Raw genomic sequence first — 72,089 nt, forward strand, 5'->3', positions numbered from 1 at the left:
AAAGACAAATAAGATTTTATTAAAGTTTGACCTGATTTCACCTCAAAGAAGAGGTCAGAGGTCCAAAGTAAAGTGATATTTAGACTCCCCATGTATCATTCCCTATATGCCTATATGTTTTCAATACAAACAACAGCAGTTAAAATAGAGTTTTGAATTGCTCTTATAATTCAATAGATTAATCTATTGAATTATAAGGCTTTTTGCCCATTTTTGAATAATAAATCATTGAGCTTACCTTGAAGACTTCAATGAATTTAAGCCAAAATTAATGGATTGCTAACATGACCCCAATCTACACCCCTGCAAAGTTTAATCAGATTTCATGCAAAACTTTTTGAGTTTTCATCTTTACAGACAGAAAAAATCTCCAATCTCTGTTGTCTAATAACTTGAGTGAAGCACGTACAATGAATGAACTAATGATCGTTCACTTAAGTCAAATTATTTTCCAGTGATGATAGTGCAGTCCAATTTAAAATCTGTATCTGGATACAATAGGTACTGAGTCTGTTAGTGGAAAACAGTCTATTTCAACTGTCCCTGAACCAGTATTTACTCCACATGCCGACTACGCGCTAATAAATACTTACATAATAATGCACAACAGGGCAAATAAAAATGTATAGGCTAGATAACCCTACATAATAATCCTACATCTGCTAAGCACTCAGCCTTTTACAGTGTGTGTGGGACACTTTGCACCTTTGTATTCAGCACAGGAGCCAATAGGATGTAAATGTCATATCAGTGTATCTGAACAAACATTTTACACCAGAGCTGAATCATGCTCGAGATACCGTCAGCATCATCTGTCTGGATTTCATGCTCCCAGCAGATGTAGACGAAGCTTTTTAGTATCTTTGAATAACAGTTTGTTTGCTTAAAAATGTGTGTCTCAGTGCACATAGAGGGCCAATTCTCTCCCACAGCTATCTGCCTTGACATTGTGAAGTCTGTTGTTGTAAGGAGGTTTATGCAAAGCTGATAAATTTCACGGCACCACCATGTGACAAAAAATGTGACATTCCCGAGTTGTGGATCCACAATGTATCATGTATGTTCAGCTTGCTCACCGGAACTAATTAAAATAATTTCTAACAACCTTATCGGAAAACAAGCTCGCTTCCTGACAATGCCTGCTATTCATTTTCCACAAATGCTCATTGTGCGATTGAATCACAAGAATTGCTCTGCTGCAGGCACAATATGTGCCTAAAATAATCAAATTAATTCTTTCCCTCGGAAAGCTGCTTATTGACTCGTTTGTGTAACCATAACAAAATGTTGTTTTTCTCCAAAGGTCACAGAGCACACAATTGTCTAAGCATCTTAAACAAGGATCAATTGATGCTGTTAATGTTGAACAGCAAAGAAGATCCAGGGGGAGAAAATCAAATAGTGAAGTACATAGTATGGGCATGACCTTGGGAATCAAACAGCCTTGTGACTATGTTTGCTTTCCTTATCATTGCAAAGTCAACCAAACAATTGGAGCAAAAATGTTTTCTTTGAGTCATTTAAAGACCAAAAGATACAATCAAAACAATCTGAATGGAGTCATTTGGCCAAAGCGGTCACTAGAAAATATAACAGTAAAGTACTTCAGTTATAATTTGATCAGTTGTTCTGACAAAGTATGTAACCTGCACAGAGCTTTTTGGGTCAGGAAGAACCAAGAAAGTAATAAATATACAAGTTGTCAAACAGTTCAAACTAAATGTTGCCTTTAAGAAAATAAGTGTTGCTTTCTATATTTATCTTTGAACATGTGACAGATTTAATCTCCAGTAAATCTTGTGATATTATTTAACCTTTGGCCTTGATTACCACGTGGCCATAAAGCCTTTTTTGATAATTAGCGTTACAAAACTCCAGTGATATACAGTAATTGATGGCTTAAAAGCCTAATTGCACACGAATGCTAAGCAGTAAAAAGCTTTTTGATCTAATACAGAGTGTTCCATTTAATTATTGTTGCACTACGTAAATGGGAATAAAATGTCATGAGTATGACTTCAAACACGGGACGTAAAATCTTTACTCTTATTTTATGCAGCTTCTGGCTCAAATATATTATAGATATAAACCAAGTATTTCAAGCTATTTCACATTAAGTTGGGTCAGTGACTTTCTGAAAACAAAACTCTTTGTGTCCTTACTCGACTTTCTATATTTCTCTTGAGTAAAGCCTTCAAATGAGCATTGTTCATTGCTGCCCTCTGCTGACTAATTAAAACACAGAAAACAAACAAACAACACAAACACAGATAGCAGATAAAGGAGGAAAAGCCCCCACTGGAAGTGAATGAGCAAAGAAATACCGCGCGGCCCACGCAAGCGGCGATTCTGAAAGGAAAAGCTATGTCAGGAGTGAAATTCAGTATGTAATAAAAAGCATCATCTCTCAATCTGAAGATATGATGGAAGCTGAGCCATTTCCGCCTGTTCTAAAGATTTAGGACCAAAGAAAAAGTCTCTCTCTCACGAATATTTCCTCCAGCTCTTTGCTGCTTCTGATGAATGCGTCCACTGATTTTTCTGGTTTAGACTGCATGGAGTGCTGCAAAAGAGAGAGAGACAACAAAGTCTTTATATCAATCCTCCTACTGTGTATACATCTATCATACAGTATACTGACTAGGCTAGGATTATTCAGCACTATGGTACACTGCAACAGAACAATAGATAGCACTTATAGAAAACTTGCGAAAATTATATTTTTTTCAATTTGTTGATTGTCTGTGAGCTAAAAAATTGTCTGTAACTGTAAACAGTTGATCATCTTAAAATCCTGCTGTAAATCAGCCGTTGATTTAATCTTTATTTGGCTATTTAAATTCACTTTATTGTGATTTACTGTACTGTTTTATTGGCTTAGAAGTGTAACTGGCTTTATCTGGCAATGTGGGTTTGATTTCCCCAAATGATATTACATTTGCTTGGAAATTTATAATAAGTTAAGTAACCGGTGAACCCCCCCAACCCCATGTGACATAATCAAGTGAGTGTTATGAATGTACTGTAAACTGAGCTCGTGTAACACATTAGTGACAGCAATATAAAATTAAAAACTAATGCTTGTCTTGATGGATGGGCCCAATACCAAATGTCTGCCTTGGCAAAGGAAATGGCCCTTGTGTTAAGTGACTCTTATACAACTATTTTTAGTGCTATGTAAATCACCGATAATTTGGCCAGTGATGGATCTCCGTCATTCTGTGCCTCCTGTCATTAAATTCTGATATGTCATTATGACCATCAGGCAACTGTGACAACTGAAATATAGCAACTCATAAAACCAAGTTCTCTGTAGCTTTGTACAGACTTTAGTACTTAATGTGAAAGCAGTGAAAAAAAATCATAATTTGCAGCCTACAATTTTTATTGACTGATTAATAAAAAAAAATCTTAAAAAATATGGCAAAAGCTGTGAATTAGGTAGTCACTTTTCCAACTTTTTCAAACATAAACGAACTCTACGCTTGCTGTACAAGTAACCCCCCACATACTTAATAACACAATCTCGATTGCACTGACATGCGCAATATAGTCCAGTAAATGCTGCCCACATAGAGATTACTAAATGATTGTTTATGCAGAACAAAGTCACAAATATACAGATACAGTGGGGCAAAAAAGTATTTAGTCAGCCACCGATTGTGCAAGTTCCCCCACTTAAAATGATGACAGAGGTCAGTAATTTGCACCAGAGGTACACTTCAACTGTGAGAGACAGAATGTGAAAAAAAAATATCCATGAATCCACATGGTAGGATTTGTAAAGAATTTATTCGTAAATCAGGGTGGAAAATAAGTATTTGGTCAATAACAAAAATACAACTCAATACTTTGTAACATAACCTTTGTTGGCAATAACAGAGGTCAAACGTTTACTATAGGTCTTTACCAGGTTTGCACACACAGTAGCTGGTATTTTGGCCCATTCCTCCATGCAGATCTTCTCGAGAGCAGTGATGTTTTGGGGCTGTCGCCGAGCAACACGGACTTTCAACTCCCGCCACAGATTTTCTATGGGGTTGAGGTCTGGAGACTGGCTAGGCCACTCCAGGACTTTCAAATGCTTCTTACGGAGCCACTCCTTTGTTGCCCGGGCGGTGTGTTTTGGATCATTGTCATGTTGGAAGACCCAGCCTCGTTTCATCTTCAAAGTTCTCACTGATGGAAGGAGGTTTTGGCTCAAAATCTCACGATACATGGCCCCATTCATTCTGTCCTTAACACGGATCAGTCGTCCTGTCCCCTTGGCAGAAAAACAGCCCCATAGCATGATGTTTCCACCCCCATGCTTCACAGTAGGTATGGTGTTCTTGGGATGCAACTCAGTATTCTTCTTCCGCCAAACACGACGAGTTGAGTTTATACCAAAAAGTTCTACTTTGGTTTCATCTGACCACATGACATTCTCCCAATCCTCTGCTGTATCATCCATGTGCTCTCTGGCAAACTTCAGACGGGCCTGGACATGCACTGGCTTCAGCAGCGGAACACGTCTGGCACTGCGGGATTTGATTCCCTGCCGTTGTAGTGTGTTACTGATGGTGACCTTTGTTACTTTGGTCCCAGCTCTCTGCAGGTCATTCACCAGGTCCCCCCGTGTGGTTCTGGGATCTTTGCTCACCGTTCTCATGATCATTTTGACCCCACGGGATGAGATCTTGCGTGGAGCCCCAGATCGAGGGAGATTATCAGTGGTCTTGTATGTCTTCCATTTTCTGATGATTGCTCCCACAGTTGATTTTTTCACACCAAGCTGCTTGCCTATTGTAGATTCACTCTTCCCAGTCTGGTGCAGGTCTACAATACTTTTCCTGGTGCCCTTCGAAAGCTCTTTGGTCTTGGCCATGGCGGAGTTTGGAGTCTGACTGTTTGAGGCTGTGGACAGGTGTCTTTTATACAGATGATGAGTTCAAACAGGTGCCATTCATACAGGTAACGAGTGGGGGACAGAAAAGCTTCTTACAGAAGACGTTACAGGTCTGTGAGAGCCAGAGACTTTCCTTGTTTGAGGTGACCAAATACTTATTTTCCACCCTGATTTACGAATAAATTCTTTACAAATCCTACCATGTGGATTCATGGATTTTTTTTCACATTCTGTCTCTCACAGTTGAAGTGTAGCTCTGGTGCAAATTACTGACCTCTGTCATCATTTTAAGTGGGGGAACTTGCACAATCGGTGGCTGACTAAATACCTTTTTGCCCCACTGTATATCTTGTACGTGCAGGCAGTGATTCCAATCATTCTACACCCAGATTATACACTCCTCAGTCCAAAACAGACCTTCTAAGATGGCTCTGTCTATGTGTTAAAAAAGGAGACCTATATTGGTGCTATCTTTGATACAATCGGAGGAACCCCTACATTTGTCTGGACAGAATTAACAAAATGTGGGCTAATGGGCTGATGAGAATTTTGCGCGCATACTTCATGCTTAAAGTGTCTCTGCAGAGACACCTGTGAGTATTGTTGGTGTCTCTGCAGAGCAATGCGTGGACCATTGTCAACACATCGGCTTAAGAACTTGCAGTCCCAGTCAAGGATGGCAGGTTTTGTACAATGAAAGAAGCTGAAATCTATTTCTCTCTTTCTCAGGAAAGAATTGTTCATTATAATTTGGTCCATAAGTTTAAAAAAAAAACTGTATTAATCAATATGTGATTGAAGTGTAGACTTTCAGCTTTAATTTAGGGGGTTTAACAAAACTTTTGCAGAAACTGTTTACAGACATTTTTATACATAGTTCACAATTGTTAGAAGCTCAATCATGACTGGACAAAGTAACATAATTTAAAAAATAAAGATTGTTTTGACTGCCTGACATCTGGAACCCATGAACTTCACCAAATGCTGTTTCCTGCTTTGATATTCTCTCCTTGCCTTTACTGGAGCAAACGTCAGTTACTTCTTGTTTGTGGGTCTCTCTGAATTCAGTCTTGTATTTAATAACTGAAAAGCACACTCTGTTGGGTTGAGATCAGGTGACAGTCTTGGCCGCTTTTGGAATAACCCATTTCTTTGCCTTGAGAGCTCTTGTGTTGCTCATGCTTTGGGTCATTATCCATTTTCACTGTGACGCACTGTCTGATCAGTTTCGCAGCATTTAGCAGAATCTGAACAGAGCGTACCGTCCTGTATACTTCATCCTGTTATCAGCAGTCACACCAGAGGTAAACATACTGATGATGTTCTGTCATTCAATGATGTGGTATGCATCAGATCATGAACTCTCTTTTCTACTCTTTGTATCTCCATTCACAAAGGTGTCTTTTGCCTCCTTGATAGTATTTATGAGTTGGTTAAATGTTGTGAAGTTGATTTTCTTAACCATGGAAATAATTCTGTCATCATCCACTTAAGTTGTCTACTGTGCTCTTTCAGGCTTTATGGTGTTGTGTCATAGTTTGTCATAACATTCATTCCTTTCAAGAATGCAGCAGATTGTGGATTTGGCCACTCCTGAAGTTTTTCCTTTTTCTCTAATAGGTTTATTTTGTTTTTGCAGTTTAATGATGGGCTTCCTCGTTGGCATCTCTTTGAGCATCATATTTAAATTGAATGTGAAAAGCTATCTGTATTTGAAATCAGCTTGATTATAGCGTTCCATGTTTCCCCTGCCTCCTAGCATCTTGCACCCTGGTGTTATGTGCTGGATTGTCTCAGGGGCATCTTTACACAGTCTGCACCTGGGGTCTTTCCTGGAGTGGTAGACCCCTGTCTCTATGGATCTTGCATTTAAAGCTTGTTTCTATCCTGTCTTTCAGTCCAGCCACTAGTAGGATGGCAGGATTTGTGCATGTCAACAACCTCCTCTATCTGCCAGAGGTACATACCGTGCAGGGGCCTGTCCTTCCATTTTGGCTCCTCTTTCTTGGGTTTTTGCTGCCTGAAGTATTCACCCAGCCAATAGAGCAACTTTTCAATTGTACATTCTAAATTGTCAGGTTATGAAAATGAATGCAGAGACACCCACTGAAAAGCAGCAAATGAAGAACCCTCTCTGGTAATGTCTAAACTTCAGGCACTCACTGAGAGGAAAGGATTTTCATTTAAGTATTGAAAGAATACTTATATTTAAAATTATGATTGTTTGTCAACTTATTTGACCTCTGAGAATGGGGGACTGTAGCTGTGAATACATTATCAGCAGACCTTTAAGAACTTCTATATATGTGAAAAGGTCTTGTGAAAAATGTGAATGTAAATTACAAGTATATTTAAAACCTCTAAACTATCTTTGTTTTTGTTTTTTAAACTTGTTGCAACTTAAGTTAACTATAATGCAGCAAAAAACTATTGGTGTAGTTCATGTAGGGCTGCATTGCCCACACTTACTTAAACAGGTGATATTACTTTAATGAGTGTTCACAGCCTGAATTGTTGTTATGTACATATTCTTTGATGTTAACATAGATGATATGGAAAAAATCATAAATGAACGACCTAAAGTAATAAAGAGCTACCAAATTTTCACGGAAGAATACTTTATCCTTTTTTTTTTTTTGTCTTTTTAAGTTTAAAGCCTTCAGGAACAGCTTACTATGCGATCGCATTTGTAGTTTTTATGTTTTGCTATATACGAACTTCCTAAAATACATTTTCCTAAAAACAAAGACTCAAACAACGTTTTAAATGCGATGTTTTTTTTATCATACATATTGTTTTTAATCACCTCGGCAGGGCAAGCACCGCTTCACGTCCGTTTTAAAAGCAACCGGAACGTTTAACTTGTGTTTCTTCCGTGTCCGTTTTCATGCGTACCGTTGGATTTTTTTTGTTTACATAGCAACAGCCTAGATGTACCAGTATGATGTGTGACGATAAGTGTCATTGTTTCATTCTAATCTTATTCAATACACTGCATTTAGCTGGTTAAACATGACGGTCACAGCTTGATAATGAGGTAAAAGCTGCCATATCCGGCTACCGTTTTTTTCTAAGCTGGCGAGACTTAGCTAAGGGTAAGCAGGTCGATCTGTTCTTCGGAAGATGTCTTTTCAGGAGTCACCCCGTCCTTCTGAAGAGGATGAGGCTTTCTACATGCAGTGCAGAGCCGCGTACCTGGCTGTGTTCAGATCTAGTTTGACAAATATCACTTCGAAACAGCACTTATGCCGTGGTAAGCGAAGACAACTCACTGATTGTTAGCTAGCAACAAATAAACCTTTGTAAGCAGTTCATTGTGATTGTGATGTGTAGTAAGTAACAAGTTTTTATCGCTGAGTTTCACTATAATGGGCCACTTTTCTCTGTGTTCTATACTTATACTATGAAAAGAAATGATTGAAAGTAGAAAATGGGAATTTCCCCCAAACTCTGAGACCAGGGTGACCAGATCCCAACAACCTAAATGTGGGGCAAACATTAACAATGACGGGAGGTTTTTCATCGCTAATTTAAAGATAAAAATCCAGGATTGGTGTTTGCCATGTAAAGGCCAATTGTGTTTGCAGTTCTCTTAAGTAAAAGTTAAAATTTGCTCTTATAGCCTCATTCAACAGTCTTTATACACACTCTAATATTTTATTAGGGAAGCATCTATAAGCCTCCTTAAACTGGCACACTTATTTCTTCTGTCGCGGGGGGTGGGGGGGCTGAAGCCTATCCGAGCTGTCTTAGGGCAAGAGGCAGGGTACTGCATGTCTGTGGACTGTGGGAGGAAGTCTTAGTAACCGGAGAGATCCCATGTAAACAACAGGAGATCATGCAAATGCCACACAGAAAGACTCTGGCCTAATGGTGGAATTGAATTCAGGTGCTATCCACTGTGCCACCGTGCTGCCCAGTTTTTAGCAATAATTACCAATTATGACACACATATTCTCTGTGACTTCACACCATATTTCTCCCTCTGTTCAAACTGAAAATTCAACCAAAGCTGTGATTTTTTTTTTAATGTTTTTATTTTTGGTGAATTGAAACTTGTAACTCTTTGATGAGTATGGCATTATACTGGCTAACCTTCTGACTATAAAAAAAAAACAAAAAACCCTCCATTCATGTGCATTTGGTAAAATCCAGTATGGAGAAAAGTGCATGTCCTGTAGAACCAGTTAAAATATGGGACAGGGGGTCAGGGAACAGAAATGCTGTGGCATTTCCACTTAAATCAAATCAAATCAAATCACTTTTATTGTCACATCACATGTGCAGGCACACTGGCACAGCACATGCGAGTGAAATTCTTGTGTGCGAGCCCCACAAGCAACAGAGATGTGCAAACACAACAACACAAACGAGCAAAATACAAGAATGGCCAACCTGAAACTAATAAATATATGTACAATATATAATAGTGTATGCATTTCTGGATGTGTATACTAAATATTTTCCTACGTGTGTGTGTGTGTGTGTGTGTATACACATTTTTACAAATTAAATAGTAAAAAAATAAAATAAAATAATAATAATAATAATAATAATAAAATATATAAAATATACAGAGTTGAATATGTGCAAAACAAGTGGCATTTATATACAGTGTGGAGTGCATAATGTTGAAGTTCCAGTAGTGAAGCTGAGGTGTCTATGACGTGTTCAGCAGTCTGATGGCCTGATGGAAAAAGCTGTCTCTCAGTCTGCTGGTACGGGACCGGATGCTGCAGAAGGACACTTAAAGAAGGACATCTGCTCATCCTATTTGGAAGGATGGCCAAATTTGAAAATAAACTTCACCTTAAGTGTTGAATTTAATTATAATTTCTATTGAAGTTGAGTCGGCATCAAATTTTTTGAGGGAAAAGGTTGCATATCTCACTGTAAAATACTGTCGGTTCTATTCATCTGAATGATTTCCTTGTCCTGATTACCATCAGGACAATGTGGATACAGGGGGTTTCATTTATTTATTTATTTATTTGTGTAAACATTTGTTTCCTATTCCTCCATTCAGTTCTTCAACAAGCTGGTAGAAATCCATCCAGTGCCACTCTTAATAAATACTGGACTGCTACAACATCTAAGCTGAACTTTGATGACTTTTGTGAGATTCTTAAGCATGAGGAGAAAACTGAGGAGAGTGAGCTGATGAGAGTTTTTAAAAAGATGGATGTGAACGGTGACGGCTACATCACACACAGTGAACTGGAGAAGGCCTTAATCACTGTGAGTAGCCTAACACTTTGGATTAGATTTTCATCAAGTGGTTATACTTTAGTTATAAAGTGAATATGGTATGGTATATGGTTATATAAGTTTGTTATAGATGTCATTTTTGAGTTAACTGGCCACTTCATTAGGTACAACTCCCAAAAGGTTGATTCTGTTCATCTGGAATTAGCGTTTTCAGTGGGAGAAATGTTTCGTCACTCATCCAAGTGACTTCTAGAGACTGAACAGAATCAACCTTTTGGGATTTACTTACCTGGATGGTTGAGGATGCATCAAGACATTAGGTACAACTGTTCAGCTACTCGTTACCTCAAATATCTTACTAGCAAATCACATGGCAAACGAACTGAAGCATATTTTCTTGCTCTTCTAGAGAGGAGAGAAAATGACAAAAGAGGAGGTGAATGCTATCTTCTCACTGGCTGACATCAACAAGGATGGCAAACTGCACTACGCAGAAGTAAGTGTAGACATATGAAATGACTTTTGCTGATTTTTATGTAATTATACTTTATAAACAGCTTATCTTAAAAGCCCTTGTCCCTGTTTCCTGTATCACAGATTGTACACACATACTGTACAGTGCAGTCGTGCAGCCTTAAAGAAACATTGAAGTTATCAGGTTTATACTGAATTTTCAGTCTTCCGTCATTATTCTTATTGCTTGCTTATACTGGACTTTTGTTATGGATACACTATATCTTAATATGCCATTTACTCAGAACATTAATGAGTAACACGAAATTCTAATTCTTCCTCATATTTGTTCCACATTCATGTTTATTTAATACGTCTTCTACTCATTCTTAACATTGCCTAACACCAGACTGTAAACATTCATCCCGCTGCTTGTTGCTTCAAAGTATCGCTCATGCATCATCCTCTTACTCTTGCTTTCCTGCTGCTGTCAGTTCTGCAGATTGTTTGCGTCTACAGTAGAGCAGTGTCAAACAGCTGCTTTGGAGAGACTTGATGCTGATGCCAAGCTGAAGAGACTGAACTTTGGCAGTCAATCATACAGCCCGCCAAAGAGCTCCGTGTCATCAGCATCATCAGCAACTCAGCGGGCGGACTCGGACACGACGCCAAAGAAAGGTGCAGGATTCGACCTTCTAGCGAGAGCTAAAAGAAAAAAGGGATATCAAAATTTTGGTTAAAAAAACAACATCAACTATACAACAGTTTTGTGCAAAATTTTCATATATTTGGATGCACACCCATACACACAGATTTCCCATTTGCTCGGTTACTGATCGATTTTTCACTCACTCCATGACAAATCACCTCATTAAGACAGTCCATACATCATAATAGCCACACAATTAAGGTGGCCTGTTTGGAGGGAGGAGACTGTAAAGTGTTTTGATTTGAGTAATCATTTCTGCCATTAAGAGATTGACATTGGCTCTGTCAACTCTGAGGAAAACTCCAGGCGTTCAATCACTTTTGAAATCCCACGTGATTATTTTTCTTTTCTTTTCTTTTCTTTTTTTCGAAGTTGGTAATTTCCAACTTGCTAAACTACTATTTCTTACAAACATGAGAAATGTGTGCTTCTCCAGCCACTTTTTTTTTTTATTAAGTGGATGTTAAACGCTCACTTTTTCACTTTAGAAGCACTGTGTCGAAAAGAACCGAGGTCCAGGATGAGCGAGCCAAGGACAGGCTCACAGTGGGAAGATAGATGGTGTTGATTTAAGTGGTCAGTCCATGTTCATGTTATTGATTTGGAGGATTCCACCACTTCTCACTGGGGAGATGATGAGGGATTAGAGAGGAGGCCCAGTCCACCACTGCTGCAAAAACAAATGAGCTTCCAGATAGTAGTCGGGATTATCACATTATTGCGCCTCTCCCATGTATTGATTTATACGCGTTACATTTTAACAAGGCTCTGACACAAGATGCTACGTGATCGCACATGTTGAATGGGTTATTCTTCCAGCTCGAAAACAATTTGGACTGCTCATTTGGTCTTAGATTTGTCAGTAGAAACCAGAACTGCCCCAAGATATACATTTTAATCATATCAGACATGGGTAATTTTGACATATTTTTTTTCTCTTTACCAAGAACTGCTGAGAGATGATTATCTGTTCATTCTGCTGAAGAAAAAACTACCCCAACATTCAATGTGCGCTGACATGGAAGCTTTTGTTGGGGGGGTTACGTTTTAATGCATCTGTAGACCGCCTAGAATAGTCCCAGCAAAATAGATCTGTGACAAACACAATGACAGTGGGTCTGTTTATTTCTTTGCTACGGTAATTTGCTCATAAGTCCGTCTCATTCCTTCGCATCTCCATTTCCCAGACTTCGAAACAATCAGACCACTCATTAGCAAATTGACATTTTCGAGCTTCAATTAGTCTTCGAGGAAAAAAAAAAAGTTGCGAGATGTGTGTGTGTGTGTGTGTGTGTGTGTGTGTGTGTGTGTGTCCATGAGAATTTTTACGTGTCTGGCCTGTGTGTGTGTTGCAGACAACCGCTCATCCTCCCGGCCTTCTTCAGCTCGCAGCAGACGTTCGTCTCTGTCAAGCTCAATCACGATGACATCCAGCAGCACTAAAGCCAACAAATTCCCAGAGCCTTCAGGTTTACAGGTAACCCCCTTCAGTCGTTTTGACTTCATAGCTACATCTAATGAATAACTTCATTATTGGTTAACCTGTCAGTTTTTCCCAGAGCCTCTCAGTCTATTACACTGGCTTGTACACTTGGAACCAGAGAAGAGTGTACATTTGTGTTTAATTTAACGAAATGAAATAATTAAGTGATAATGAAAGTCATCATCAATCAGTTTGTGCTTTAAATAAGAGTCCATCCATTGATATCACTGTTTTAAAACCACATTTTACCAGCATTTGATTAGAGAAAACTTAATTTAATGAGAAAATGAACAATATCTGTAGATGATTTGGAGTTTATGCATTGCTGTTAAGTTTGAATCACAGACCAAACTGGAAATATTAAGTACGTGGGGCCCTTGTGCGAGGGACCCCATTATAAGAAGCTCTACAGCGTTGCCTGGTGTCATGCAGTATTTTTGATGGGCAAATTTAGCCCAGGGCAGACAGATATACACTGTATTGATCTCACACTCTTTGTTTTCACTCTTTCTGGCTTAACCTCAGCTGGTTTGCTTTACAGCAAAAGGGGCGGTGGGGGTGGGGAGTAAATATATAAATAAAACTAACAACCCCCTGCTCCATCTCTCAGGTGCGAGCGCAGTGTTGAGATTGGAAAGGGCCAGACAACCTCGAGGTAAAAGAATGGTTGTCCAGAGATTACCTCTGAGGGGAAGTTCTGCTCGCCATATTGGCTTTTATATTGCCACAGGCTGATGACTGGGAGGTGGTGGGTGGAGGGTAGGATGTGTTTTTGTAACTGTGTGAATGTGTGTGTGGATGTGTGTGTGGGATGCAAATATGTCTTCATGAATAGAAACCCAGCCAGTAAGGATTATTCTTACTTATTCTGAGTGTTTGTGTTTATGTACAGGTTACAAGTGTAACAAAATGAGAAGGCTGCGGTTTAAATGCTCGTGTGTGTATGTGTGTGTGGTTGTGTTTGTGGCTGGTTCGGTGTCCTGTGACCCTGTGTGAAACAGTAAATCAGACCTGTGGCCGGAGCAGGTGACAGCGCCTGTATTAGTCTGCAGGCTGACCCTCTCTCTATGGGGGCATTAATTCTGATGTCTTTAAGCAGTGGATGGGAGCCTGTGGCATTTCCCCTCATTTAATATTGTCTGGACAAACCTCTGAAGTGTTATGGTTTGATCTTTTATGCCTCTCAGCCCAAGATAAATACTTTGAGAAAATAGCTTTTCTCTAAAGGAGTGACATGCTCCGTCTTTATGGTACTTTCTTTGTTTAACTTGGTGATTTATTTGTCCACTAAAAGGATATATAGCCTATTCCAGACGCGGTTGGCCCTCAATGCCCTCTTACCGTGTGTCCACACCAACTGTGTTTTCATTTAATGTGTCTCCAATGAGTGGAATGAAAACTTCCTCGCGCTGATGTTCCTGTTCAATTTCAAATTATGACCTCATTTCGGTTGTGCTGCCAGAAATAAGAACAACAGGATTTCAAAAGGAGAGAAATATTAGGATTCATAAATTTTGCCAAAGTAGCCTCTTGATAGTTTTGAATGACCGCTGGCCCAAGATTGAAAAGTCTGTATTTATCAAAGTTAAATGGACTCCAATTTGCCATATCAAGTCCTAGAGGAAGATTTAGTTGAGGCTGCGGCAGAAAGGCAGTGGGACTCTGCTGCCCTCCTCTGGATCAGCGCGTGTATAACGTGTGTTTTCATGCTGCCGAGCTGACATTAGCTGGGTAATAATGGATATGCCCCCATGAAGATTGGAGTGGTAATTATCTCAATGGCACTTTCTGTTAATCAAGCGAGCTGCTTAACTGTTATGACTGACTGCTTTATTCACTTTGTCCCTATCACGAGATCAGTCCTCCTGTTAAACAGGAGCTGCACATTAGTTTTGGTTTCTGCTGAATGAATGTGTTTTGTTGTCAACCAGGAAAACTGTGTCCAGATTGTGTTGAGATCTAAGATGGGGTCACACGTAGTAAAACTTAATAGCATACAAGTAACTAAGGAAAACTGTACACATAGTATTTATGCAACTGTAACAACTGTTATTCCTCACTGTTTCCTCAATATTATATTAATGTCTGAGTCAGAACAGGAATATTTTCCATTTTTCTAGGGTTGGAATCACAGTTTTATGAAAGGCTGCTTCTTTTTGGAAGACGACGGGAGTATCAGCGCTCTGCAGTACCAGCTCCACATCCCCCACACGACAACCGTCTACCTAACCATCCAACCACTCGGCCTCAGCCACAGACCTGGTTGGTACTTAAACTGCAGATACAGAGGAAATGTATCTTTTTAGAGAAAATATTGTCTCATTTTGAATTTGATCTCAAAAAGCTGGAGCAGGCATCTGTTTACCGCTGTGTAGCATCACCTCTTCTTTTAACAACAGTCTGTAAACATGCGGGAACTGAGCAGAGCAGCTGCTGGACTTTTAGGAGAGGATGTCGTTCCATCTTCTCTGATTTAGGATTCTAGCTGTGCAACAGTCCTGAGTCTTTTTGTAGAAATATTTTTTTCTTTCATGATGCCCCAAATGTTTTCACTTGGTGAAAAGTCTGGACTGCAGACAGGCCAGTTCCGCACCCGGGTTCTTCTACTGTGAAGCCGTGCTGTTGTAATAGAAGCAGTTTGTGGATTACCATTTTGTTGCTGGAATATGCGATGCTTTCTCTGAAAAAGATGTCAGGATGGGCGCATGCGTTGCTCTAAAATCTGCTTTTCAGCATCGATGGTGTCAGTTTAGCCTGTGTTTGTAGATGGCATAGTGAACTATGTTCGCAGTGATTTCTGAAAGGGTTCCTGATTTCCACACCAGTGCCACTTGAGGGCCTGAAGTTCACAGACATCGAATGCTGATCTTAATCTCTAATTCTCTTAACCTTTTGATGATATTATGAAAGACAGATTATGAGATATTCAAAACCATTTCAACTTTATGTTGAGGAACATTATCCTGAAATTCATCCACTATTTGTAGACGTGAACTTCTGCCCAGCTTTTCTTCTGAGAAACTCTAAGATGCTCTTTTATACCCAGTCATATTACTGGCCTGTTGTCAGTTAACATAATTAGTTGTTCCTCCAACTTAGGACCAGTTACTTCTCTAGCCTTTTGTTCCTCTGTCACAACGTTTTTGAGACATGCTGCTGCTGTCAAATTCAAAATGAGCTGATATTTTTCTTAAAATGGTCCATTTTGTCACTTTAAACATTTCTACAGTGAATGAAATATAGGTTTATGGGATTTACTAATCATTGAATTCTGTTTTCATTTAGAATTTGCATAGTGTCCCGTCTCTTTTCTTTTGAGTTGGGGTTGTGTATATTACTATAAGAAAGGGACAGGGCCATATTTAATCTCTCACTGGAATACCCCGATGGTACTTTGGAGTAATGCAGGGGATAACGACATAATGTCATGTTTTGTAGTTCATCTGAGGTTGTATTTACCTCATTTTTTAGACCTGCTGGTGAGGTTATTTTTATTATCCCGATATATAAAAACTGAAAGAGGTTGTACTTTATTTTTCAGACGACTTTAACTGGGTGAAGAAACATTTCAAAGGGGGTGTACATTATTGAACAGTGTTTGAGAACCACTGTTTGAGCTGAGTGGTTTTAGATGTTCCCTGTGATGCTGTAACATAAAGTATTGTAGAATAGAAATCACAAAGAAGATTTACTTTCCTTTTGCTGTTTAAAAATCTGTTACATCGTGTAGCATCAGGTCAGACTGAATTTCAGCTCAGTGGAAGATCATTTATTAGGAAGGCGCACATCAGTTTATTTGTTTTGGCTCAATCAGTAGACTGACTGGATTAATGTGGGCTGCAAAAAGTCTTCGAGGAATGTAAAATCTCATCGGTCCATTTCATTTTGTACAATCAGAAAAAAACGTTGAAAATCTTAAGTTGATCTTCTTTGAACCCTCCCTTATTGCTTGTAGGGTAAAAATCTGTGCTGAATTAAATAGTCTGTAGAGCTAAAATGTTAAAGTCCTGTGTAAAATCTTTATGCATTCATGTGGTTTTGCTCTAATTTTCAGACAAGTCCTCAGCATGGATGACAGTGGACACAGCACTTTTTGTCATGTCAGCTGGTGAAACTAAAGAAGACACAAATTTAGTGTGTTTCACTGAGTCAAAAGACAAAGAAGTAAGTTTGGCTGTCTTAACAGGTCCTTATTATTAAATCAGTCCCATTGGGACTTGATTGATATAAAAGCCAGACCCAGATCCACTGATATCATAAAAGCTGGAATCATTTGGGAAGCTGAAATGTGATGATATTGTATGCCAGGATATTTTTGGTGTTGTCTGTTTACTGTGCAACCTCTTTTTTTCTATCTCTGTAGAAGTATATTTGGAAAGGGGAACTGAATGCTGGGACATACCACCTGCTTCCCTTCACCAGTGGCTGCAGGTTAAAGAAAAGGAGCAGAAAGAGCCCTTCTGGTAAACCCGTGGAGTTGTTCTACAGGACTGACACAGAAGAACTAGACCTGACCAGGGAGTTCAGGTGAGGCTGTCTCAGTTTTACAGTGTTTGACTGGTGAGAATTTCAGTGTTTACTAATCTATAAAATGTTTATAAAGCTCAGTGGATCCACACTGGGATAAAAGTGTGCCGTGCTTTGCTACCTCTGTTCTTCTCACAGGACCTGAAGGAGTGAGGACATCTGAAAAAGTTGAAGTTGGCTGCCTGCAGGTCTGCTGATATTTCTGTGTTGCTCTGTTTCTGCCACAGGGAGGTGCTGTCTGACATTTTTGAGATTATAGACCTTGATGGCAATGGTTTGCTCAGCCTGGAGGAGTACAATTTCTTTGAGCTCAGGACCAGCGGAGAGAAGTGTGACAAGGATGCCTGGGCCGTCTGCAAAGGTAAAAATTATGAAATTAATATGAAATTAATTGGAGGAGAAGGCGCTATTACAGTATTATATTGATATTACGGTGATATTAAAGCTGTCTTCTACCTCCTTGTGGTAACAGAAAACTTTGATATGAGAAAGAACCAGCTGACACGACAGGGATTCATGGAGCTGAACCTGATGGAGGCCACTGAGAAAGATGGAGACCCTGCAGACATGTGGGTCACGCTGGAAGCTATGGGTTACAACCGTATGCTGGAGCTGGTAGAGGTAGGTTTGCATATATGGTTTTAGTCAGAATACATAAACATACATCCTTGGCATACATGCAATAGCCTGATATCAGGCACACATCATGACTACTTACTACATAAACCCTCCCTCCCGCTCCACCAGGCCTGTCCATTCCAGATAGACGTATACTGTGAAAGCACTCAGCCATCCATCCAGCCCCTCAGCATGGATTCAGGGCCCAAGCTTCTGAACCAGGCGCTCCAGAAGTCCATCACAGCTAGAACAGGGGCCAAAGCACTGAGGGGACACGACAATGTGTTCATCTACACCTACAAAGGGGAGCACAGGATTTCCTCCCTCATTACCAACAAGGTAGAGTACAAAATTTGTGTAGGAGGAATTATAAGAATGTCACAGATAATCCCTTAAATAAAAATGGTGTTCGTTTAGAGCATCAACGTGATTGATACTTGTATTTGCCAAACATCTGCAGTGGATAGCACTACCCAAACCTTACTGTCTTAATACAGTCAACTGCTATAGAGACGCACTATTCATTTGTAATTGTTATGCAGCAGCAGTGTCCTTTCTCATAGCAACGAGAGCGACTCTAAAAGAATGATCCAGTGAAGCAAAGCAGCTACTTTATAAGAGTGCACCTGATTATCATGAGAATGTTTAGCTTTATTCTGTGTAATAATCAGTTGCACACTGACTGCTTTGATTGCAGACAAACCAGAGCGTGACTGTGCATGTGAACAACGAGCAGAGCAGGAACTGCTGCAGTAGCAGAGGCATGACAGTGTTTGCTGTAGAAGTGCCAGCCAGGACTAAAATGGTAAGTAGGCATGGTAACAATGCTGCTTTGCTAATATTATAATGAATTTATAATCATTATTATTTTATTAGAAGAAAAAAGACACTTTAACATTTAAGTTATTCACTCCATGTAAAAAGCATGATGCAGGATATTGATGATTTCCTGTAGGTGTGCCAACATGTTCTACCCATCAATGAAAAACAGGACTGGATCTACAGCTGTGTGGAGACCATACTACCCGGAATGTAAAGTCCAGCCTGAATGGACAGCTCTTTATATTCTGGCTAAAATGTATTCATCAAGGTTTTAAATGTGGGCACTAAAGAGCGATTTGTTCTATATCTGGCATTATATCATGAATGTGAATTATCATAAGTTGTTCTAGCTCTGCTTTAATGATTATGTGTATTTTTTTACTGTGAGAAATGGCTGAGTGCCTAATCATTTCAGCTGCCTGACTTGTTGCCTGGCCTGTAATATTGAATTTGTAGGTAGTCGATGAGTTTTGTGTAACATCTGGTTATAATGGAGACGGTTAACAATTTTCCTGCTGTTTTAAGTTGTTTTCTTTTTCCTTCTGTTGTTTTATTATTATTGTTATTATCTTTATTATTTCTCTCTGTTGAATTTGTCTTTGTTACTTTGTTACTACTGTGATACATGGAATCAAGGATTGAAGATTAAGGGTTTAATTTCTAACATTTAGAAAATCATGTCATTATTATCATGTCACAATAGAGTGTTATGTCATTATTAGGGACACAACACTTTCTTATGTTCATTTTTTTTTTTATCACTCTTGTCATGTAACGGTGGATTTTACTTATGTTAATATTGCTGAATGTCATTACCATCTTGTTTCGACAGAACAGATAAGAAAATTAAAGGAAAAGAACAAAAGTCCTTCTGTTCACATAAATGTGTTTGAAAATTAGTAATACTAATTATTTGAAAAAAATCTCTTACAGCAATATTGAAAATTCCTGTCAAGGATTCATTAAATTTGACATTAGAGAATTATCAGCAAGTTTTCCATAAACACAGGAATGTCATTCTGGCTCCAACATTGTCTCCTGGAATTAGAGACACTTGTAAGTACATGTTTAGCTGATTGTGGCCATCACTGAAGTCATTAATTTTGTTACATAGTCTTGCAGTTCAAGAATATTTATAAAGAATCAGAATGATTTTAGGCACAGATAACAGTTGTGAAAAGCAGATTTTCAATTCCAATTGTGAAGAAGACAAAAACTGATCCTAGTTCACACTGAACTGCAGCAGTTTAAATGCTGTGGATGTTTGTTGAATGTAACCAAGAATTGTGCCTTAACTTTCATTCAAGCTTTGCAGACTATACAACCGTGCAGCTATTCATCCATACTCTTTACAGGGTATGGAGGGGTTGGGGATTTGGGGGTTGGCAATGAAATGCATTCCTTTGCATTGCACTCGGGTCTAAGCTTTATTTGCCCTTGGCCTTTCTAGTCGAGTACAGTGTTGACCTTCTATTTATATCTCTCAGGCCATTATTTGACCTTTGACTTTCTCTACTGAAACAGTAGAGCCAGCTCACTAAATGTCACATGACATGTGAGATGCATTTAATGTTTCAGGCCCCTGTCTGCTCTTCTTTTCCCAACATAGGGGTTTGGTGTCATTCAGCTGCTTGCAGTTGGACAGTGGCTTTGCCAAACGACTTCTCCGTTATGTGTGTTTTACAAGAGATTTAGTTTCTTTTTTTGCGTGTTGCTAGTTACAATAATGGAAATCCTTCACTTGCATGCAATCTGTGTGATTTGTGGGTTGCAAACTCTTTAGCAATTGTTTTTGTAACAGTCTGATTAACATCATTAATTCTTTTTCCTCACATACTTTTGTTCATCCCTTGATACACTTCTGGAAACATTTCTTATGAAGAACAGATCCCTGTTCTTTAAAACCAGGAACCCACTCACACATTGATATTTACTGCTAATCCCAGAAGTTCATATTTCTTGTAATACTGGTTTGTTTTTCTCAATGAAATTAATTGGGTTCAAATTTGTGTTCTAATGTTATAGTCGGAAACTTTTTTTCCCTGCAACTGTTAATATGCATTTTATAAATGTATATCGTAGTGTACAAAAGTGTTACCGCTCTTTTTTTTATATATAGCATTAGTCAATGCTGTTCATGTCCGTTAACACGGACGTGAACAGTTTACGTATAAGAAGGTACCTAACTCAAGAGATGACCCATTGTTGTGTTTGCACATAACAGACAACACAGCAAAAAACTAGCAGCTTGTTGGAAAAATCCAATTTGTTCCATTTTTGTTTTGTTGAGTCTATGAAAAATCCCAATAATAAAACAGTTTGACAGGCTTTAAATAGTATGTATGCACCAACAATATAATTCTGAAATAGCTAATTGTTGAAAACTTGGAATATCTCAGCATGGTGTGCAATGTCCTTAAAGGAAATTGGGCAAGTGGAGGACAAAAGAAGATATGTCAGTCCTGAAAAAACAGACTACAGCAGATGAACAGTATCTGAAAGTCATATTTTTAAGAAACGGGGGGAAAAAATCCAGACACAGCACCAGAGAAATGATTAACCTTCAGTTGATCCATCTACTGTTCACTGAAGCCTCATCATGGGGCAGGGATAGCTCAGTAGGTAGAGTGGTTGCCCCATGATCGGAAGGTCGGGGGTTCGATTCCCCTTAACAGCTACCCTGAGGTACCCCTGAGCAAGGTACCGTCCCTACACACTGCTCCCCGGGCGCCCAATGGCTGCCCACTGCTTCACTGAGTGAATGGGTTAAATGCAGAGAGCAATTTCCCCACGGGGCTCAATAAAGTACAATAATAATCAGAATTGGTCTCAGTAACCAATGGAAATGGGGAGAAAAGGCTGAGGTATGCCAAATTACACAAGAAAAGGACTGAAAATCAGTGGCAACAGGTATGACTGAGCAATTAATCCAAGTCTGAGATTTGTAGTTCAAATCATCATCAGTATTTACAGAAAAGATCAGGAGAGAGGTGCAACAGTGAGCCCACAGCCATATGCAAAACATATGGAGCCTCTGTTTTTGTAGTCTGATCCCAAACACAATTCAGTGAAAGCATACCTAGATAGAAGAAGACACAATGGAATACTATCAGTCATGGATTGGCCTCCACATAGACTGGACCTCAACATTATTGTAGCAGTGCTGTATTTATGTTTACGTTTGCACATGTTTCTATAAATTGTTGCACCTATTTTCCATTTCTCAGCACAATATGAAGAATTTGCACAGTACTTCTGTACTTAAGGACAACCTTCTGTTTTGACAGATCTGATGGTAAACTTTGTTCTACTTACAGTGGGGCAAAAAAGTATTTAGTCAGCCACCGATTGTGCAAGTTCCCCCACCTAAAATGATGTCAGAGGTCAGTAATTTGCACCAGAGGTACACTTCAACTGTGAGACACAGAATGTGGAAAAAAAAAAAAATCCATGAATCCACATGGTAGGATTTGTAAAGAATTTATTCGTAAATCAGGGTGGAAAATAAGTATTTGGTCAATAACAAAAATACAACTCAATACTTTGTAACATAACCTTTGTTGGCAATAACAGAGGTCAAACGTTTACTATAGGTCTTTACCAGGTTTGCACACACAGTAGCTGGTATTTTGGCCCATTCCTCCATGCAGATCTTCTCGAGAGCAGTGATGTTTTGGGGCTGTCGCCGAGCAACACGGACTTTCAACTCCCGCCACAGATTTTCTATGGGGTTGAGGTCTGGAGACTGGCTAGGCCACTCCAGGACTTTCAAATGCTTCTTACGGAGCCACTCCTTTGTTGCCCAGGCGGTGTGTTTTGGATCATTGTCATGTTGGAAGACCCAGCCTCGTTTCATCTTCAAAGTTCTCACTGATGGAAGGAGGTTTTGGCTCAAAATCTCACGATACATGGCCCCATTCATTCTGTCCTTAACACGGATCAGTCGTCCTGTCCCCTTGGCAGAAAAACAGCCCCATAGCATGATGTTTCCACCCCCATGCTTCACAGTAGGTATGGTGTTCTTGGGATGCAACTCAGTATTCTTCTTCCTCCAAACACGACGAGTTGAGTTTATACCAAAAAGTTCTACTTTGGTTTCATCTGACCACATGACATTCTCCCAATCCTCTGCTGTATCATCCATGTGCTCTCTGGCAAACTTCAGACGGGCCTGGACATGCACTGGCTTCAGCAGCGGAACATGTCTGGCACTGCGGGATTTGATTCCCTGCCGTTGTAGTGTGTTACTGATGGTGACCTTTGTTACTTTGGTCCCAGCTCTCTGCAGGTCATTCACCAGGTCCCCCCGTGTGGTTCTGGGATCTTTGCTCACCGTTCTCATGATCATTTTGACCCCACGGGATGAGATCTTGCGTGGAGCCCCAGATCGAGGGAGATTATCAGTGGTCTTGTATGTCTTCCATTTTCTGATGATTGCTCCCACAGTTGATTTTTTTCACACCAAGCTGCTTGCCTATTGTAGATTCACTCTTCCCAGTCTGGTGCAGGTCTACAATACTTTTCCTGGTGTCCTTCGAAAGCTCTTTGGTCTTGGCCATGGCGGCGTTTGGAGTCTGACTGTTTGAGGCTGTGGACAGGTGTCTTTTATACAGATGATGAGTTCAAACAGGTGCCATTCATACAGGTAACGAGTGGGGGACAGAAAAGCTTCTTACAGAAGACGTTACAGGTCTGTGAGAGCCAGAGACTTTCCTTGTTTGAGGTGACCAAATACTTATTTTCCACCCTAATTTACGAATAAATTCTTTACAAATCCTACCATGTGAATTCATGGATTTTTTTTTCACATTCTGTCTCTCACAGTTGAAGTGTAGCTCTGGTGCAAATTACTGACCTCTGTCATCATTTTAAGTGGGGGAACTTGCACAATCGGTGGCTGACTAAATACTTTTTTGCCCCACTGTATGTTGATCAAACACTGTGAAGCAAAAGGCAAACAGCAATGGGTCGAAACTGGCTATGTCGCAAGCGTTACCCTGCAAATAATCATACATCTTTTTCTATGAGTATTGCAGGTGTAACTTCGTTCTCACACAATAGAAACTGCTTGTTTCATACAGTGGATGATGAACTGTAGGGAAGATTTGTATTCTCACTCAGTGTTTAAATTTGACCACTTTAAACCACCGAAAATGATCACTTTACGAATAAAGAGTCTACCATAATTCTGTATTCATTAATGTTATAAAAATGTATGTATAACACTATTTAGATCTTTTAAAAAATGCAAAATATTATTGTTTTTGGTGTTAGTGGCTAATACATCTCAGACACTTAGGGGATGGATGAGATTTCAATAAATCAGACCATTGATCAAAAAGCTGGGTGTGTGACTTTTAAAAATATAGTGCAAATAAAACAACACAAATAACATATTTTTGTATTATTTAATATCCAACATGAGCTCCTGAGTTGTGATTAGAGCGTTTCATCAGTAACTTTATCTTAATGTTGGTGGGGGGCGTATCCCTACGGTTTCTAGAGTTTTGCCTACAGCCCTGTGGACATTTTCCCCACATATTGCAGTTATAAAAATTCATTTTTAAGCAATATCCAAGAATGGCTGAAAAGCTGTATGAATTTTGACTTTTCTACCTTTCTGTTTGCGCTGTTGTTGAGACTGAAGAACTCTTCCTTGATCCCTCCTTTCTCTTTAAACCGGGAGGGCGGGTGTTTGAAGGGGGGAGTTGCCCGGTGTGTACGTGTGGCTGCTCCGACACTGCAGTCGCCTGCTTGTCGGACCGGACTGCGGATTACACGGGGGTGACCATTGGTGCTCGCTGGGGGTCAAAAATGGTGAAAATTACGACAGTGAAGACCAAGCCGTACACGGACCAGAAGCCCGGGACTAGCGGTCTGAGGAAGAGGGTGACGGTGTTTCAGCAGAACCAGCACTATGCGGAAAACTTCATCCAGAGCATTATCTCTGTCATCGAGCCTGCCGAGCGCCAGGCGGCCACTCTGGTGGTGGGAGGGGATGGGAGGTTTTTCATGAAAGACGCTATTCAGCTGATCGTCCAGATTTCAGCTGCCAACGGGGTCAGTAGCAGAACGACATGTTGTTCACCTTTGCTGTCCTTGCTGTATGTGTGCGTCTAGCTCACTGAGTCTGTTCCTATAGAATAGCTTGTAAGCTAGCAGGCTCACATCAAGCTAGCTGTCAAGTATATCAGATGCATTCCTAAATAACTAGTCTATTGATTAGTTTGACATTATTTGGTTAGTTTAAAAATTAAAAGTTTGCTACATAGAAAGCTAGAGTAACTTAAGTAGCTTAATGCTAACCGAGAGAACGACCAAATGCTCAAAATATTTACTGTCAGGTCATGTATTATTAACTTGTTAGCATAAATATACGTATTTAAACATGGGTTACGTTCTGCATATTAAAATGTTTCGAGAGGTGCTGTTCAGTTCTATATTAAATGGGTTCATGTAAAGTTATGCAATACTTTAAAGTCAATGACTACAGTTGGGGTGGCTAATCAGCTGCTCTTACAAGCTCTCTTAACCACGAGAGACAGCGCTGAATCCTGAATGACATTCCTGCCTGTATCTGCGCCTTGATATTGGCCCCAGTTCATTCAAACTGTGTTTATGGAAAACTACTTGACTGTTCCATAAGGTCCAAAGCAGTCAGTGAATCTTTGGCACGTATCGCCATCCCCCCTCTGGATTTCCATGCGCTGTCTCCGGTAGCCTGCTTGACCGTGGTGATCTTTTGGATAAAGTGCACGAAGGAGGTCGCTTGCATGTCAGACCCTTACCTCTGACATTTACACCCTGACTCGCCATTTTTCAATCATTGGATATTTTTTTAGGCTCTTGGTCCGTCTTGCCCAACTCTCTAAAAGGGAACAAAACGGGTTTAGATGTTGGGAAAGAAGGCACGATAAGCCAACGTTGTGATGTTTCATTGAATGTGTGGTTACTGGCTGATGTTACTCAAACGATTTTAGGCCATCGGGGGGCGTGGTCTGCAGCCGGTCACGTTGCTCTGCATATGTCTTGTGCATAAATGAGAGATGCACAGTGAGAATGCATCAACATAATATTATCAAACCCTATTACCTTCTTATTTATTTGCAAGGTAACCTCCTCACTCTCTGAGAGGACATATTCATTGTAGTCTAGCCTCGATCTGTGACCTTCCTTCTCATTAGATGGCCTCTGTCCTTCTTGTAGCTAATGCAAAGAAGCATTGCTAAATGGAGGGTTCATCTAATGAAAGTAGGTGTAAGTTGCACGAAGATGACAAATCTTGGTGGGCATTTGTAATATTAGGAAATCTGGGTGAAATTGTATCATAAGTTACACAGAGATGCACTACTGCCCGTGTGATTGCACAAAGCAAACCATTGTGTGGTTAAATAGACCGCGATAATGCCATGATTTCAAAACTATAAAAGGAGTCAAAATATAACCTATTCTGCAGCACTTGTAAAGCACTGGGCAGCAGGGCCAGCTCAGGTCATAATATAGCTGGCTATAAACAAATGTGATTTGTATGGTGGCCCTGAGAGGTCAAATGCACTGCAGCTTATAAACACAATACAAATCTAAAAAAAATGCTGCAAAAGTACACAAAACGCAATAGAAGTTGAATAAAAAAATGACGGAGGTGACAGAAAACTGAAACATGTGAAGGAATGTACCGAGATCAACTTAAAAGAAGTTGAGGATTCATCTATGTTGTGCTTTGGAAAAAAGACTCGAGCTAATGTCTTTCAATCGCATGATTCATTTAATACTGCATATATGTTTTCTGTTAGGTGTTTAGAGCAACTTGTCATGCACATTATTGTCTCCTCTTAATTACTCCTGTGGTGTTTTGTGAACTGTTTTTTCCTATTTGCTGATATTTTCTCAAGTTGCAGTATGTTTGACCTCTCAGGGCCACTGTAGATTTGCACTTACTGAATTTAAAACATATATAAATGCACACACATCTCTCACTTTGAGGGTCTTACAGGGACAAACTTTTATAGCCAGCTGAAAGCAGCAGTTTTGTTAAATCTGAGTTTCATTATAGTGTAGACTCATCACTCATTAATAAACTGCTACTCGGTTCGGGATTTCAGATTTGAATACCCTTAGTGTGTTAGAGGACCTAATATTGGCTGTAAGAGCCAGTCTGGTGCTACTCACAGCTGCTGTTCAGCTGATCTAACCACTTGGTATTGGGCAATACTATTGTAAAAAGTTTAATAACATAGTCAGGGGAGAGCCCTTGCAAGCTCTTGCATGTAAACAAAATTTATAATGAAATATAAAATGCACAGCTACCCAGTATAATGGTGCAAAGATGGGTGAAATAAGTTCAAGCTGTCATCCAGCAGCAGTGTTTTGGGTTAGCTCCAATAATGATTTGCAAAATCTGACGTATTAAAATAAATAAATAAATAAATAACAAAACTGGAATAATTCAGGATGGATGTTGGAGAAAGGTGTGGATAACCTTCTCAAGGTTAGTCAATGGAAAAGGTGTTTAATTTAGTCTTTTGCATGGAGCATCAGTACCCTTATTACTTCTACATTATGGTTGGAGCTGTGAACAAACACACACTTTTGCCTGTGTCCATTAATTTGCACGTGTGCATCTGTTCCTGCCTGCAGATAAATCACCTAGTGATTGGTCACAATGGCATCATGTCCACCCCAGCAGTCTCCTGTGTGATCCGCAAGAGAAAAGCAGTGGGTGGCATCATCCTCACAGCCAGTCACAACCCCGGAGGCCCCAATGGAGACTTTGGCATCAAGTACAACATTTCCAGCGGAGGTGAGACAAGTGCACAGACCCACTGTTTCTCTAATCACTATAGTCCAAGTCATAGTTTGCTCAATGTTCCATATTTGGGCATTGCCTGGTTTCTAACCAGTGTTTAACTTTGAACGTAGGACCTGCTCCAGAGGGCATTACAAATAAAATATTTGAGATCAGCAAAAGCCTGCAGGAGTATCACATCTGCCCAGACCTCAAAGTGGATTTGTCTAAGATTGGCAAGCAGACCTTTGAAGTGGACACTTTCAAGCCCTTCACAGGTAACAGACCCACGGATGCAGAATCCTATCTTTAACTGAAAGATGAAGAATTAGTTAAATTAATACCAACGTCTTGAACTCTCTTCTCTTTGTAAACACATGTTCTAGTCTATTCAAATCTTGAATACATGTTGCTTTGTAATTTCATGTACTGCTGTGATTTGTACCAGGACTTGTGTGCCAACTTTGCTTTTCCCTCTTGATTTATCTCAGTGGAGATTGTGGACTCAGTTGATGACTATGCAGAGATGCTAAGGGGGATCTTTGACTTTGCTGCATTGAAGGAGCTTCTTTCAGGAGCCAATCACATTAATGTCAGACTGGATGCCATGCATGGAGGTAGGGATGAGCATGTATTAAATCGGTCATTCAAACAGTGGATGCTAGTTCCTAAATTGAATAAATTACCAACAGGCAACACAAACGGAAATAATCTTTGTGCATCACAGTGTAAAGGAAAGTTTGTTCCGTTAGTGACCATGGCAGCATGTGATGTGTGATCCTTTATTAATGGCGCTCTTACTCCCTCTAGTGGTTGGTCCTTATGTGAAGAAGATAGTGTGCGAAGAGCTGGGGTCTCCAGCAAACTCTGCAGTCAATTGTGTGCCCCAGGAAGACTTTGGTGGTCACCACCCTGACCCCAACTTGACCTATGCTGCTGACCTGGTCAAAACCATGAAAGGTGGAGAATATGACTTTGGAGCTGCATTTGATGGTGATGGTGTAAGTTCTTCAGCATTCCCCTAATAAAGGATCATTTAACAGCTGTATTGGCAAGAGCTGGGCGGCAGAGTTATGAAGTCTGGACCTGGATATCAATCTGTGATATTAAATCACTCAGAATGTATTTAATCTAATAAGTTTTCATTCAAAGTTTATATTTTCTTTATTACATGAGTCAATCACAATTTTAGGCCTACTTCCCAGAGTGAGATTGAATTTTGGAACAGCACTTAATGTGGAATGTTTTTAGTTAGCCATTTTCCTCACCCTTCCTCCTGACAGCTTCATGTTTCATGAAAGGAACAGACCAAATGCTTAACAAAGAAATCACGAGAACTATTTGGTAAACTTGTCTTCAAAATTATCAATATAATCTAAGAAATGTTTTACAAAAATTATATACTTTGGGATTTGAAGGGTTTTAAAAGCTTTTTTTCAGGAAGTACTGACACTAAACCATCTGCTGCCGATTACCAAATCGGAATCAGCATACTTTATTAATCCCTAGGGAAATTATGTGGGTTACAGTTGCTCCAGTACAGTAACATTAACAAAAACAGACTAGACTATTTAACAGTACAATATGTTAAGATATAAGGAATAGCACAATATATACAAATCACCAAATAATAAATATCCAGAGTGTGATTATAAAAAAAATCAAGAAAATTGACAGCTACATTAGAAAAAGGTAAAGAAAAGGGTGTGTGCAAAAAGGATATAACTATTGCAGTGTTTACAGTGTAAATGAATAAAGTAATATCACAGCTCAGGATTGCCATCTTTTTGTCCCCTCTTCAGGATCGCAACATGGTGCTGGGTAAACATGGCTTCTTTGTGAACCCCTCGGACTCTGTGGCTGTCATTGCTGCCAACATCAAAAGCATCCCGTACTTCCAGAAGACCGGCGTCAAAGGACTGGCCCGTAGCATGCCTACCAGTGGAGCCTTGGACAAGTAAAAACCAAAACAGTTTTTATATTTTTGGGTAAATTGGAAAAAGTGCAAATCAAGAATCTTTTTTTTCCTTATATGATGTAATCTGTGTGTTTCAGTGTGGCTAAAACGCTGCAGATGGACCTGTATGAGACTCCAACTGGCTGGAAGTTCTTTGGGAATTTGATGGATGCTGGTAAACTCTCACTGTGTGGAGAGGAGAGCTTTGGCACTGGTGAGACTCGGTCATCACATTTTTCTTTTTCCTAGCTTTGACACCAGTAAGAATTGCCCCTCACCCAATCACATCTCTCTATGCTAATAAACAGGCTCGGATCATATCCGTGAGAAGGACGGCTTGTGGGCGGTGCTTGCGTGGCTGTCAATCTTAGCCACCAGGAAACAGAGCGTGGAGGAGATAATGAAAGATCACTGGCAGAAGTTTGGCAGGAACTTTTTCACCAGGTCAGAGGAGATGCCTGCATTACGATTTATGAAATGAGAGTTTGAATCCTAAAAGATGAGGGTTTTTAAACACCATTGACAGTGTTAAGAATTTTTAAACACCACTGTCAAAACATTTTTAAAAAACTCTACTTGAGACTATGCAGGAATGGCGCCTTTCAGTGGCAAATTGGAGAAATGCAGCACAAGTGGAGTGCAACAGTTATAATTAAACTTTCTTTACTTTTGTCTCTTCAGATTAAAAATGTGTCATTATCGAAAGTAGTTGAAAATGAGTTCCTATGTATATTTTTAAAATCTTGGTCTAACTTCACTTCCAGGTACGACTATGAGGAAGTTGACTCAGATGCTGCCAATAAGATGATGAAGGATCTGGAGGCGGCAATGTTCGATCCGTCCTTTAAAGGAAAGAAGTTCTCATCGGGTGATAAGACCTACGAGGTGGCCATCGCTGACAATTTTGCCTATACAGACCCTGTCGATGGGAGTGTTTCCAAAAACCAGGTGAGCAGCCTGCAAAACAGACCCCATTAATATTTGCAGTCCACAATTTACACAATATCCTGCAACAGTGCTCCGCTTGCCTCATGTTTTAGAGTTGTTGGGGTTTTTTTTTCCACTTCAGATGCTACTAAGAGTCTATATCCAATTTAAAACAGATTCCATATTAAAATCAGACCTGCTAATGATGCGTTTCAAAAGCTGGCAAAATACCTGATGAGGTCATACCCCTGTGCATACACACATGGAATAACTCCCACCTCGTACATTATATAACCACATGTTACTGCTCAGTCGATATTTGAATTTGTCACCATCTCTTACATCTTTGTTTCTCTTTCGCACTCCCAGGGCCTCCGAATCATCTTCTCCGACGGTTCGAGGGTCATTTTCCGTCTCAGCGGTACAGGCAGTGCTGGAGCAACCATCAGACTCTACATAGACAGCTACGAGAAGGACGCGCAGAAAATTTACCAGGATCCACAGGTGAGGACAGAGAGGAGTAATCCCAGCTGGTTGGATCCAGGGAGGACAAAGATTAGACAATGAAGTCATCAGATAGGAAAATAAACAGTTACAAAGTTTTTTTTCTTTTTTCACGAATCTTTTTTATTTGCGTGCGTGTGAATAATTGTTTAGGAGGGAGGGGGGGGAAAAAAGATATTTATAAAGGTTGTCAGCCCTTTATCCATCTACATCACAGCAGTTTAATATTCACATGGGCTTCTCAACCTTTTGGGTTGCCTGGAATGATCAGTAACGTGTACGATGGCCAGCTAGCACTGGGTGGAGCCCTCAACAAAAAAAACAGGCTGAGAGATTTTATTCAACATGGGAGATGAGATGATGGAGATGTTTGGCCAAGTTTTGACTTATGGCACCTTATCTGGACTGGTAAGAAAAAATGAAGAGTGCAAGTTCCAACTAGACACACTTCATAAAATAATTTTGAATGGTGCAGACAGGGAGGTGATGTAGTACAAGAAAGAAAAAAGTTCTGCTCCAGCTCTTTATCCTTTTCAGCGCTTGGACACTATGAATGAACAGATAAGCAGAAACATACTGCTTCAGAATCAGAGCTTGACAGATAAATAGCCAGCAGGTTAATGGTTCAGTTGGCTGACTTTGGGTGGGTTTGATTTACACACCCATGGGGGTGATCTCCTTTCTGTGTGGATTTAGAGAAGAAAAAGTACCTCACACAAAACTGATACAAAAAGCGCTTATTTTATGAATCCGCTGCGTCGTGTTTTGTCACAGTTAATAGTGTTCGATGTTGGTCATGTTTTAGATTCTTCTAATTTAATCGTTCTTAAAAAATAGTAGATGTAAGAATATAGAGTTGAGCCCATAGGTTGTTGGGCAAGGCCACACTTTTTGTAGTTTTGCCTCTGTAGACCACCGAAGTGGATTTGACATCAATCAGTCATCACTCTGTGATAGAAGTGCAGATTTCCAACTCACAAATAACTATATTGACAAGCAGTTTGATGGCCAGGTGAGGCCTGTTAAAAAGTTGGTAATAATAATAATTGAGAGACACCTTAATGAATGGAAATGCAGGTTTACAAGTAGCTGCAAACCACTGGTGGTGGTTGTTGTTTTTAAATTGGATTTGGATTGAGGACCATGAAGGTCAGAAAGTCTGCACAGTTTGGGGGTAAAAAAGTGGAGAGATGAAATCAAGATTAACTTTTTCAATGGTGGGAAGAGAAAAGTAAGGAGAGACGACTCATAATTCCGATGTTGTGGCTGCCATTGGAACTGGATTACTAGTGCTTATTGATGATGTGACTGCTGATAGAAGTAGCAGGATGACTGTAGTCTCTGCTCAGATTCATTTAAAAGCTGCAAACAGACAGAGCTTTGCAGTGCAAATGGATAACCGCCCAAAGCGTACTGCAAAAGCAACACACGTTTCTCAAAGCAAAGAAACGTGATATTCTTCAATAGCCAAGTCAGTCACCTGATCACAAGACCGTGGTTCCCAGTTGCTGAATAAAAGTAAATGTCTATCAGGATATCTCAGGGGGGAAACTCAGAATTTGAAGATGTCTGAGGTATTAAAAACAATATTTAAATGTAAAATTAAAGTAATTTGTCCACTTAAAACTGAGCTTCTTAAAAAGGGGCTTAGCATATTTTGGACCAAAGTAGTTTTATTTTGGCAGCTCTTCAGTTGGGCCTTGCTAGTTGAGGTTTCTGCTCATAGCTCTGATACTGGCGGCATTAACGGCAGCTTAGCAATACAGAACCAGAAGAAGCTGCTTTGTACTGAAGGACTTCTATAAACTGAATGACCTGAACAGGAAGTCCGACGTTCGCTGTTCTTTATGTATCTCGTCTAGGCGATCCTGGCTCCTCTGGTAGACATCGCCCTCAAGCTCTCCCAGCTCCACGAGAGGACTGGACGCACCGGCCCGACTGTGATCACATGATTCCGTTGCCACACTGCCTCCGCTCATGCTCAGCAACAGGATACTGACACTCTGTCTGGGGTGACGCTGCCCTTGAATGCTGTCTTGGCTTCAGTTCCTAGCTCTTTTTAAAGAAATAGAGCTGGACAATAACATGCAGGGTGAATACATGAGCAGCTCTTAATTTTTGCATAAAGTCATCCATTTCCTGTCTCTAGTGCTAGTACCCAGTGAGCTTTAATGGTGTTTTCTTTGAAATGTTGGTGAACATCTGCCTGAGGGTTCTGATCTTGTCCTGTAAGCTTAAAATGACATAAATGCATTAGATCATGTTCCGATGTTATGAAGAAAAGATTGGACTTTAGAAACAAGTTTGCTTCAGTAACATGCTCTGTGTTCATTTCAAGAAAAAATGTGCTTAATGTAATGTCAGGAATAATAATGTTGTTGTCCTGCTCTGTTCCTAAACTATATATCATAAAACTGAAAAAGTGCCACACTGACCATAGTTGAGCAGTTAGGGGAAACCTCACCCCTTTCCCTCCACTCCCCACCCCCATACTGACCTGGTGCCTTCTCCTCCTCCTGATCTCCAAAACCACCACATTAGCCTAATGGGATACACCAAACCACAGTTACTGTTAAACCAACACGTCCACCAGTGAATAAAAGAACCTTACATAAAAGGGCCGTAGTCCTGTTTCTTTGTTCTGTTTTTTTTTTTTTTTTTTTTTTAAATGTTTGTCTAATAAATTCTTGTCATTCATTCGTCTGTCATATTCTCACAAATATGGAGCGGCACTGTACCTTTTCTTCTTGAAAACAGCAGGTATTTAGAGAAGTGGTAACTGCACAGAAACAGATTAAGAAAACAAAGCATTCAAAAGGCAAATGTGAAAGTGTATGTGCGTGTGTGTAGGGTTGTTTAGTGATTGCTTTTTGTTCAGTTTGAAAGTTATTCTATGTAAACGCCGAGATCTTTTCCAGCAGAGCGCGAGCCAAACTGTAGGACGAGCCTGAAGTGCTTCCAAGACGACGATGCCTCTCTAAAGACATTCCTGAGGAAAGCGAAGTATAAACTGATGCGTTCTCTCCCTCCCTCGCAAGTCTTCTTGTTTTAGCAATGGTCTCTGTAATCCTACCAATTAGTTATAGTGGCAGGAAGTTAAAGGATCCAAAACTATGTAACGGCAAATGGAATTTTTTATTTTTAGGGGGGGTGTAGATCAGGAGAAGTTAGGTGCTGTATTAGTGGGAACTTTGTTCTCTTTACATGATACACATTTGAAGTTGGTGGCATTCCTCTTCACTCTAAACACAAACAGCTCTACCTGTTTGCACAAAAGCCTCCAAAGCCTATAGCAAGTAATTAAAGTTCCTGAGCTGGACTTAACTGTCCAGTCAAGTTGTATTTTCTTGCGGCTGTCTAAAGAGTTTCTTGTTTGATGACATTATGTTACAATTGACTGTTAATACACATTTCCTGTGATTTTTTTTTTCTTTCTTTTTTTTAAATGTTATTTCATTTTTTTAAGGCTTTAAAACATTTCACGTGGCGCTGTTTTCTATTAAGAGCCATTTCTGAGTAAATGTTTCAAATCTTTCATCTCTTGTTTACGTTAAGATTGCAGATAGGGGGGTTTTAAGGCTGATTGCTAGTCTTCAAAGGTACGTTTGGGACGTATAACTGCCCTAAACAGTTCCTCTCCATCCCCTTAGGAGTCGCAGTAACTGGGTGGAAACGTTTTCATGCTGCATTGTTCAGACCCTGTCAGGCTGACATAGCGCAAAGCATAATGTGTTCCCCTTGTTTGGCTCATAATGGCTTACAGGCTCTATTTGGATTGGCTGTCATTACATCAGGTAATCGCAATAAGGCTTACATTAAGCTGACCTGGTCCAAAGCTATTAGATATCCAAATGGCTTTCTCTGGAGCTGGCATGGTGCCGTGTGGGTTTTTTTTTTAAGAGCAGCCTGTTCATTGCTTTCATACAAGAAGAGGGCGATGTGGCAGACAAAGACACTATTCTCAAAGGCTTTTTGCTCTCTAGTCATGTTAATATAAAGTATTTGAAGTAAAGTAAGAAATAGTTTCAGTAACACTTAAATACATGAGATCCTTTTACTCAGTCATCTGTATCACAATTCAAGGATTGACCTTCATTTTCTAGGTAGTTTGAGAATGCTGAAGGTTAGTATGCTGAATGTAATCAGATTCTGAGGTAGTTTTGACTGTTATGTGCAAAAATGAGCAGCTCTTCTGCTGCACTCTGTGTGATGCATACATGGCATGGTGATGCTTCGGTTAGCACTATCACCTCACAACAAGAAGATCATGGGTTTGAATCCTCAGGGTGACTGGGACCGTTCTGTGAGGAGTTTGCATCTTCTCCTTGTGCCTACGTGGGCTCTCTCCTCCTAAAGATGAAGCATTTGTTGGAGATCTGATTGTGAAATCTGCCTTTTGTTTTAAATTGTCTCTTTTTTTGTTACCACCCTGTAACAAAAAACACATTTCTTCCTATTTTTTTGTTGAGTGTTCAAAAAATGCCAAAGTTAACACAGACATTACAGTAGATAAATAGTATCTGAAAGTAATGTCTTTAAAAATCAGGGAAAAACATCCAGTCCCAGTCCCCAAGAAATGGACTGGTTCTTATACGGCGCTTTTCTACGCTATCTGAGCACTCAAAGCGCTTTATACAACTAATTCATTCACCCTATCACACCCATTCACACAAGCACTTTTTTTTCTAAACTGTTAGTGCCTATCTAACATTCATACGCATTCACACTCTGATGGATGCATCGGAGATCAACATGGGGTTAGTATCTTGCCCAAGGATCTTTGGCATGCAGAGTGGGATCAAACCACCAACCTTCCGGTTAGTAGCTGCTCTACCACCTGTAGCTACAGCTACAGCTCAAACCCTCTATCACTGGGTTAAAAGACCACAGGCCTGTTGCCCGGATGTCTCTAGTCATGAAATCTTTTGAGAGATTGGTTGTGACCTAGATGTAGGACATCACATGTCCCCTGCTGGACCCCCTGCAATTTACCTGCCGGTCCAACGGTTCGGTGGATGATGTCAACATAGTGTTGCACTACATCCTGCAACACCATGACTGCCCTGGCACAAATGCTAGAATTCTGTTTATAGACTTCACTTCAGCTCTTAACACCATCATCCCTCAAGTCTTCCACTCCTAGCCTCCATCTGTCTGTGGATCACAAACTTACTGACAGACAGGAAGCAGATGACATGACGGTTATCAAACTCATCAAGGATGGCGATGAGTCTGCATACAAACATGGGGTTGAACAGCTGGTCCTGTGGTGCAATCGGAACAACCTAGAGCTCAATACGCTCAACACTGTAGAGATGACAATGGATTTCAGGAGGAACCTTCATCCAGAAGTGGTCACCCAATATAGACACAATCGTCAAAAAGGCCCAGCAGAGGACGTTCAACCTGCCTCAGGAGATCTTCAACAATCCAGCCTGTTCTCTGCTCATCCATCACTGTATGGTTCAGATCAGCCACCAAACAGGACAAGAACAGACGACCATGAACAGTGAGGTCAGGAGAAAAAAATCACTGGTGCCGACCGACTTCCCCTCAATTCAGGATTTGTATAAATCCAGAATACGGAAACAAGCAGGCAACATCAGTGCAAGACCCATCACACCCCATTCCAAGTCCTCCCCTCTGGAGCACTGTACAGCACAGCAAGCAGATATATGTACAGTGTTTTTCCACAGGTAGTCACTCTGATGGACACTAATGACACTCACACAGTGTCTGTACCTAAAATATCCACCATCAAAGTGTACTGTATATACTGTTTTGTTTTATCTTATCTTATCCGTCCATCCATCCAGCTCAGTTCCTTGTGTATGTGTAGACATACTTGGTCAATAAAGCTGATTGTCATTATTATATTTTAAGTCTGCTGATGCTTTATCTAAAAATGTAATACCCATTACACTGAATACAACAACTGAAGAAATGTAAAATTTCAAGAAGTTTTCAACACCAATCCTTCCATGTCTGTGTCTGTGTACAAGTTACTGCATATGAACTGCATTTGCATTCTGTGTGCTCTGTTTATATGCATTTTAAGGTGGATTTGTGTGCGCTCTCTGTACCTGCATTGTGCATCTTGCTTTTGTTTTCATTTGGTACAAAGAGCAGATGAATGTTACTTCTCATAAAAACACCTTCCATGGCTGCTGTGAAGCATCTCTCATGTGCTGGCCTTCTTTTTAATTACTCACTGTACAGCAATAAGCCAAAAAACAAAAACAAAAAATCAGCACAAAACCCCCCCAGCTCAGAATAGGCGTGGTTCAAGAGACCTTTGAAGGTATTCTGTGGTCTCAGGATCCAAGACCACGGAAACAGATGACCCAGTTTTGAACCACATCTGCCCGTTATAGGCCCTTTAAGCAATGAGCAGAGGTTAGGATGGGCGCTTTGATCTGTCTTTTGCTCATGCTGTTCCATTGGTTCCACAGTCCCAATGAAAAGTCTTTGCTCTACTTATATAATGTAAATGACACTATATTGTATATATTTTTAATCTAAAGACTGGAAAAACATAGTGTTTTTATTTGATGTTCTAGTTCATTTTCTAGATGTGAACACGTTTGAGCTCAGTGTGTGATTTTAAAAATGTCTTAGACACCCTAAAAAATGGCATTGATGGATGTAGAGGCACCGCATGAGTCATCGCCATCTTTACACTCTCAACTTTCCGGGTGTGGAGCTGAAGTGTACAGGATGATGTGTGAGGCTATAAAAACTGGGACAAGATGAGTTCTGACCACACAGTTTTACCAAACATTGCACGGAGCCTGGATGTGGTCCAGTTAGAATCCCTTCCAACTCTTCCTCTGGCTCTGCAGGTAATAAGTCAACAAATACTCCAGGAGACACCACACTTATGCGGCCCATTGTCCTGTGGAGTGTGTGTTTGATGAAGGGGCTATGGGGAAACGTGTCAGAATTTAAGATGAAAGAAACGTGGGTGCTGAGGTCTTACCACAAATCAACAAGCTAAAATTTACCGTTGCAGACGAGACAAAAAAAAAGTCATTCTCGCATCGCTCCATTTATTCCCACTCCATACACAAATACAAACAAAACAAAGAAGATGTACACAACAATCAACTGCAGCCCTTTACTCTCCTGCTCACTGGAACTTCACATGATTTAGGACCTTGTAGAGACAGGAAAAGGACAATAAAGCGTTGCCTTGGCACCGTTGCATACACTGACCTATTTCCTGGAGTTTCTCTTGTAGGAAATTTGATATCTTTTCAGTTCCTAATTGTATATCACAAAAGTGCTGCCTGCTCACAGTGAAGAACTGACAGAGGGAAAGAGGCCCCTGTAGTTCTGCATGATGCATGCTGTTGTATCAGCACAGATTGTAGTGTGTTCCTTAAGAAGTTACATTTTGTTTTGGGGGGTTGGTGGGGGTGAACACAGACGACGCAGTGAGGCCAGACAGTCTGTCAGCTGTTTAAAGATGTCTAAACTGTGGTGAAAACCGTCCTCAGTTATCCGCCGCTCAAAGAATGTGCAAAGTGCTAACACATTTTCAGCGTTATTGCAAGGAACGTCAAGTAAAAGTGCATGCTGTTAGTGTTATTAGGATATAAAGAAAGAGAGAACATAGTGAGAAGATGTAGGAAGGCCATTTTTAAGGCCTATCATTATCGCCATCATCAACTTTCATGCTCTTTTATTGACTGAGACATCATCGCCTGGTTTTTAACAAAGAGCCTCCCTGTCCGACTGCTGTGGCCACAGCAGAAAGCCCAAGGGATCTGCTCTTCAAAGAGCCCTTTAGAACCCCGCTCCACTCCGACATGAAAGTTCGAGGATTTCAGCATGCATGGTTGCAATTTTAATAATCTTGTCCTGCTTTGGTCAAAATGAAGTCGACAGACATCAGGCAAAAAGAAAAACAGGCCAATATCAGATGTAAACTCACTACTTGGTCAGTGCAATAGCGAGGTCTCCCCCCCTCCAAAGCCTCCTCCACCCTGCTGAGTCTCCCTACTGTGGAGAAAACCTAAACACTCATCCGGCTGCTTAAACTGAAAATCTCGAAAGGTGCTTCGCAGAGGGGGAAACGGGGTTTACAGATGGTGCACGTCACCTCACACTTTTCTGCAGACTGCAATCAGTCATGCCCAATTTCTTCTGGTTTGACAGTTATTTAGGGTTATTTAGTTTGAATTTGCTGTCCGTGTGATACCGCTGGAGAACAAAAGACCTTTTTTGCTTATGTGAAATCATGCAGATGCAATAAAGGTCTTGGGTCCTCAAGACACTCCACCAGAAGTTCTCAAAGTGGCGACCTGACATACAGTGGGGCAAAAAAGTATTTAGTCAGCCACCGATTGTGCAAGTTCCCCCACCTAAAATGATGACAGAGGTCAGTAATTTGCACCAGAGGTACACTTCAACTGTGAGAGACAGAATGTGAAAAAAAAATATCCATGAATCCACATGGTAGGATTTGTAAAGAATTTATTCGTAAATCAGGGTGGAAAATAAGTATTTGGTCAATAACAAAAATACAACTCAATACTTTGTAACATAACCTTTGTTGGCAATAACAGAGGTCAAACGTTTACTATAGGTCTTTACCAGGTTTGCACACACAGTAGCTGGTATTTTGGCCCATTCCTCATGCAGATCTTCTCGAGAGCAGTGATGTTTTGGGGCTGTCGCCGAGCAACACGGACTTTCAACTCCCGCCACAGATTTTCTATGGGGTTGAGGTCTGGAGACTGGCTAGGCCACTCCAGGACTTTCAAATGCTTCTTACGGAGCCACTCCTTTGTTGCCCGAGCGGTGTGTTTTGGATCATTGTCATGTTGGAAGACCCAGCCTCGTTTCATCTTCAAAGTTCTCACTGATGGAAGGAGGTTTTGGCTCAAAATCTCACGATACATGGCCCCATTCATTCTGTCCTTAACACGGATCAGTCGTCCTGTCCCCTTGGCAGAAAAACAGCCCCATAGCATGATGTTTCCACCCCCATGCTTCACAGTAGGTATGGTGTTCTTGGGATGCAACTCAGTATTCTTCTTCCTCCAAACACGACGAGTTGAGTTTATACCAAAAAGTTCTACTTTGGTTTCATCTGACCACATGACATTCTCCCAATCCTCTGCTGTATCATCCATGTGCTCTCTGGCAAACTTCAGACGGGCCTGGACATGCACTGGCTTCAGCAGCGGAACACGTCTGGCACTGCGGGATGTGATTCCCTGCCGTTGTAGTGTGTTACTGATGGTGACCTTTGTTACTTTGGTCCCAGCTCTCTGCAGGTCATTCACCAGGTCCCCCCGTGTGGTTCTGGGATCTTTGCTCACCGTTCTCATGATCATTTTGACCCCACGGGATGAGATCTTGCGTGGAGCCCCAGATCGAGGGAGATTATCAGTGGTCTTGTATGTCTTCCATTTTCTGATGATTGCTCCCACAGTTGATTTTTTCACACCAAGCTGCTTGCCTATTGTAGATTCACTCTTCCCAGTCTGGTGCAGGTCTACAATACTTTTCCTGGTGTCCTTCGAAAGCTCTTTGGTCTTGGCCATGGCGGAGTTTGGAGTCTGACTGTTTGAGGCTGTGGACAGGTGTCTTTTATACAGATGATGAGTTCAAACAGGTGCCATTCATACAGGAAACGAGTGGGGGACAGAAAAGCTTCTTACAGGAGATGTTACAGGTCTGTGAGAGCCAGAGATTTTCCTTGTTTGAGGTGACCAAATACTTATTTGCCACCCTGATTTACGAATGAATTCTTTACAAATCCTACCATGTGAATTCATGGATTTTTTTTTCACATTCTGTCTCTCACAGTTGAAGTGTAGCTCTGGTGCAAATTACTGACCTCTGTCATCATTTTAAGTGGGGGAACTTGCACAATCGGTGGCTGACTAAATACTTTTTTGCCCCACTGTATTTCAGTGTCCGAAATTCACCACTCCTCCACCATAAATTTACTTAAGCAGAAGTATATCTTCAAAAGAAAATTCCCTCTTGCCAGCTTTAAACTCGGGTATGAAAGACTTCTTACATGTAACGAGTTAAAGTGCAGCTGAACACTCATTTGTCATGAATTGCCATATTTATTTACATGAACTGACCGCAGCCCTGGTTTCGATCAGAGGATCAGGCAGCTGTTTCAGTCGGCTGCTTTATATCTCTCAACCATCGTAATCAATGTATTCCTAATTTCCTCAGCTACTCCAGTAGTTGCAGACCAAGGAGACTGCAAAAGTGTGCTGATATACAATCCACGGCATTAAAGAAATTTAACACAGAACAGTCTTGAGAGAGCTTGAAGTTTCTGGATTTGCTTGTTTGTGAGTATTTGATGGTTTTAACTGAAACTTCATTTAATCTGTCATTTCAAGAGAGACTTGAGAACAATAACAATTACAAGAATGCAGCTAGCAGATGGAAATAACATAAATAAACAATACAAGAAATGGATAAAAACAGTTGCAGGAATCATAAAGCGTGCAACAATGACGCTTTGAGAACACCAAGGGGTGTAATTCATTTTAGGACAGCTTACAATTCATACCATTTCAAGTTTAAGGTAACTGAAAACAGTTTTTCCAATGTCAGCGGATATCTCAGGTTAAACAAGAAGACTGGTTTTGTAGTTGGAAAAAGACAGCAATCTTTCAATTCGAGACAAGAGTCTTGTTTATTTAAAGGTGTTCAGTATAAGTCAGTCAAATTAAATCCCCAGGGACTTGTAAGGATCAGCAATTAAAGTTTTGGCTACAGAGTGAACAGAGTCACACAGTGGAGAATAATGTGTCTAAAGGGCACTTGTCATACTAACTGCCAGCTCCATGTTTTTAATTGTCAGGTTCTGCTGGAGTATCTTTGTGTGCTTAACAATTCCAAACAATCCTTATTTGTCACACTGGGCCTCTGTGCAGACACTCAGTTCGCCCACGGACTGAAACAGACCTTTTTAGCTCCATTTCACCTATCTTTAAATTTGACTGACTGCCTCTTGTAGACAGAAGGTTTGAAAAGCATGTGGGTGGGGCTTCTGTTCCCACAACCAGTGCTGTGAGCCTGAGATGGCCACATTAGGGATATCTACCTGAAGATGAGCATTTAGGGAAGTCTGAACCCCTGAGAGCTTTTGGCTCATTTGGGTTGCTTTGCACATATGATGAGATTATTATTGAAACTTTGTTCATGTTTAATGTGATCCATTTATTACTATAACAGATTAAATAATAATAAACGCAGACCAAGTCAGCTTTAAGGACTTTAGTTAATTTTCTTGTGTCTGTTTCTGTTTATTTGTGTGTTTTCTATGTTGCAGTGCACTGACCTCTTAGGGCCACTGTACAGACCACTGAATGCACCAGGGTTTACGGTGGGTTAGAAGAGTGTTATCCCTGTACTCTGGGATGACTTTGAGTCTATATGGGTTTAAGAAAGGGAAAGAGGATCATGAGACAGGCATGACATGTTCTGGACTCTTGGGGCTGACAAAGTGCAGGGTAAAGTACTGCTGCTTGCGAGCAACCCACTTCATGTTCGTCTCTTGAGTCTGGCAAATAATTCAGTGTTGAGCATTATTTATGCACACTGTTCCTTTATTCTGTTACAGCTAAATCAAAACATACCTCAGAGAGGATGATGTTTCCCTCTAATGAGCAGAGGTGGGTCGCTGCACTGGAGAACCAGAGATACTAAATTGCTACCATTCTTTTTCCTGCTCCCCAAAATGGCTTTCAAAATCCTCCGTGCACACACACACACACACACACACACACACACACACACACACACACACACACACACACACACACACACACACCTGCAGAGACAATGCATGTGTCAGAATCCAGAAGTCAGCAGAGTGAAATTAAACAGAATGTGGATTTACAGAGGAGAAGTGAATTTGGTCAGTCGTATTGTAAACGTCTGAATAGTTATACTGAGATGTGTGTGTGTGTGTGTGTGTGTGTGTGTGTGTGTGTGTGTGTGTGTGTGTGTGTGTGTGTGTGTGTGTGTCCAGCCAGGCACAAGAGAACATTGTCTTTTCTTTCTTTTTGTAACTTTCCAGCTTTCATCTGTTTTATACACTTAATGCATGTAAAATGAGTTAAACATTTGCATATGTTGTTTTTTAGTATGTTACATTATTCATCTAATTAAAAATATTAAAGAAAAACTATACTGAACAGCACCAGATGGATCATTATCAGTTAATACAGAGAGATCAGTTAAGCTCCATTTGCAGTTTCTTAAATCACTTTAATTTGATCTTCTAAAGAGTTAGCTCACAGGAAACAGGAAGTGGTGTTCGTTTAAAAAAAAAAGACTTCAAAAAGTGTGAAGGTTCTACACTTTGTTGGAAAACCTAAACGTTCCCTTAAACATCATTAGTGCAATAAAGCACAATCATAAGGGTAACTTCAGTTCACACTCCTTGAATTTCTTATAAGTGTATTTAGCGTGTATTTTTTTCATTAGAGAATATTTTCCTTCTTGTAACCACTGGACCTTATAAATCATGTGTACCAGTGACAGCTCGAACAAAAAGGCTGTTTAGTGCCTCTCAGCCTGCAGGGAACTGAGAAGCTTTCTTTGGTTATTTAATTACCTCCACCAAGGAAGTTATGGGATTGGTTTGGTTTGGTTGCACTAAAAAAAAAAGGGATTTGCATGAACATTTTTTACCAAAGGTGCAGCCGATCTGGATCTGGATCCAGGAACTTTTGAAAGGACTCTTCACCATGGTGAAATTGGGTACAAAGATGCACAGATCTCGCAGTATCTTTACAATCACATGTCAGATTAAAAAGGAAAAAGCAACTGGTAGACTTTGATTTGATGTTCTCAAGAAAATATGACTTCTGGATCCAGGGAATCTGTTTACACGTGGCTTAGAGGGAATGCTGTCTTCTTTTAATTGTTGATTTTTGTTTATTAATTGCTATACTTTATTTATCTGGAAAAGCCCCAAATTGTACATAACAAATATAAAATGGGTCAATATATAAAACTATGCAACCAATATGCAAATTTTAAAAAAAGAACAACAAATACGTTCGTTTTTTAAGTTTATAGGATGCACTTTATAGTTCGATATAAACAGCTGTAGATATAAATTCAGTTGTCGTGAATTTTACGGCAGAGATTTGAATCACTGATCTCTTCTATTAAGCGTTTTAGTGATTGAAGTAAAGCAGGAAGCACAAATGCGGGGTCTCCATCTAAAAACTGAATACTCCTCAGATATTTCACTCACAGATAAAAAACAAACACACGAGGTAGACTCTGACCGCCCTCCGGACAGTTCCTGTAGTGCACGCACGATGGCGACACTTGGCTAATCAGAGCCATGTGGCTTCTGTGGGCACAACTTCTCCCGATGAAGTTTGCTGGAAGGATTGCGCTCAGTCGGAGAGGGAGAGAGAGACAGACTGAGAGGAGGCAAAGCGGAGCTGGGCTCGAGCGAAGAGGAAAGGCACAGAAGCCAGGACAGACGGAGACAGCTTTCTTCAAGAAGCACCAATTTGTTTTCATCCTAGGGAGAGTTTTGGTGGGCTTTGAAAAAACTGCTGAAACGACCTAGAACTGATCAAAACGCCGAGCTTAGAGTGGTTATTATTATTATTGTTGGGGTTATATTACTTTTTTTTTGTAGGGGGACGGACTCGAAATTGATTATTGTGTGTGGTGGATGTGAAAAGCGTGGAAAGGTTTAACACACAACCGAAGGAATGTATCTAAACCGGGCAGCGGCGAACCAGCGACTCTGGAGATGTCCACCATGCGCGCTCTGGATCGCCCTGCTCCTCCAAAGTGTCCTGGACCTGAGCGCGTCTGGTGAGTCTCCCAAAACTTTTTTTTCCTTAGCCTTCACTTCTAAAATCATCCATTTTCCTACTCTCCTCTGCTGACATTCAACTTTCTAATCTGTCAGCCTTGACGAAAAACTCCTGCAAGGGCTTCCAACATGTTCCCAACGCGCTCCGCTGCGGCGTTGCGCTTCTTTTATTTTAACGTGCTGTAAAGACGGTTCAAGCCATCCATCCCCATGTTTACATTTTGCTTGTATATTTTAGGCCGACTTTTTGTCTGTGGCTCCTGAAATCATCTGTTAAGTGACCCCATACTGCCGGCCATCGTTCAGCCTCTCTTCTCATGCAAATGATCTTTGGTTTTTTAGATTATCGTCCCATTGTCATTCTGAAGGCTCGGCACGGGGAAATACTCCACTCCAGTGGCGGACAATAGGGGGGCTCTTAACGAGTCAGCTGGATGCCCATTGTGCCCACTCTAACCACGCCCCTCAAAAATCTGAGCGTTAAAGATAAGGAATGTGTGAAGGCTTATTTAAAAGGCAAACAACCACTGCATGTAGTGTTAGGTTTGGTTGATGGCGGGAGGGGTTATCGCTGATGAAGGCAGTAAGATGGGGATGCATGCATGGGCTCCAGAAGCCTGTGGCCTCTTGGAAACAGGATTCGGTTTACGTATACGTGTATCCTTCAACACAGACATTTAAATAACTCTTTATTATAGTTTATTTGTGTGTCCGGACTCTCTCACTGCAGTTTGCACTGCACAGAGCCATGTGTGCCTGTGCAGTGCTGGCATCTTAAAGTTAAAGATGACCTGATAGCAAATGCGAGTGGCCTGTGGCTGATTCCCATAAGTGTGATTGAACTGAGTTTGAATTGAGTTTGAATTGTTTACGAAGCTGCTCCTGGAAGGCATTTTCCTCCTTTGTCCTGGCTTTTAAGTGTTTATAGTGTATGAAACAATCCTCCCCATCCAGACCAGTGGTGATGAATTGTCTCCGGAAAGTTTTTCGGGGTTTGCTTGGATTATCCCCGTCCTCCATAAATGCCTTTTCAACTGTTATTTACAGTGAAGGTGTGCAGCATTTCCTGTATTGGGCGTCAAGCATTTCACCAAGGCCTGTCTTTTTTCTCTCTTTCTCTTTCCTCTCTGTATCCTCAGTCCTCTCTTTTTTTTGCTCTGAGGCAGAGAGGAATGTTAATTCACATTACTTAAGTGGATGAGTTAGCTATAACTTATTCCTCAAATGGAGTTTAATGGTTGAATATGAAGTGGAGAGGAGCCAAACCCCCTGATCCTTTAGGTACTTCATATCTGGAAAGAGACAAGTGGAAATGACTGTGTTTCCCACCCACCCACATACGATCCAGAGGGAAAATACTCTGAAAATTAATTTTGAAATACTAATACTGTTTTCCATGAAGAAAACTCCCATGGCACCCTCTTCAACTAATATCATCTATAAACAAAAAAAGCTTCAGAATCCTTTTCTCCCAGAGATAATCGGCAGCTGCTGCTTCCAGTGACTTTCATTCTGATTTTCTCTCTCCATTTAAATGAATGTCACTTTATGATGAAACTTACTGGTATGCTGCACATTAATGACACTCATTTGCAAGCTTTTTTTTTTATCCCTTAATCACAGCAGCTCCAGGATATGTTTGTGGACAATGCTGTCTTTTTCGGCAGAGTCAGAGAGGAACAACAGTGCGGTTTCACTGTAATCAAATGTTAAGACAATAATTCCGGACAAAGTGATCAGGGGCTGTACTGTGGTTGCAACGGAGCAAACGGGACAAAGAGGAATCTTTAAAGTGTGGTCGTTGTTGTCTTTATTTGCCGCCGTCTGGTGCGCTGGGCAGGCTGTGTGCTTCCATTGAAGAGGTCGGAGGTCACAAGTCTGTCACTGTAGTTTAAATGCGAGCATTTCCAGGAAAGGTCAGGCGTTTCCCCGGCCGCAGGGAAGGATTTTGTTTTATATGGTGGACATGCAAAAGGGTGTGCCAATTAGTGGTTAAAAATCTGTGCACCCTTTCAGAAAACATTTTAAACCTAAGGAAATACTTTCTTCATTTGCAGGATTAGAAAATGTCAGTTAATGTACACCATTGGCTGATTGTAGGAAATTTGATGATTTTCCCCGTGCATTCCCTCTACTTGCCAAAAGCAGTTTAGGCATCACTATCAGCCCTCAGGGTGCTAAAACCAACAGATCGTGAGATTTTATTCTTATAGGCACTGCTTCACTTGTAAATCACAAATGTTACTGCCATGCATTTGTGCAGAGTGGGGGACAAAAAAAAAGGCCACCTAAAGTTTAACAGGGCTTTTTATTTTTTTGTCCAAACATGATTTTATTTTATTTTTTTTATTTATTTTTGCTGTGCCAGCAGGGCTTTTTTTGTTTGAATCACCTGAGTTTGAACCCAGGTGGAACCACGTGGAAATCAGATTTCAGCTAAAAGCAGCCATGCTAAAAAGTCCCACCTTTTTATTTAAACATGGAGATAAGCACTGCATGTTCATCTGTCGGCTCAGTGATAATCTTATGACAAATTCCTAAAACCAAATGGACAAAAAATGTTTTAAATCCATGTAAACTGTGTAAATGTTCCTGAATGTGGGACATTCACCTCTGGGCATGAAAAGGTCCAGTGCAGGGCAGGGACTATGGGAAATGTGCTTAGAATTGCATTTAGCCGTTTAAAAACACTTGGGAAGGCTATAAATCATGCCGGGTGGAACTGACGCGGTACAGTTTTCAGTGGGACACACTGTTGACAATAAAGGCACTTCACCCCTGGAAAATCCAATTGGTCTTACAGGCTGAGTGTGTAGGAGCTTGTCCTGGTGCGTCTGCCACTGACATGCCTATCTGGACTGTTTTATGTCTCCTGGTGTTTTCTTAGACTCTTATTTGGGGGAACAGACCACATGAAGTGAAAAAGAAAGCTCAGAATTTGTGGTTTCGTTTCTTTTATGAGGACTTGTTAAAAATTTTACATATCAGCCACTCCTTCTGCTGATTTTTATTTTGTATTTTTTAAGCTGCGCAGTGCATGTGATGGCACGTTTCTCACTTTGAGAGTGCCTATTTCAAATTATTCAGCGTTTTATCCAGATGCTCTGGCAAATGTTTGGCTCGGTCTCGAGTGGTACATCTCTTTAAGATCGATGACCCGGCCGCGTCTAAAACTCCACTCCTCCGCTCTTGACATTGCACATTACACTAAGTCAGGCATCAACTGCCGAGGATCTCTAAAAGCTTTTGGCAGACGCAAAAGAATGTGGCAGGAAGCGTGTGTGTGAAAGAGATGTATGTCTTTTTTTTTAAACACACACACACACACACACACACACACACACACACACACACACACACACACATCTACATATTTTGAGACAGCTTGACTCAGTTCTGAGTGTGCGAAACTGGGAGAAAAAGCATAGACGTTAATTTAATCAGCACACGCCTGTAAATCATAAGCTCAAACTCTGTTTTATGTCACTGATTTAAAGCGCCGGTGTGTAAACTATGTCGTGCACTGGCAATTACCTACTTCCCACTCGTTATTAGGCACATGTGTTTGCCGAGGCTCGGCGTGCCTCAGTGCTGCCACGGGGCAAACTGTTTTGGAGAATATTGTGTGATAATTGTTTAAATGATGTAGAGCCAGCAGGTAATTTGCTTCCAAATGATAATAAAAAGGTTCAAGATATCAAATGACTCTTTGAGTGCAACTTTTTTGGTTGTTTTTTTCCCCCTAATAAGACCCACAATTGCAGTATTCACATAATAGGAGATTCAGAAGAACTTTCCTTATGTTGCTTGGCTGGAATGCCCTGATAATATGCTGTCAGTAGTTGGGTTGTCAAAGTAATTTTTTTAAAAAGGAGAGCTAGATTTGAGTTTCCTTTCTTTTGTATATCTGCTCTGCCAAGTGAGGCAAAAGCCTTTTTTTGTGAACGACGAGAAGTGTAAATTTCCTGCATTTGCGCAATACTGGCAGAAACCAAAAAAAAGAGAGAAAGAAAAATGCTCCCATTTCCACAAATCGGACTCAGTGGAGCGGGGTGGTGTTTTAGTGGCAAGGTTTTCCTTGGAGAGGCAGCGTTTAATCAGAGGCTAAAAGCGCTGCACTCAGATCCTCTTTGGAGACGTTTGATAAAGTTTCTGCCACTACAAACTGTAGCCAAGCGTGAAAACCTTTTTCCTGCAATTTACTGTCTGCACAGGAGGTCAGCCTGTTAGAAAGGAAAAAACCTCTACAGGGTTCAGGGAACTGCGGTCTGGATTAAGAAAAAAGGAGAAACAACATCGGTTCAGGCTTTGGTGCTGCAGTTGAGGAGCCAGTGTGTAGATGGCACTTGAATGATTTTAGCAGAGTGAGAGTCTAGACTGAGCGGGGAAATAAGCTGCATTAGGGTGGCGTTCTCCAGAGCAGAGCATTAATTGGCCATATTTTCCCGCTCCCGCCGACTGACCTGTACCGTATACGTCCAACCGCAAATGAACTTGCTTTCTATACCTTCCATTTGATACTTTCTGTGTTGATGTCTTTTGGCTGCTGCCTGGAAGACAAATTACTCCTGCCACATTAAAAAAAGAAAAGAAAAAAAAGCTCTGTGCTGTATTTTATACACACAACACAATGAGTCCTTTGCTGCAGTTGTAAGGTAGGCTTTAAGAGAGAGACCGTGCTGATGACAAAGTGACACTTTAATGAGTCTAATGGAATAAGCCACACATACTGCATATCAATTTTCCATACGGACTTGGCACGGTTTCGCGTTGTGGACCGTGGGGAAAGGGTGCTGCTTTAAAGAGCTCTAAATGTCACTGAAGCCCCACTCCTTGTTCGAGTTTTATCAAATTACTGCTTTGCAAGTGTCCTTCACAGCTCATGCTTAATATGTGGAGATCATGCTACATTTCATTTAATAAGGGGTTCGGATGAAACATGGCTTTTTAAACTCTCCTGTATGTGCCAGAGTAAATCTTTTTAAGCCCTGTTTGTCTAGCATTAAGGACTTGAGAAACTCCTACTGGAAGCAGACGGGCAGATCTCAGTTCAGCCACAATTAAATCTTTGTACAACACCAGGCTCCCACCAAGGGGATGAAATACCCCCAATTTAATGGGCGTCACTGCCAAAAAAAAATCAATATTTGTTTTCCATGAAAGATATGTTCACTTTATGGATTATTAAGAGAGATGGCACTGTCATATTTGTGTGCAAAACTAGAAATATGTGTGTCGTTTCTTCACAGCTGTTTAAGTATAGGGTTTGGCATTCTCTTTTAATCTGCTATTTTGTTTCTGCATTCAATTAGTAATATGTTAGTCCATAACACTTAAGTCTGAGATAACCTTTCTATGGCTAAAGCTTCAAAATCCAAAGAATACAAAGATCTAAAAGAGAGAAATGCAGAAAGTCATCAGTTGTGATGCTTTAACCACACAATGTGCAGCATTTTGCACTAAATCAACTCATCATCTGGTCACAGCAGCTGGACCGAAGGCCTCAGACCCACATCTGTGGTAGCTGCATACTTCCACTTGGGGGCAGTGTCAAAAATATGTGGAACAACTGATTATGGGTGACACAGTTGTCCATATTTGTGTCGATGTGGGTCCTTTAACATTTAACTTGTGTCTCAGAGAAGACAGATGCCACATACACAGACTTTTTCACTGATTTCTCCTCGGTGGTTCTACGACCTTTATTTGTTGTTGTTTTTTTCATTCTTCCTCTTCGTGGTGGACACAACTTGGATAATTCCCTTTCCTGTTTAGGCCTACTTGTTGAGCGCTTGACTTACGCACAGCATAATGTCTGTTTAGCTGCTTGGAGGACTGCACACAAGCCTCTGTGTAGGTTGATTGCCGTGATCTTTTTCTCTCTGTGTGTTAGGGTTAACCAGCCTGAGGAGGAGTGTTCACTTTGATAGGTGACACTGGAGGAATGGTCAAAAGCATTAAACAAGTACACAGTGTTCGTGGTCGCAGATGATCTGCATTCTTTAGAAAAGCCTTGCCTATCATTGCATGTTTTCATGGGGACACACAGATGTTTTTTCCCCGCATGATGAGAATCAGAAAATAGTCAACCCCTCTGCTACCTTTCAAAACCATCAGCATGACATCAAAACTCATTGGCACTGTTCCTATCTGGCTGGCAATCACATGCTAATGCTTTTAATTTTCTTTTCTGTACTTTCTCACTTTCCTGGCTGTGTCCTCTCTCTCTTTCTCAAACACACACTGTCTCTTTTGCCCCCTCTCCTTCTCTTCAGTTTCTGAGTGGCTCCTCAACTTTTTCTCCTTTCTTTGCCTGGCTGACTGACATGCTGCTCTTGGCTGAGCTGCTTGTGTTTACTCAACAATAACTGAGAGCAGGGTGGCTCCACAGCAGTTCCTACGCTCTTCAGGGAAACAAAGATAACGACTCGTGCAGGCTTTCTGGCAGGATTGTTTGCCAGTACGCGGCTTCTCATACTAGAGCTGAGATGGAGCGGCATCTTGTGCTGTCAGCTGACGCAAAAACACTTCATTCTTTCAAATGATTCATTGCAGCCATGGCGAGATCATGAGAGGGATCTTTAGCCAGATTTTTCCGTAGTCAACGCAACTCTTGATGCGTCTTTGAGGCTCTGTGGGTAATCTTTTCAGAACGCAGTGGTTACGCGGCAAAAAAAGCACTGGACCATCAGCTCCACAGTGGCATTTGTATAAACTTATCACTCCGCAGTTATTAATAGAACCGTATCACATGCGTTTTTCTCACAATTTCCAAAATCATTCCCAGCAGATCCTTCGCTCAAATCTTTATTTTTCTTACTTTTTCTCTCTCTCTCATTTTTTTTCATGCCTCTGGAGCGAAGCCGTAGCACACGCCGAAAGTGCTCGGCATATAGACTTCAGCCTGCTTGCAAAATACTTAAACCAGACACATTTGGGCTTCAGGAAATTTGATTTTACGGGGCATCGTATGATTTGTGTTCGGCTTGAATAAACTGTGTGCTTCCTTGTTGAATGTGTCTGTTTAGGCTCTCGTGCAGCCACTCAGGAGGTTTTTATGTTTGTATAAGATGCAGAGAGAAGTGTTTTCCCGTGTCTTTGGCCTGTCATTGCTTTGTGATTACATTTAGTGGCCACAGAAACTGTAATCCCGTCGTTGCCAGAAGCTGAAGCATTTTTCCCTTTTGGGGATTAAAAAGGTTTTTAGTGTAAAGCTGCCAGTTTAACAAGTCGATTTGGCCACTAAACAGGTTTAGGGATCTGCTAAAACAACACTAAGCTCCTTTCACTTTATTTATGTGTTTTGTTTGTTATTGGGGAATAAAAATGCTCCAATCAGCAGGCTTTGAGCTCTCAAACTGACTGAAAGAGAAACACATTTCTGCCATACTGGCTTCTCTTTATTGGCTCCCTGTTAATTGCAGAATTTAATTCAAAAGCCTTCTCCTTACAAACAAGGTCTTGAATCAAGCCCCATCATATCTTAAAGACCTCTAGCATATCACCTCCCTGAGCCTTTTTCTGTTTGAGGTTTATTCCTGTTAAAAGGGAGTTTTTCCTTCCCACCGTCACCAAATGCTTGCTCATAGGTTTCATTCTAGTATTGCAGGATCTTAACCATACAATGTCAAGTTCCTTGAAGCAATTATTGTTGAGATTTGGAACTATACAAATAAAACTAAATTGAATTGAACTTACTTTGCCACTATTTCCATCTTATTCCACCTCTATATTCTATGGATATATTGGTATTGCAATGTAACTCAATTAATGCAATATATATAAAAACAATACAGTACAGAAGGAAAGGAAAGTCAGTCATTTAGAAACATTGTCAGCACCTGGTTGGTTCAGCAGAGGATCGACTCTGAGCGCTGTCGGCAGCACATCTGGCAGAGTGTGTGAAACACATTGGCGGAAAGTGCCAAAATATCAGCATTTGAATTTTTTACACCCAAAAGATCCATCTGGCTCTAGTGTGAAGACTTTTGGTCCATACATATATTAAAGAAATACAATCCAACTTAACTAAACAAGTAGGGGGTAATATTACTAAATCCAGCGTGTTTTCAGTGCAGCGTAGTCACCTTCAGCAAATGTCTTTGTATTAGCATTAGTGGAGACATGGCCTTAGTGTGTTTGTTTAACCAAAGCCTCGTCACCTTGTTCTCCGTGCAGGCGCCCTGTTTAACCAGCAGCCAGTGTTTACCCAGCCACTTGATTCACACAAAAAGACTCGAGAGAGGCTGCGCCTTGAAGTGGCAGCACAGTCCCGTTGTCCGACTGATCTCGCACATTTTTTTCCATTAGGCTGACAAACGGCGCCAAGTCAGCATTTTGTGGTAAAAACAGGTCTGTTTGCATGTGCGGCCTGTGAATTGTGACACCAGATTTCAGGGGCAAAATTTAGATGCAAGCACGCAACTATAAATCTAACAGTGACTTAGCATGAATAGAGGGGAAAAAGGCACAAATGACCATAAGAAATTTGACTTAAATGGAAATCCCCTTTCTATCCATTCTAATCCTGTGTCGACCGCATTCACCGAGGAATCTGGAGTTAAAGGTCTCATTTGGATGTGAGTCTGAAATGCAGTCACTGCAGTTAAATGCCCATCTACCAAACCACTGCTGCCCAGGCATCTGGCTGATTTAGCACCACCAGGAAGCTGCTGTCCCTGTGCGGTCAAGTCTTCTGTCATTGATCGGATTTGGTGAAAGAGGAAAAATGTTCAACGATGCAGATTTGAAAAAAATTCTCACTTTAAGATTCTAATTTTCCACTTTGTCTTTTACTCAAGAAACCTGGTGGTAGCATGATTTTAGCAGATTATGGCATGCTTAACTCTTAAGAGTTTGGGCAAGCCTTCAAAGATCCCTTTATTGTGGTGAGGAATAGCTGTTACCATACTCATATCCCTTTTGGCTTGATGGCCTCACTATAAGGCAACTTTTTTTCCCTCCAAGGTGAAAAGTTATTGATTCCTTTGTTGCCTAACTATCCAGAGTGTGTCTCTGTTTTGTAGCAAATGAGTGAAAATAACAGCAGGACCGAAGGTTATGTGCTTCTGACTGTCCGGATGCATTAACCAGAGCTTAGAATGATGGAGGCAGTCCTGTGTTTGAAGTCTGAGCGGCCCGTGGGTTTCGTGGTCAGATCTGCAGGAATGCTTATGAAAGAAAATCCGGTACAGTCATGGAGCAGGAATCTCTTTGTTTTAAAAGTGACAAAATGTATGTTATCTCCTCCACTTCTCTTCCTTTTGTGTTCGCTCAACTCGTGTTTGTATCGAACCTGGCATAAGCTGGAGAGGGATCTCGTCAGCTGGCTCGCTCCTGACCAGGAATTCATACATTTATCCTGTGGGACGCCGAATGCTTTTCTTTTTTTCCCCCATCCGTCTTTGAGGCGAATAAAAAATGATGGGGAGTGTTGAGGGGAAAATTCAATTTACCCATTAAAGCTGCCCTCCTGTTTTTCATATTTCTGCTTTGAACGGTTGTTTTACTTCCCGGTAGATGTTTATCAAAGCTGACGCCGACTTGGAAGCAACCCCACTTTAAGGTTATGTGCTGGTACGCCTGTGTCCCGCATGCCAGCAGTCTTCTCACACCTAGCTCTGCTCTCTTTTCCTGTCTCTCTATACATCTGTCTCCGTCTTCCCTCTAAGTCTCTAACCCCTGCTTGTCTTCAGAGAGCATTGATTTCAGCAGGGCAGGAAATGAAACTACATTGCCCTGTGACTCCCAGCAGGAGAGAAGGGACCTGGGGAGGGAAAGAGGAAGAGGTTCATGAAGCAAAAGGAGTCCAGAACTAGTGGAGGTTTTTTTTCTCTCTGCAGAAAGGGATTAAAAGATTTAAAGCACGAGGAGGTGAGTGAGGATCGGGATGGAACTGTCTCGGCACGGAGAAATCTGAGCAGGCTACGAATGTTATTGAGACGGGAAAATATTTTCCTAGAGGTGTTTGACTGACAGCAGGCTTAAATTTACTCCCAGCTAAGTCCTATCAGTCAAGAATCTGAATGATCCGACCCGTTAAACTGAAACAAACAGCCTCCGAGCAGCAATGTCGGAAGGGGTAGGGGCCTTCGTAGAAAGAGGAGCAGAGGCCTTCACGATCTTTGAAAACTCCTGACCTTCATCCCTCCACCAGAAGTCAGTGATCTTCTCCACAAGAGGGGCCTATATAAGAGGCTTAGGCCCTTGTGATCCCACTGCCTGTTTGTCTAACCTCTGCGTGGCTGCCTCAGCAGCACTAAGCTTTGCCCGCAAAGAGCTCATTACCTCTCAGCCCTCTATCTCAACTTCATTGAGCCATTGTAGCAGTTGGAACACAGGTTTAAGTGCTCCTGATTATGAACGTCGTTAAACCCTTTACACTAAAATATGATGTGATCTCATGCCATGTCAGCACTTGTGTCTTAAAAAAAACAAAAAACAAAAAGCCAACCAAGGATTAAATTTGGAATTGTTGAGCAATGCATGGAGGCGGCATTATTTCCTACCAGAGCAAAAAACAGATTCCCAGCATTTCACCGTCCCGCAGCAAGCTCTAATGGCACATAAAACCTGTCATGTCATTGCAACCATAATTGGAGCAAAGAAGAGATGGCACAGCGTCAGCATCTTTCCAGACGTTTACCCACGGCCCCCGGTGCGCTTAAATAGAATATTTATTGGCCTTTTCATTGAAATGTACAGCTGTTTATACCGTGCATGCATTGTGTAATGATGTTTTGCAACGAGGCTCTCGGCCCGTCGCTGTAGATGTATGCAGACCTCTATAGTTAAACAGGGGAAAGATATATTGAGACATCTCTGCTGTGGACATTGGAGCTTATTATTTCTGACGTGCCCGGCTGGCGTGCTGATCTTAAACGGGCCGGCGCTGATAATTTGGATCGAGACAGATCGCCGCAGTGGTGATTCACGACTGTTTGAGTGGGAGTTTTAAACAGTAATGGATTCGGTTTAGAAGTTTCCCCTCCTGGTACCGTTCAACAGTTTGGACAACTCATGGCAGGGACTTGCGATGGAGTTTGGCAGACCAACGTCTTGTCTAAACCCTCCTTCTCCTCCTTCAGTTTTCTCCTACTCTTTGTCAGCATCTTAATGCCCCCAGCCCCCCCCCCCCCCCGATACTTATTAAGATTTCCAAAGCAGACAGTTTGCTGTGAAAACTGTCTAAGATATAGTTATTTCAGATCTGGAATGTGTTCTGCTCTCCTCACTTTTTATTTTAATTTCTTTTCAATCCTCTGTGTCCTCAGTCAGACGGCGGTGACCCACTGCCCCCCACCCTCCTCCTCACTGCCCTCGCTTTGCACTCCCTGGGATTTGTTAGTCCATTTACCCTTTAATTCAAACCTGATTTAACTCCAGCCAGCTGGCTAGCTTAACCCCCCCCCTCTCCCCCCACCAACACTCATGACGGCCCTGAGCAGGAGTGGACATTGTGTTTTTGTCTCGATATGTGTTCTTGCGTGCATGGAGAGCACACGGCCCCTCCAAACATTGAATTTCCAGGCAACTGAGCGCCCCTTTATGATCGCTGCAAACAGCCGACACTCTTCCACTCATTTTGGTCATAAAAAACAGCGTTCCACTGATGGCCAAATGACGTCTGTGTGATCGCGCTTCCCCGAGTCGTGACAAACAGAAGATTTAGTGCATCAGAGTCCTTACTGTTGCTCACAAGTGCAAAAAGCCGATGTCTCTGCACTTGATAAATGGGCTCTTTGATTTCTGTTAGATCTGTTTGATACTTTTGCTGAACTGCATTAGGCTGAAACATGTTAGGCACATCAAAACGAGATAACCAGAGTGCACTTGGACCGAGTTGAAGGGTAGGACTATGGCGAGGTGATATATTTAGAAATGGCCTCTGTGCTTGCTGTAGACCTGCGAGTTTATTTAAGGAAGCTGTAATTTTCCTGCCAGCTGCCCTTCCATGTTTAATTGGGACAAATAGCTCATTGCTAATGAATTTATTGTAAGCTTGTAAACGTGTTTCGGAAGTCCTAGGACTCTGGTTGATTGTCAAATACCATCACTCAGTGTGCAAAAAAATGTCTCCAGAAATTTGCAAAGACTCCTCCCTTTAAATGCGACAGTTAGTCATTCAGATTTTTTTAAAAGGCTTTCCTGGCTCAAGTCTTATAAAACGAGAAGAAAAACAGTAGTTAAAGAGTTTCCAAGACAATAGACGAAAGGTGTTTTACTGCCGGCAGATAGCAGCCCGCGTGTTTTTTAACCCTGTGCTTGCACAGTAATGCAGCCTTTGCGTGATTGGTGGTATGCCTTTGCAAACATGCACACCCCCTGTCCCAGTGTTGGTGGTCTTGGAAAGCCACCAAGATCACCCGGCTGCTCTGTAATGTGAAAGCAATTAGCAGCCAGCGGTTTTACACAGTGCCGATATGCGTGGAATAACAAAAGGGGAATGTAGGTCACCACTGAGCCACAGGTACTCAGTGTGGACCCATGAGTATGCACGTCAAACTACAGTGGCCTGTTGGTCAGTAACAATTAGGAACTGCTTGGTAAGTTAAGAGGTCACGTATGTAAATAAATCGATAGGTGTTATACTTCAGTGCACGTGCATGAGGATGCATGACGACGGATTCTCGTAGGAATTCATAGTGAGAATTCCTGCCGTCAGTGGGTTTATAACGAGTTAAAAGCCAGATTTCTTCAGCTCCCTGCAGACCCCTTTGATGTCTTCACCCTCGGTTTCCTTCATCTGACATTTCTTTTAATGAGACGAAAATTCTCGCGATAGAGATCTGCCGCTAACTTTAGTTAGAAATACAGTAAATCTGTGCCACACACATTTACTTTGGGTTAGACTGAGGCCTGTTTCTCTGTCAGATTTTCCCTTTTTTTTGGTGTGTGTGTGTAACTGCATGTCTCTATGGTGTGTGCGAGCAGGGTGCATGCCCTCTGTCACATCTGGAAGCTTGTGGTTTTTTTCATGAACTGCTAAATGAGGAGAAAAATACTCCCAGCTGCCCTCAGGAAAGCTCACCTGGTGTTGGTGTCCTTGTTTACTCTCTCACACTTTGTTTTTCCCATCGCTCCATGCAAAACATGCACGTAGATATGGATACATTATTAAAAGCGCTTTGAGTAGTTTGCCTTCTCTTCCTCTCTTTCTTTTACAGAAACTATCTGAATATGCCTTCTCTTCTTGTGTGTGTTTGTGTGTATGTGGGGGGGGGGGGGGGGGGGGGGGGGGGGGGGGGTTCTAGCCCACTTCAAGGGGGTTGGAGATTGGGTTGGGGTACAAGCATGAAACATGAATATGCTTTTTACATAAGATATTCTGTACATGGCGTCCCAGCATAACCCGAGTAATCAGATTAAGACGAGAACAGTTTGACTGGGTTACATGCGTAGTGGGAGCGACCACAGCACATCGCATGGTAAAGTCATTTTCACTGCAGCCTCCGCAGGGAGAGGAGGCCAGGAGAAGCATCCACCCCTCCCGCCCTTTACCTCAAACACCACCAGTCCACCACCCCCACACCCCAGCCGGCATACTTCGGCTATCAGAAGGGAGCGGAGCTGGGAGATATCAGCCTCGAGAGCTAAAAAGCAGCTTTTGTCTCGAGCGACCCACCGAAGACCTCTGCCTGCCCGCTCTATCAGCAAATCATAAACTATACCTCGCGACTAGAAACACAGGCGAGCACGTGAAGGGAGGGGAAAAAAATCGGCAAGATCAAAGACCTGAAATGAAAAGTAGAAATACTTACTCTAGCTTTAGCTGTCATATAAATCTGCACACATTTTACATTGTGGATTAATGGTGCATTGACTGACGAGACGAGTGATTACAGTAACGGATGTAGCAGCTATGCACATGTGTGGTACACGCTGGGAAAGAAAGTTGTTAGCACCGCTCACATTAGCCACACAGTTAGTTGCTCTAAATATCCATTTCCTTTTAACTGAATGATAATAAGTAGCACCCAGACATGCTTAGACTTCACTTCCTCCATAGATCTTTTTGGACACTACTTGTAGCCACAAAAACATCAGTCTTCAGAGCTTCTTCTTCAGCGGCCAAGCCTTTCTTGCTAGCTACGTTATTTTTACCTAGCTTAGCTGTCTCTTTGACCACTAGAGAAGTGCCATCACCTCAGTGGAGCATCTTGGTATAAGTTTAATTGAAAGTGGAACTTCTTAAATTCACAGTGCATACTCTTCCTGACTGTCATACTCATTCTTTGTTCTTTTTCTTCCTTTTTAGGGGGGAGGCTTAATTGTATTTGATCTGTCCACTTGTTTTCATCATCTCACTGCTCTTTTTTTTTCTATTTACCACAACTGTCGTGTTTTCCCTTCACCCCTCTTTCTCTTACCCAGGCAGGGAGCTCAGTCGTTCTAAGCACAGTGTCTATCAAAGCGAGGCTCACAGCTGAGATTTAGTGGGATTACTGCCTTTCACTCTTAGCCCGTCATTTCAGGATTTTCAGGTTTCACACTAGTTAGACTTTGGGTAAACAAGGACACAAAGTTGCAGCAGACAAATTACAGCTACACCAAGAGGTAGACAGGATTTGGACAACAATGTAATCCCACGAGCTCCTTGTATATACAGCGCATAAACCGACATCTTGCTTACAGTATGCAATTCTTATTTACAGTCATCGCATTTAATATTTCAGATTTAAAGGCTTTATTCGCACTGTTTGCAAAAAGCTGCGTGAAGAGCTGCTCTCGACTTTGATATAAATGTCACAGCTGTTACCGAAAGGCTTCTGCAAGTGTTCTGCTTTAAATATGTTTTTGAGCCGCCTGGTTGGAGTTTGAAGTCAATTATAGTAGCAGCCATGCCCTTCAAGTGTACCCATGAACAGCACTTGCAAGCCCTCGGAGAGCTCTTCATTAAGTGACCCTGAACCCTGATGCTTCAGTACAGTCGGAGAAATCAAAAGGGGAAGGATCTGTAAAGTAACTCATGCAAATCAGTACACTTCCTCAAAAATCAGACTCAGCCTAGTCCCAAAGGTGCCGCCGGACCTCCAAGAATGCAGTCAGACCTGCTGTCAGACTAGGTTTCCATTAAAAATAAACAGTCTGCTTTTTTGTTTTGTTTTTTTTAAATTCCAGTCAATTTTCAATTCTCATGATCTCTGTTGGACACAGAAATTTCCATTTGACTTATCGTATAGTTGTTTTTGATATGTTATATTCTTTAGATGTACTAAAATTTTTGAAAAATGCCATATTGTGTTGCTCTTTCAGTGAGCTGACCACGTTTATCTGCTGTATTTTCATGTGAAAATGTCTTGATCTGACTTGACTTGGCGTCTCTATTTCCAACATTTATTTACGGCTCTCCCGGCTCCCACTAAATCTTGTCTGCACAGCTGCGATTTTTGTCTGCATGTGTTTAATGTGAGGTTCACAGGACATTAAAATGCTGCTGGACCGTCAGGCAGGCAGTGACGCATTCAAACAGCAAAGCATCTTCTTGTTTCTGAATAAAGCACCTTTGGGATACCTACTGTATAACACACTCTTTAAGCTTAGTGACCCCTGCAGCTCGTGTCATGTCTGCCTCGTGTGTTATTGGAGTAACGATGATGTGTCCAGGCTAGGTCAGCAAGCTAAAAACAAAAAACAAACAAGACGATTATTGGTAATCATTTAAAACCTGGATTGTTTTATCTGTTGTTGACCATAACCTTCACTGATGCCCACCAGATTAGGGACGGATGGCTGTTGAGAGGTGGTTAATTGAAGAGCTAAAGAGAGGAAAGGACCGAGTGAATGAAGGAGGGACACTGGGCAAACAAGAGAGTGAAAGAGAGAAGGGCAGATCTTTTATGAGGCATGGAAAACGGGGTGAAAGGAGGAGAGAGGGGGAGTTGATGCCTGTGGTGGGTCTGAATAGAAGGACCCCGTGTTCTCTTTAATGTTAAATGAATAACTCCTGACCTGACACAGGCTTTTAATTGGTGTAACCACCAGTTGGGATGGAGTGCCGGGTTGGTTGCATCGTGGGAAAGTGAGAAAATGTGCACATTCTGTCGTGGTGGTGTAAAGTGCTCTTGAACGTGTGTTTATAGTATGGTGTTGAAATTTTAGCCGCTTTAGATGTTTAGCCCAACATAATTCAAGTAAGGCCAGTGTAATTAAAAGTATATATACTTCTTAATGGTGATCGGGGTAGAATAAATGATTGCAATTGTTAAGGTCTTAGTGCAGAGAGTCTGAAATCTGAATTGGTATGCTCCAATGTACACTCACTGGACACTTCAATAGGTACGTAGTACTAGTGCTGGATTCAATGACCTTTGACCTTCTGTGCCCTATTGCTCCATGGCATAGATTCAGAAAGTTACTGGAAACTTTCCTCAGAGATTTTGGAAAGAGACTGCATGATGCTATTATTGACGTGATAGCATGATGCAGTTACTGCAGAGGTGTCGACCATCATGTACCTAGAGGTGCTTCACTGGATTGACTGTGGAGACAAACTCAGTGTTATATTCAGCAGAAAATCGAGACTCCAATCTTCTGTTGGCATTTAGTGTGGTCAAGATAGGATGTGTTTTATGTTCAGAGATGCTCTTCTGCGTATTTTGTTTGCAACAAGTGGTTATTTGAGTTGCCTTCCAGTAAGCTTGAAACGATGTGGCCATTCTCCTCTGACCTCTGCCATCATCAAGGTATTTTCACCCAGAGAACTGCCACTCACTCGATATTTTCTCCTTTTTGGAGCATCCTCTGTAAACCCTAGAGGTGGTTGCGTGGGAGAATGTCAGCAGATCAGCAGTTTACGAAATATTTAGACAGCCCTTCAATTACCATAGCCATGCCACACTCAAAGTCACTTGAATCACCTCTCTTCCCAGTTCTGATGCTCTGTTTGAACTTCACCAGATCGACTTGACCAAGTCAACATTGGGCAATTAGATATTTGCTTAAGGAGCAATTGAACAGGTGTACCTAACACAGTTTCCAATGAGTGTAGAATATATAAGAATATAATTCCCTACTTCGCAACCAACATAGCATCAATTGCCCTGATTCTGCTAATCAGCTCCTCAGGAAAAGGCCCTCGCACTTTTTTTCCACAGCTAATTTATTGTAAATGCAAAAAGGTTGCATACAATCAGTCTGTGCTAAATGAAGCGCCACTGGGATAAAAGCACACAGACTTGTGAACCAGAAGAACGAGCATAAAGCTAGAAAAATACATGTGAAAGTAACAGACTTCCTTTCACTGTACAACAGTATATTCAAGTCAGTGTTAATATCAATACTGCTTTCTAGAGCTTTAAGAAATCTCTGCTTACTAGCTGAATGCATGGGCGGCTAAGTCCCCCTGCCTTGCTGTGAGGGACCTCCCATGTTTGGGAAAAGAAGGAGCCTTTGGCCTGTGAGCCCGTAGGATGCCCTGCGCATGAATGACGGGGAAGAAGGGGGTGCCCGGGTAGGTGGAAAGGAGATGGCTGAAAGAGGCAGCTCAAGCAGAAAGAGAGGGAAAGGGGTTAAGTGGAGGCAGGTGTTCAGTGACAAACCTTACAACCCCCACCTCTTCTTTCTTTTGCCCCAGCTCACTCCTCCAACAGTGGTCCACTGAGAGTTCAGAAAACTAGCCCAAGAACAGACACTTGTTAGTCACTTCCCTCTCTCTCTCTCTCTCTTTTACCTTCTTTTGTTTGCCCTTATCCAACCACCTTATCCTTCTGATCTAATCTTTTCCACCAAATTGCACCCTTCTCCTTTTATCCCATGTTTCTTTCCGTGCTCCCCTGTGTGCTTTTTGCCCATTGCTCCAGGACCACCTGGCTCTGTGGTTTGAAATCGCATAAAACTCCTGTTTCTTTAAGGAGATAGACAGCTTTCCCACTGCTCCGCACTGCCCAACCCAGCTGGTAAATTAATTTAGATTGGATCATGCTCTTTCTCATCATGTTCCAGAAGTTATTAAAATCCAGCTCAGGATTTGAGCAGAATAGTACACAAATCCCGTTTTGATTGCTGGAAAAACAGGGAGTGCATGATTGATGTCATTTTGTAATTTTGTTAAATGGAATTAAATCAGTCTGCGATTATACATTTTTCCCATTTTGAGTGTAATGCAGTCAGCATCCCTTCCAGTGGCTTTCAGGTTTTTTGGCATGGCGCTATCACAGTTTCTTGGATTGGTTGTGCCATTTCCTTGGAGTGCTTCATGATTAAGGTGACCCGTTTTCTGGTTTTTCCGAGAGTGGCCTCGCTTCACCTGTCACACACAATACTTCAGACTTCAGTGACTGGATTTAGAGGAAACAGTGTATGAATGATGTGTGTTGCTTTCAAAGGGGTTGGCAAAAGGTTTTACGTTTACTCAAATCAGATAATACCTCTGCCATTACCTGTTGGAAACCTAAATTATGCATAATTCTATCATGTGGAATTCAGTATTATAATAATTTATTCCCCTACTCATAAGATCTTAAAAGCTTGTGTGGAGGTTTCTAACAACAAAGTACTGTACTAAGGTGACATATAAAGTCAGCACAGACGATCCAGGAGGGAGTTTTAATAGCAGAAGCCACCCATTTGACCCCTTTAAAGCATGACTCACAGTGCCTCCATTGTGTGTATATTGTGCAGGCGTATTTAGTGGAACTGGAACGCCTAGAAGTTGTGTGCATCTTTTTGTTCATGTTAAAACATAATGTGCATGTCTGTCAGTGCAGACAGAAGGATGATGTTTTATTCTTTAATAAACGGTTGGCTCTTATCCCACGCTGAGTGATTCTTATTGTTGTGGCCTTGAGCAAATTCAGACAGGAGTCAGATTCGGTAAAACATCTGGAAGAAAAAACCTGCTGCTGCTTTTATTTTTTCTCTTTGGTCTGAATGTGTGAATCAGTACGATCATCATCCACGCACATCCATGCACACACTCTCACACTTCACCTCCCACAATGAATGACTTGAGGATGAGTCGCATTTCTGGATCTCGTTCTCTCACTTTCTCTTATAACCTCCAAGCCATGATGGTACGCATTCATTTTACTTCACCCTGGTTTTGCTGGAGGATTCTTCCTGTTAACGGGTAGTTTTTCCTTCCCACTGTCGCCAAGTGCTTGCTCACATGGGGTCATCTGATTGTTGCGCTTCTTCCTATATTATTGCAATGTAGTTTAAAGCATTGAGGTGACTGTTGTTGTGATTTGGAGCTGTATAAATTAAAATGAATTAAATCTTATGAGACATCAACTGATGTTTCTGTTCAGATGCTTTTCAGTCCAATGCTTTTCCTTTAAGAATGTGCTCAAGCAACAACCACTTAGAGAAACGCATGTCAAGTGAATGAGTGGTTTCTTAATGATCCAGGCCTTTCAGAGGCTCCAGTGCCCTCCACAAGTGAGCACTACTGATAGAGGCAAATGGATAAGAGGCAGCCTCAGAATAGAAGCGACCACAACAATTCACTGTTCTTTTTTTAAGTCTTTAATCAGTACCAGTGTAGAGTTTCCCATAGTCAGCAAGGTCTGTCTGCTGCAAGCGTGTGCTGTTGTTGTGTTAATGTGCTGACGCTGTAAAGCTATATCTGATAAGTGGTTCAAAGCCGTGATTACCAGCTGATTTAATATTGATTACTCTATTACCGTGTGATAATTATCTGAGAGATATAGAGCTTCCTATCATGCTGTGAAGTTTCGCAGGGCTTTCTTTCTATCTCTGTTTCTCACACACACACAGTCAAGACAAAATGTCTATCTACTCTAACACAAATCAGACTGCGATAACAAGGTCGCCACTTTATGGCTGCCGCATTACCTTAACTGGTGTCCATTTACGATAAAGAGCCAGTCCTTATCGGTACGTTATCACCCACAGGAAGAGAGGCAATGCCAGACGGCAGCAGAGAGAGAGGAAAGGGGAGGCTGCAAATTCCTGTACACATTACAAGCAGCTACCTCGGATTCAGTTAGATATTTCATTGTTTGATCATCACTCATCACTAATAAAGGCCCGAGTTATCCAAAATGTTTGAATTGACTTTGGCTTGAGACCCCTATATTTGCCCAGAGCCCAGGGTGTATGTTGAACTGCACAACCAAAGTGATATATCTAATCACTGTTTAGCATTAAAGTTTATTAAAATAAGACTTTTATATTACATTGTTAGGCTTTTACTTGTGTGTGGCAAATTTCCCATGTTTAAAACCGAAATAGTGAACGCCTCATGAGTCGTAATTCATATTTCTTTTCTTTATTTTTTGTGATTGGAAACAAAATATATGCCTAAGAAATAATAATGGCTTGTTGACAGTAACGAGAGACAAAGGAGACATAGACACCAGGAGTGAGTTTTCATTCAACAAACAGACGTCATGTATTTACTATCATAAGCCTGATGAGGGTTTTTTGGCCTGACTGGTGTATCTTATGTGCATGTCTTTGTGATCCTGAATGCGATGCACTTGTGCAAATGTGTAACTTCAAGCATGTGAACATGCTTGTGTAAGTAATGGTGTTTTTATTTTTGTACATTTGTGTCAATTTGACCCCGTGGTCTCGTGGGCCGGCTGCTAAGCCATACAATAATAATAGTCAAAAGGATCTGGGAGCTAAGGGAAGCAAGCGAGAGAGAGGGGGGGGGAGTCGTGAGGAGACGTGAGGATGAACGCTCGTACCCGAGATGATTCAGATACAGAGTCTGAAGGGAGAGAAAGCTGAGCAGGAGGGCAGGAGGTTACTGGATTGCGCCAGTCTGTTCCAGAAATGACTTTTCCATGACTCCAGGTATGTGATCCCGGCTGAGCCCAGGGATAGCCTCTGTTTATGCTCAGGCAAAGACCCGTAGATTTGGCGTCCTGGTATTCACCTGATTAAAATGACCTTTTTGTGTAAACTAAGCTAGCGGCTTGAGAGCAGTGCTCACACACACACACACACACATGGGACCTTTTGGGACCTGGACATCATATGAAAAATCCCATCTGTGTAATTAACAAACACACTGAGGGCACTGTGTTCTCACTGATTCACTCATTATAGAAATTAAAAGGGCAGACATGAGTATTGCTAATAAAACTAGTGAGCTAACTAACAATAAAACATGTCTACTTTTGTATGTATACTAACAGTGCACCAGGCTTATCTTTATCAGCAGTATAGAGGTTTGTGTGTTTTCCAGAGCATGTAATAACACGTTTCCTGTTGCCTTCACAGGATGTTTATCTTTCTATCTTTTCTCATCGTGACCATCTTTATGCAAACTGGTTTTTTGTTACTCTGTCCCATTCTCGACTTAAGATTTGGCACAAACATTCGGAGAGACTCAAGGATGAATGGGTTTTGGGGGCCACATAGACAAAGTTACTGTGATCTCACTTCTGTGCCATTTTATGAATGTAATACTATGTGTGCCTAGATGGAATTCTGCCACAAATTCAAGGATGAACTCATTCAAATTGAATCTAAGGGTTCAGTTACACAGGCCAAGGGACTGGTCAGCAACCGCTTCGTATTGGTTGAAGTCTTGTCAGACTTGGTGTAGATGCTTGCAAACTACTGGCTGAGTGGTAGAAAAAGTGTGACACAAACCAGAGATGGGGACGGTTTGCCTTCAAAGTAAAAGCACTGAAGATAACACATTGCAAAAGGTTCAGCTTTTACTTTGAAAGCAAACGTTCCAGTTGGTGTCGCACTTGTCACCATTTCACTACTGGTCAGAGAGTAGTTGGCGGTTGTTTGCAGACAAGTTGCCATCTTTCAATTTATGGTCAACCACAGCAATATTATAATAAAAAAACAACAACACATTTTCAGGTTTGAAAAGGTGTGTCATTCAAACTGCAGCTTGCCTCGCTGGCATTCAACCACGAGGCAGTAACTCTAGTTTCCTTTCTCCTGCTGTCCTTGTCTGTTTTATGTGTTAAGGTCAAGTATCTTGCATGCACTGATTTCAACCTGGATCAGAATATAAAACCAAAACCCAACATGTGCTTTTCAGGTTTGTGTGTGAGTATCTTATGGTTGGTAAATCATTGCTGACAGCTGTCATATTGTTATAATGCAGCTTCTTCCTTAAAAGCAGCCGGTTCTTAAACCCCTGGTCTCCCCATATTCCCTGCGCAGCAATAAATCCTGCCTCATCTGAACCTCGCTAGTTGTGTCTAGGTAGCATCTGCTGGTTGCTTGACACCTGTATCTGTACAGGCAATATACAGGTATAAAAGGTTTGTGTGCTAAGGTCAAGCAGCTTAGATGCACTGACCTTAACACTGGCAAATCATTAATACTCATTTTTTATTTATTTTTTATTTTACTTTTAAAACTAGTTGACCGATTTGCGCATAGCGTGAATCTTTGTGTTCGATTGAACTGTGTACAACAACCAGCAAATAGAATGAAAGTGAAGAAAAGCTGGGTTACAGCAGTCTAACCATTCAAAAATCTGGAAAATATCACCGTATTATGCATGTAGAAAACCAGATACCCCTGAAATAAAGTTTTCTTGGGTCTCAGCTCTCAGCCTCGGACTTACAAAGACCTCAAATATTACACAGTTTGGCTAGCTTAGACAGCCTCTTTGCCAAGGTGAAAGGGAAAACATTTGATGGCTTCATTGCAGCCAAAATGCAGAAAGGTCTAAATCTACGATGAAAATAATGGGAAGTAAAATGATATCTTCTGGCAGCTCACTGAGCAGGGTATGTTTTTTAGAGGCCATCAGTGTTTATTTCCTAGGTCAGATAAGATTGTCAGGAGGGAATGTTGTTGGACTATGAAACCAGCTTTTATTGCGTATTAATATTGTTACATGCAGATGCTGTAGTTTTATTAAAAACCACAGAGCTCCTCTGGTTGGTGGCTATCGAAGATAGCAGTGGGTTGAAGCTTTGCAAAAGAAGCACCATGTTACCTACGTTTTGATTCTCAAACACAGAAATTGGAGTAATAGGATTAACACATGTCTGCAACAATATGCTGACCTTTCCTGGAGGGGCGCAGCAGTGCAGAGCACAGCTACGCCCTGTTTCTGACTGCGTATCCGTTATCTTAACACCTCCCGCCCCCACCCCCATACAAAACATCACACCAGGTAGTCGACGAGTGCATAACTGACCCCAGATCAAAGTCACTGCAAGGCCACCCCCAACCTCGAGTCAGAAGTGAAGAGGAGTTCAACACTGTAGGCACGACCCTGTCTAAATGTTAGTGTACAGTATATTTTTGTTTGTAGACCTATCCAACACTTTGACCTGTGGTTCCTTACGGAATCACTTTACCCTTTAATACTTGTATTACATTGATGTAAAACTGGTTGCCATTTTCAGAGGGGGGAGAAAAAAAGTGAAAGCTGTTGCCAGTATATTGGTTTTCTTGGTAAGGCGCAGGGCTGCAGAGGACACTGGGAGGAGTGGGAATGTCAAGACAAAGGCTGCCAGTGGGGAAGGAATGCCGGTGTCCTGCTGAGCTAATCCTAGCTCGAAGAAAGAAGAAAATGTGGAAAGCGAGGGAGAGAGAGAGGGAGGAGATGAAAAGATGGCAAAGGAAGGTCCCAGGGTTTTTCTTTGGGAGGCAGAAATGGAAAAGGATCGCTTGAGAAAAGAGAGAAAAAAATCCTCTTCCCATTCACCAGTTTCATTCTAACTTTCACCTGCTTTCTCTCCATTGCTCCGGGGTGTTCTCTTTACCGCTGGTGGTCCAACTGGTCTCTGTTCAGTTATCGAGGCATTTGGAGTTAATGAGACAGCTGTACTATTTTAGAGGTGAAGTCCTTTAGATCAGCTCTGCTCAGTCTCCATGGCCCAGCGCTCACTGGTCCTTTTAGTCCTGAGGGGAGTGAGTAATGCCACTCTCACCCTCAAGGGCCATTTATATAGAAACAAACGCCTACCTTGGCCTGCTTTTGTTTATGGCCACTTGGATGATTTTTAGATTAGATCAGACCTCTTTAGTCATTAAATCAATAAAGGCTCCCTGTGCGTATTTAGTGAAGTGTGCTCAGAATTCCACATACTGTCCAGATCTCAGAGGCATTTACGCAAAATGTCTGTCCTTCTCTGGAAATCTTTGCCCATTTTTCTTGCATGTGGGCACAGAAATATTTTCTGAACTCATTTGTAGTAAGTTATACTGCTGACACAGTAAAGGCGCGCAAGCAAGTTATGTTTTCAATCTGAGCATGAGAAGAGACAGTCTGAGCCTTTTGATTTAAAGCAGATCTTCAAAGCCTCTGTATGAATGTTGGCAAAGACTGCAGCATCAGATTGACCCCCCAGATAGGAACCAGACCACGAGAGCTTAGGGAACATGGACTAAGACTTAAAATGACCTAGAAAAATCAATGGCATGCCAACACTGGGACAAAGATGCTGGTGGTAAGTCTGATTGGACGTCAGAAGACGTGCAATTTACTTTGCATTTCAGCCTTGCATATGTCTAAAACCAGTACAATCTTACAGAAACCATGAATGATGACGACGTCATGACACATATGCCCAGTCCACTTCTTAGGAGAAGCCAACATGCTGCCTCGGTGGCTGAATACAAACCATTTCCTGTCCTACTTCCTGCACCAGGCCTCCTGGTTTTGTCCTGTCTGGTCCAAGCTTGAAGCAATTACAAGCGGCTCAGGGGAAATCACCTCCCTTTACTATGCGCTCTGGCTCATTTTTCACAAAGCCGCCAACTCCTTTAAAGTGTTGACAGAAACGTTAAACACAAAAGGCTCAGACAAGTAGTTTTGGGACAAAGGTGAGTTCATATCAGCGAAAAGACAAAACAAAATCAAGAAAAGTCTTCAAATGGTAAAAATGGGGAAAAGTTCTGTTTGGGATGAGGTAACATCTGTAAGACATATAGGCCTGTTTAAAGGGGAGATGTGTCAATTCCACCAACAATAATCCATTAATGATAACATGGTGTGTATGGCACATTCCCGTGGAAGAGCATTTTACAATTTAACATTTATCCCCCCCCCCCCCCCATTTAGCTCCCACTTTTGACTGCAAGACGAGATGTTTAAAAGGGGAAACTGAGAGGGGAAAGTAGAGAGATGTGATTCATGGACAGTTCAGTGTTTGTTGTGGTGACTGGTCCAGACGGGATTTCCACAGCGACTGCAAACTAAAGACAGGATTTTTATGAGCCCCACCACTTTTCACTCCTCACAGCCCATCTCACACAGAACAGAGGTCAGCATTTCCATGTCCGTGCTGCCTCTGCTTTACTTCTTCCTCTTTTGTATGCACCTTTTTTGATTTCTCCCACTCTTATTAGTTCCAGGCTTCTGTTTTGGCTAACATGTCTGTACCCAAATCCAGAACATCAGATTCCTGTCCCCACTTTAGTCCTGATGCTTGTTTGGGATAATGTACTTTTATTGCTTGCAGCTACTAAAAATAATAGAGAGAGAGAGTTTGGAGAGACCTTTGAGGGTGCCTTGGCCACAGCTCTAGATATAGTTTTTTGGTTTTTTTTTAAATCAATGAATTCTTTGGAGGAATTTGTTGTTAGTTTGGGAAAGGCTGGTGGGACATGGATTTCATTATACTTCCCCGCGTGAGCAGTCGTCCTCCACGAGAGAGGGCATTGTTCTGCTCTCTGCCCCCGGCTCAGAGCTCCTGCATGGGCAGACTTGTTAGAAAGACAGCCTCCTGTAGAGACGGCTGGACGAGGGTTATCAAAGGACAAAGAAGCCTTTTGGTGTGCTGACAGGCGGGCAGGTTGGACGCTGTGGTGTGTGCACGAGTGTGTGCGTGCATGTGTGTGTAATGTCTGGGTTTGTGCTTTGGCAAACTGGCCCTTCTCCTTTGTGGTTTAAAAGGTTTTTTTCACAGTAGTTGGGTGAGTTTGTGTATGAGACTGTTGATGGACAGTGGGCTGATTGGCACATGGGTGGGCGTTAGAATTGCTGCATGTGTCCAAGCGTCATAGTGGAGCACAAGTCAGATCCATGGTGTGATCAAGGTGACTGTAGGAAATGTTAAAGCAGACTTCTTTTTCCTCACTGGCAACCAGAATAAATTGTAAGAAAAACAAATCTAATCCAGTGTGTTGAAATGTTTACTGTAAGCTTTAACAGTCATCTAACTATTTCCTTTTTCCAGAGAGAACAAAAGGCCAGCTGCAGCTGTTGAACGTTATTGAATGTTAGTCTATTTTGAAAAAACAAAGAAAAGATGATTATGATACAAAGAGAATCCGTTTTTTCTTGAACTAGTGCACTCAGTATGAGACTGTGGGCGTGTGATGATAGCTTGGTTATCTACCAAGGAATTATTACAAAGGAATGCTTGACAAGGAATCATTGTCCTCATATATTTCCACATTCTAAAAAGATACTCAACCTTACCTTACATTAATTAGTCCAAAGACTAGTTCCAATCGGAGCCCATTGTTTTGCAGTTCTGTGTTCAGTAGGCCTGAAACTGCAGATTTAAGTCACATTACAAGAACTGAGCTGACATTTAGTAGTTTGTTTTTAATCAGTGGGTGTGCTTTTTGTGCCCTGTGGGCAGTTTTTGCCAGGCTTTTATGGGGAATTAAATGAAATTGCGTTACAGGTGCAAATTTTTGTGACCGTTAATTTTCCGGATGCATATGGCGTGTGCAAATGGACAGTGTAACATGGCATTTGCAGGGAGATGATGAAATTAAGATAACAAATATGAAAATCAAAAGATCTGAGATTTATAATGCAGATGTTAATAATCACCGTATATGTGACGATGTTTGTGCAATGTTTTGAAAAGATTGAACCACCCATTAAGGAGGAGATAGGGTACTTAGAGACATATATACATACACATTTTACAATCATTATAGGCAGAAGATTATATTAAGTGAAATGTCTCTTCTGCACAATGATGGCTGTAACTATTGATCCTCAAGCAGTGGGCAAAGTTATTTTTATTGCATCAACTGACGTTTTCCTCCATCATATCTTGTAGTTGGAATATGAAATGCTTTTCCATGATGCAAAACTTGCCTGTGAACGTTCCATGCTTTCCATTTTAAATGTACACCGACTGTCAGAAAGGCTGGCACTTGTACTAAATATTTGGATGAAAGAGTATGTGGCAGTAATGGGATTATATATGATAATCACGGGTCAAGCCCATGACGTGAATGGCACACTATGTGCCGTAATCTACAAAGCCTTCATTTGCCCCAGTGCTGTTTTATTAAACCATCTGTGCTTCCAGCAGTTGCAGCCTTCAATTCTGCATGCAGGGGCGCTTTGATGGATTTGGTATGTTATTGGAGGTGACACGGGGTGTTACACCTCTACCTCTCCCGCCACTGCATATATATGTTTGCGTGAGTGCTTATATATTTGTGTATATAAAGGCCATGAGTTCTCGCTGCTATATTTAATGCTTGGTGCTGTGAAATGG

The 72,089-nt window shown here is 41.3% G+C and overlaps 2 protein-coding genes across 6 annotated transcripts in view; both read left to right on the top strand.

The window, feature by feature from the left end:
• The first annotated feature begins 7,776 nt into the window (after window positions 1-7,776).
• pgm1 (phosphoglucomutase 1) lies at window positions 7,777-33,498 on the top strand. Of its 5 annotated transcripts, XM_076875520.1 has the most exons (14): window positions 7,780-7,925; window positions 8,012-8,141; window positions 9,915-10,126; window positions 10,506-10,592; window positions 11,044-11,227; window positions 12,614-12,735; window positions 14,862-15,003; window positions 16,796-16,905; window positions 17,105-17,268; window positions 17,496-17,629; window positions 17,741-17,889; window positions 18,016-18,225; window positions 18,584-18,691; window positions 18,842-20,799. In XM_076875520.1, exons 2-14 carry the CDS (start codon window positions 8,012-8,014, stop codon window positions 18,920-18,922), a joined length of 1,833 nt encoding a protein of 610 aa, XP_076731635.1. In that variant the 5' UTR covers window positions 7,780-7,925; the 3' UTR covers window positions 18,923-20,799. The 5 variants fall into 5 exon arrangements, with proteins under 5 accessions (XP_004574549.1, XP_076731635.1, XP_076731637.1 ...); XM_004574492.4 differs by having other exon boundaries at window positions 7,777-8,141; XM_076875522.1 differs by lacking the exons at window positions 11,044-11,227; window positions 12,614-12,735; window positions 14,862-15,003; ... (5 more) ...; window positions 18,584-18,691; window positions 18,842-20,799 and adding exons at window positions 27,346-27,508; window positions 27,628-27,771; window positions 27,985-28,110; ... (5 more) ...; window positions 30,747-30,881; window positions 32,744-33,498 and having other exon boundaries at window positions 7,818-8,141.
• Window positions 33,499-44,275: 10,777 nt separating this feature from the next.
• LOC105940494 (inactive tyrosine-protein kinase transmembrane receptor ROR1) overlaps window positions 44,276-72,089 on the top strand; it is a 136,379-nt gene continuing 108,565 nt past the window's right edge. Inside the window, exon 1 of the mRNA XM_024799294.2 lies at window positions 44,276-44,714. Coding sequence (XP_024655062.2) covers window positions 44,609-44,714 — 106 coding nt within the window. The 5' untranslated portion in view covers window positions 44,276-44,608. The remainder of the gene's footprint in view (window positions 44,715-72,089) is intronic.

This window comes from Maylandia zebra, linkage group LG17 (assembly GCF_041146795.1).
Source record: "Maylandia zebra isolate NMK-2024a linkage group LG17, Mzebra_GT3a, whole genome shotgun sequence".
Taxonomy (NCBI): domain Eukaryota; kingdom Metazoa; phylum Chordata; class Actinopteri; order Cichliformes; family Cichlidae; genus Maylandia; species Maylandia zebra.

What these genes read in the sequence shown, in the direction of transcription:
- pgm1 (XM_076875522.1), top strand. Translation starts at nt 8,012, where the DNA reads ATGTCTTTTCAGGAGTCACCCCGTCCTTCTGAAGAGGATGAGGCTTTC. An exon ending in ACTGGATGCCATGCATGGAG is followed by an intron (nt 28,111 to 28,303) that starts GTAGGGATGAGC and finishes TACTCCCTCTAG; the next exon opens with TGGTTGGTCCTTATGTGAAG. An exon ending in CTGCATTTGATGGTGATGGT is followed by an intron (nt 28,495 to 29,295) that starts GTAAGTTCTTCA and finishes TCCCCTCTTCAG; the next exon opens with GATCGCAACATGGTGCTGGG.